Genomic DNA, 72,089 nt, shown 5'->3' with positions numbered 1-72,089 from the left:
ACCTTAATCTTAAACACACCCAGGGATGGGGACTCTACCACCTCCGTAGACAGCCCATTCCAACTCCTAACAACACATTCTGTAGAGAAATGCCGCCTAATATCCAGTTGAAACATTCCCTGGCACAACTTGAGGCCATTCCCTATTGTTCTTTCACTTGATATTTGGTTAGAGAGACTCATCCCTAGCTCTCTGTAATCTCCTGTTTTGCCAATTATCAGGCCTAGCATAAAGGACACAGCCAGCATAAAGACAAACTAATAACCAAACTGTATTTGGTACAAAAGGGTCAGTACATGGGCAAGCACTGGGGGTACAAACAAGTCAGCCAGATTATACATAATCGACATCAATCCCACTGACCCCAATAATGACACCGCACGACCAACAATGAGTGGAATAAATGGTGAAATGCAGTCTCCCATAGAAGGGGTGGGAGACAACCGAGTCAACAAGCCAAACACATAAGACCAAAGAAGCCACTGAATCTCTACACAACCCATGTTTACAAAAACCAGACCTGACTGAAACCCAGTTCGAGGGAGGCAGGAGGTCCTTTCCCAGTAGGAAACTCTGCAAAGTGCATCCACTTCATAGACAGACACTGCCCCTTCCTGCAAGGGGTCTCAGCTTTTATCCCTAAGTGGGACACCTGACCTTTGCTTATTAATGTGGGACACCTGGGGCTCATTTACCCAATGGATCTCCCTGCAAGGCTGGCCGCACCCTGGAGGGAGGCCTCAAGGCAAACTCACCCCTCTTCGTGAAGGGCTGTGGGAATCACCCACATGTCAACCTTAATTTGGGGCTTGGGGTTGAAACCCCAGCATTTCACCTCCTTTCAGGTAGCTGTAGAGGGCAATGAGGTCTCCGCTCAGCCTCCTCTTCTCCAGACTAAACACCCCCAGTTCCCTCAGCCGCTCCCCGTACGACCTGTGCTCCAGACCCTGCACCAGCTTCGTTGCCCTTCTCTGGACACGCTCGAGTCATTCAATGTCCTTTTTGTAGTGAGGGGCCCAGAACTGAACACAGGAATCGAGGGGCGGCCTCACCAGTGCCGAGGACAAGGGGTAAGATCCCTTCCCTGTCCCTGCTGGCCACGCTATTGCTGACACAAGCCAGGATGCCATTGGCCTTCTTGGCCCCCTGGGCACACTGCTGGCTCCTGTTCAGCCGGCTGTCAATCAACACCCCCAGGTCCCTCTCTGACTGGCAGCTCTCCAGCCACTCCTCCCCAAGCCTGTAGCGCTGCTGGGGGTTGTTGTGGCCCAAGGGCAGCCCCCGGCATTTGCCCTTATGGAAAATCCTCCAGTTGGCCTCAGTCCATGGCTCCAGCCTGTCCAGGTCTCTCTGCAGAGCCTCCCTACCCTCGAGCACATCAACACTCCCACCCAACTTGGTGTCATCTGCAAACTCACTGAGGGTGCACTCGATGCCCTCGTCTAGATCATCAATAAAGATGTTAAACAGGAGTGGACCCAACACCGAGCCCTGGGGGACATCACTCGTGACCAGCCGCCAACTAGATTTAACTCCGTTCACCACAACTCTCTGGGCCCGGCCATCCAGACAGTTTTTTACCCAGCAAAGCGTGCGCCCATCCAAGCCATGAGCAGCCACTTCTGCCAGGAGAATGCTGTGGGAAATGGTGTCAAAGGCCTTACTGAAGTCAAGGTAGACAACACCCACAGCCTTTCCCTCATCCAATTAGCAGGTTGTCCTGTCGTAGAAGGAGATCAGGTTTGTCAGGCAGGACCTGCCTTTCATAACCCCATGCTGACTGGGCCTGAGCATCTGGTTGTCCTGCACGTGTTGTGTGATGTTACTCCGGATGAGCTGCTCCATCAGCTTCCCGAGCACCGAAGTCAAGCTGATAGGCCTGTAATTTCCTGGCTCATCCTTCCAACCCTTTTTAAATATGGGCATCACATTGGCCAATTTCCAATCTGTTGGGACCTCCCCGGTCAGCCAGGACTGCTGGTAAATGATGGAAAGTGGCTTGGCAATCTCCCATAGAGAGGGATACGTTTTGTGCCAGAGTCTCACATTTTCAAATACATGGGGAAAACATGTTTTCACATACCATGAAAGCAGAACTTGTTTTTAAAAAAAATCTCAGTTTCAGGACACTCATTAGAAACTTGGCAGCTGAGCCATGAGCACCGAATGAAGCTGGGGTATGGGGGAAAAAAAATAGCGTGTGATCATGCAATTAAGGTACCCACACAAGGGATGAATTAATAGCACATGTCACTTTAATTCTAGCACTTCTTAACTTTTTATTGGTTTACATTACAGTCTAAAGCTTCCTGTAATGCAGTTGTGCTATAATTAATAAATATTCTTAATGAATCCAAGGCTGGCATCCTTCCCTTAACAGTTGTGAGAAGAGCTCCCTGTCTGTCTTTCTATTTGCTACCTATCGTTATTCTTTGTACTGAGTAATAAAACTTCTTTACATAGCTAGTGTTTGCTTTTACTTTTGATATCTTCAGGATTCAATGTATTTTCTGCAGTAGTGCTGGAGTACTGTAAGGGGAACACTTTGCATTTTGAGATTACTTTCTCAGTTTATCTCAAAGAAATACTGGAAAACTCTGAAGACTGAGGGATGAAGAGTATTTAAATAACACTGTAGCTTGCACACTGCTATCCTATCCAATGTGAATTATTTTCCCATATATATATAGCCCTTATTTCAAGAGCTTCACTGAAATCCAGACACATTTCTAGTTAAGCTTCTTCTGCAGCTTAAGAAGACAATACCAGAAAGGAATTTTTTGCTGGGTGTATGTCACTGTTGTATTCAGCACTCTAAGGGCTGTCTGCCATCTATTTAACAAATATCTCAACCCTATCCAGAATGATTTCTGTGATACTCAATTTTAGGACGGGGCTTTTCCTCAGCCAATACCAAGCCGTGACATGACATCTATCAATCTGCAGTTATCTAGATTCAGTCAACAATAAACATGCCATGTTACAGGCAAGTGTGTGCAATGCTATTCTTCAGAAGTTTTGTAATCTTTAATGAAAACAGTGAAAACAGCACAACATATATGTAGTTTCCGGGCTAACTCACTTTGCTTCCTCAGAAAGAGGGGCTGTTTATCACCATAGTGTGAAACAGCATGATAATGGAGAAGAAATACAGTCCACTACTAAAGATAAAGCAAATAGATGAAAACATTCATTTCAGCTATGGTATAGCATTCTCATTATTATTATTATTATAAGTAATCAATTGAAAAATACTGAGAAATACTTACGTGTGGACAGAATCTTGGAAAATGTGCAGACAAGAAAATTTGTAGCAAAGAGTGGACAACACCATTTAGGAGATTTGTTCCAAGTGCAACACAGTAGCTGATCTCAAATGAATGAGATGAGAGTTTGATTTGCTTGCAGTGAGCTATGTTAACAAGAAATTTGAAAAAATATTGATTTTTGGAAAATCACTTCAGCTATATTGCTGAGGATGCAATACTGAAATTGTGCCACTCACAAAATCACTGGCACTGGGCTTTAAAGTTTTTGTTGCAGAATTGAATTTTGTTCAACATTGAAAATAGTAGCACATATTTTTTCATCATATCTCCTTGATCTTTAACTATATGGTGCCAAATACATTCTTAATATAACTCTATTGGAGCAATAGAGTCAGGGATGAAATTAGCTCTGTTTTGATGCTAATAAGTCACTTGTGTCCACCCTCTCCCATATTACCAATATGTTTTAATCTTCTCAAACACTTAGAAGACTTAAAAATGGTCCTTAAAGGAAAGCCAGTGAAATCCTCCAATAAATTGGATTGAAATGATCATTAGTATAGAAAAATGAAACTCCTAGAGCTGGTCCCATAAATATCAGACTTTAATAGGTATAAAGAGAGAAATACACATTCTCATTTCTCCCTTATCTACAATGCTTTCATTTATAGCACTCAGTAGGTGGATTCCTTAGTCAGTCTGAAATAACTGAAAGAAGAATTAGTCTTACTATTTTTAATTACCTAACAACCATACAATAGCGCAGCCAGAATTTCACTGGTGTGTACAGAGGGTAGCTACAGATGTTTAATTTTTCTAGGTACAAACTACCTAAAGAACATCGTAAGTCCTTAAAAATATACTGTGGAATTCCTTTTGCTGAATGGGAATTAAAGGCATTGATATCGTGTCTCCAACAGCTCAAACAAATACCTTGACTTTACTAGTTAACATTTTTTACTTGACAAACTCTTCAAACTGGAAAAGCCAGCAGTCTGCTTTAGCAGGATCCAGCCTGATTGCATCTCTTATATTTGGAAATTCTTGTCAGCATTAACATGCAAACATGAAATTTAAAGCGTCAGAGAAAACCTCATGGAAAATTACTTAAAGTGAATTTATTACTTAGTTTAAAAGGAAGTTCTAAATTCCTGTAAGAAGATTAATACTTTCCTCATTAAATTTCTGGTTTTGATTTCAAAGGCCGTGAGCTCTGTCTCTTTCAGGATACAAGCAGCCAACTTTAAGAGAAAAGTAATATATCTCTGAATCCTGTGTGCAAACTTTTAAGTTCCCTGGACCCAACATATATTTATTACAAGACTAAACTGAACTCATGTGGGATGACCAATTTCATGTAAGCTGTACAGCTTTTAATAAGTGCTTCTGTAAAAAACAGGCTCTCCCTCAACACCCTGACTAAACCAACACATGGAGTGTATGGGATTAATAAAACCTATTATGATATTTTGGGCTAGGTTTGGATGGGGGAAGGATGTGAAATTCATAATAGATTAATTCTGTAACACAGATAACCAGTTCCCAATTTAACATCTCAATTAAGTTGCACTGTATGTGGTTGGAGTTTGTGAATACAGATGATTAGAACTGATTAAGTTAGCCTAGCTGCAGTGCAACATTTTGTTAGATATGAGATTCAAAACAGAAATACCCTTAGAACTCATGGTTTTATTTTCAGAATGTGTTCTCTCTTTGTCCCTTATTTTTTATTTCTGTTACTATCACAGTCTGGCAAATTCTAGTGAAAGATCTGTGTGACTGGAAGGCAAGTTAATATGATAAGAACTCACACTGAAGTCAGCCATTTTAAAATAGGAAGGAGGTACATATTTCTTTAAAATTCATTCAACTACAAGCACTTTGAAATGATGGAGTTGCCCACAGAAGTGTTTGCCGTAAAATACTGAGTATATTTATGGCATCCTGTGGGTTTAGAGGTGTGACACATTATTCATTTTACTATCATCTGTCTAGCAAGGTCTGGCAGTTACAAGCGGATCATGGCATCAAGCAGGTACAACATTGCTAACATGACTTCTTTGTTAAGCTTGTCGAATACCAAGATAATGCACAGGAAACATATGATCTGATACAGTTAGTGATGATTCTTATGTTTCCACCTTTGGAGATTTAAGTCAAAATGCTCTACAGAATTTTGTAACAAATGAAAAAGAGAGAGAAAAAAAGCAACTGCAGAAAACTTTAATGGAAAAAATACAGACTAAACACAAAATGAGAAAAAAATTTTTGACTGGTGTGTGATACCTTAACTGAACAGTGCTAAATGCCTCCAGACAGTCCCTTGCACAAGGTATATCTAATAATCTAGAGATTTTTGAACTCCAATGATCATTTAGTTCAGGTTACTTATAACAGACATCGAGCACCAAACACTTCATGACTTTTAACCTTCTTTTTTCTTTTTTCTTTTTTCTTTTTTTTTTTTAAGTAATCTGTTTTAAGAATCTAAACTGCTCCATCCCAGATAAAAATATCTTCCCTCATATTAACTAGTGTCCAAGGGCAGATTTACTTGGCTGGATGCAAATCATTGTATCCTCACTCTCCTTTTCTTGGAGTTACCTCAGAGCTGACTCCACATTGGAAACTCTGTGGGAACACTGGCATATGAGAAGAATAGAGCATAACTGTGTGTTACCACATTCACATGATCTGCCCTATAGGAGACATGTTGTGAGTTAGGGATAGGTTGCTAATCCCCATTTTAGAGACGAAAAATGGGTACAGGGAAAGACTAAGGCCATTTCTCAAGTGTGATCACCTATAACAATTGAATTCACTGTGAGTCTTTTGTTTAAATGGGAAGCTATAGAAACATGGCCAAGTCACTTGGCCAAGGAGATACAGAAGATCTGTGGCAGGGCAGGGTATCTCCCCAGCCTGCAGATTAAAAATTTCACAGAATCAAAGAATTATCTAGGTTGGAAAAGACTTTGAAGATCATTCAGTCCAACCATCAACCCAATATTAACAGTTCCCAACTACACCACATCCCTCAGCACTATGTCAACCTGACTCTTAAACACCTCCAAGGATGGGGACTCCACCACCTCCCTGGGCAGCCCATTCCAATGCCTAACAAACTGTTCTGTAAAGAAATGCTTCCTAATATTTAATCTAAACCTTTCCTGGTGTAACTTGAGGCCATTCCCTCTTGTCCTAATGCTTATTACTTGGTTCAAGAGGGTCATCCTCAGCTCTCTGTAACCTCCTTTCAGGTAGTTGTAGAGGGCAATGAGGTCTCCCATCAGCCTCCTCTTGTTAAGTTTTTGACCCCTCACTACAAAAAGTGTTGGGGAGGGCAGTGGGTCTGCTGCCAACTTGATTGAGGAGGAATTTGACCTCGACAATATTCCAGTGTACCCATGAGAGGAGGAACTGTGCTGAATGAACAAGATATGTGAGGAGCTGCTGTCCATGAAACAGGATGTGAGAACTACAATGGAAACATGCGATAAGGAAGATGGAGAAGTAAAATGCTAACCAAAAGCAATGTTAAAAAAAAAAAAAATTTGTAACCAATCATGTAGACGCACGGTATAACAGTGTTAGTATAAAAGCAAGTGTTTGTTAGACAATAGAGAGATTCTTTCTGCTTGTAATAAAGGATTCTTTTTGCCTGAATAAGTTGTAGTGTTCGTCTCTAAATGACAAATGGTGACCCCGATGTGATATCAATAAGCCGACGTGATATCAACAAGTCGAAGTGATCCTGACAAAGACGTGATAAGGCGATGTGATAGGGATCTGACGAGATATTGACCCAGAGAAATTCTGTGTGGGCTGCATGATGACTTGCAGCAGAGACAGAGCCTGGTGAAGCTGATAGCAGTGGGAATCTGCCTGGTTGGAACCTGAACTTTGACATCTGATAAGGTGAGCCACCGGGAACGGGACTGTAATTATGGGCCAAGAAATAACAAAAGAGGAAGAAACAATATTGTCTACTTGGAAGGCCCTATTAAAAAGAAAAGATGTAAAAACCACTGACCAAGTTTTAAGGAGAATGCCTATATGGAGTAAGATGCAAGGATATGAAGCTACTGCAGCCACTGCATTCAATGTGTCTGCCTGCAGGAAGTAGGGCAAAAACTATGGATGCAATTTCAAAGGGATAGAAGGATACAACTCAATTAGCTACTACATGGCGGCCATTAAGTGAGACTTTGAAAGAATGGAAAGCAGAATGTGAGGAAAAGGAAAAATCATTAATCAGGGGGAAAGAGACTAATGAAGATGACGGGCAAAACTCTGTATCGAACACAGCAAAAGGGGGCTGCTCTGCCTTGTCTGTGGTTGCTGGAAAGAAACTTTGTACCAGGATTGTTAGATCTTGCTCTTGCTCCTGGCCTCCTCCTCCACCCGTTCCTAGTAGATATCGAACTCCTAGCCAACAGTTACAACAAATAAAGCAAGCTCAGAGTGGTGCTGAACTGAAGTGCTAAGTCTTGGACAATAGGCCCAAGCCAGGGTTGACCTATAGATGAATCCTGTATATTGCATAACTGGTAACCATTGTGCCAACTGGTATTATACTAAGTCAAAATAAACCACCTATCCTGATGTAAAAGGCGGAAGTGTTGAAGCCTGAGCAACAGTCTCTGAACCGAAACTGTTAACCCAGGATGGAATCCTTAATGAAATGTGCATGGAGAATGTAGCTATCTGCAATTATCTTCCCTTCCTTTGTATGTGAATAGGATAACAGAGTCATGGAGGCAGGTGTCTGTCCCCGAGACCTGATGTGAGACCTTGCGCATAATCCCATCAGATAAGCAGAGAAGCTCCCTTAGCTTCTTCCTTGACCCCTGGCCAGGCTCTGGGGGGAACCTAATGTGAGACTGAAACCAGGTATTTCCACTTAAAACAAAGGTGCCAGCTCTTCTGGCTTGCTGATTTTCGGGTATATAAGGCTGGACCCGCTCACAGCGACTTTGGCAGCCTCACCTACGGGTGGACGCACCGCGTAGGATTTCCCCCTTGCCAGGACAGGCTCTGCAAACCCTCGCTGTAACCGGGGCTGCCCAGCCACTGCGGGTCTGGGTGATGGGAACGTATGCAAGTGGGGATGGATCTTTCTTAATCACTATTCTCTCTCTCTCAGGTAGTAACGATTTGATGCATTACCCTGTATTTTCCTATTATTGTGCACTTTTCTGTCTTTTCTTACTGTATATTTTCTATATTATTCTGTAATATTATTTAGTTATATCTAGTAAAATGCACCTGCTCTTTTTACTCTGGTGTCTGAGTTTAATTAGTATCCCTAATCAACAAAACATGAACCTACACCTATGGCACCTCCCTTGGAAGAACAAGGGATGATAGACACTTTACAAATGCTACTACTCTCTGAGGGAAGCAGTGAGGGAGAAGGAGAGGAGAACAAGGATGAGGAAGAGGTTTTAAATGCAGCTATGCAATCACTGCATATCACTAGCCCAAAGGGTAGTGACAAGCATGCACAGCCATGGACTTTACCTGTGATTGATACTGTAATTGTTACACCACGTTCTCCTGATCGGTTTTGGGCACAAGTTAGAAAGCAAGCTGCTGAAGTGGGAAACTGGGATCTAGTTGAAAGGCTTGGCTCGTGTCACTGTTCGCCACCTCCTCAAAATGAGAGTCGTAGTGCTTTTCCTGTGTTTAAGGCTGTAGCAGGCACTCAGCAGCATGATGAGCACAGCCCAGTAAGCTGGAAAGTGGTACAGGATTTGCAAAATAAGGCACAAAAATTTGGAATTAACTGTCCTGAAGTAATGCAATTTATTAGAATTATTAATATGGACCTATATTACTCATTTGGCTGAAGTACTATTACAACCCATACAACTCCAGGTATTTCAACCTACATATGGAGACAAATGGCCCGTACAGCTGCACAAAATAATCTAGGGTTGCTGTAGGTGACCCCAGATTAGGGGTTGGAGAAGATGTGTTGCTTGGTGAGGGACCATTTCATAATCCCCAACTACAAGCAACCTGGCCTCCTATAGTATTGGAACAGTCTCGACAAAGGAATTAAGGTTCTAAAAAGGACAGTGGAATTAGTGGCACCAAAACAAAAGTATGTTGCTATTTGCCAGCGTCCTAGAGAGCCTTTTTTGCAATTTGTGGAAAAAATTTCAGCTGCTTTGAAAAGCAAGTAGAAGATGACGGATTAAGATAAATGTTATGTAAACAATTGGCTAAAGACAATGCTAATGAGGATTGTAAAAAAATTATTGAAGCGCTGCCAGGAGATCCCCCTGTGCCAGACATGGTTGCTACTTGTTCTAAAGTAGGTACTGTAGAACATAAAATGGCAGCATTGGCTACAGCAATGAAGAGTAAAGCACCTCCTAAGTGTTATGGATGTGGTCAGGGTGGGCATGTTAAGACCAATTGTCCAAGTAAAAATCCTCCTTCTAAAAGTGCAGATGGAACACAGACAGGTATAACCTGCATTAAATGTGGCAAGCTAGGACATTTTGAGAAGCGGTGTCGCTCTAAATTTTATGCTAATAGGCAACTGCTCCAGGGAAATGGCAAGAGGAGCGCGAGAGGACGTGCAAAGACACAAAATCCCTCTGTAACCGTGGCAGCTTGGCCCCACTTTATGAACAATTGTCTGCCACAACCACTGGCTCCTCAGGGTTGGATGTATCCACTGCCAACACAATAACTATAGTAACAAAAGACATTGTTAAAATCCCACTTGATGCAAAAGGACCTATAGGGCGAGGATTGAGTGCGCTACTAATTGGGAGATATAGTAGCACCTTAAATGTATTAATTGTGCATGTGGGAGTTATTGATGCTGATTTTACTGGAGAAATTTGTGCTATGATTTCTACTTCTTACCCACCAGTAACCATTCCCAAAGGCCCTCGTACTGATTGACTTGTACCTTTTTTGAGTAGTGTTCCTAAAACACAACAACGATTGCAACATGATGGAGGATTCGGCCCTACAGGACCTCCGCAAGTCTTCTGGTCACAGACTGTTTCATCATCAAGACCGCAGATGGCCTGTGCACTATCCAACAGAGGACAATCACCAGCAACAGTAACACTTACCAGACTTCTAGACACAGGAGCTGATGTAACTGTTATATCTCATTATTCCTGGCCATCCACCTGGCCAACACAAAATATGAGAATGGGAGTGGCAGGACTGGGAAGGTCAACACAAGCAGGAGTAGCAGCTACATCAATTCTGGTCACCAACACTGAGGGTCAACAGCCAACCTTTAAACCCTATGTGATGACGGCCCCCCTGAATCTGTGGGGAAGGGACTGCTTGTCACAATGGGGAGTGAAAATCACTACAGATCTCTGACAGGGGCCACTATGCTGTAGGGTGTTAAACAACCCACACTTGCATTGACCTGGTTAACAAATAACACTGTGTGGGTGGATCAGTGGCCCCTGCCAACTGAGAGATCAAAGGCCCTGCAGGAATTGGTCATGGAACAGCTACCTGCTGGACATGTTGAACCTTCTCACAGTCCATGGAATACCCCAGTGTTTGTAATCAAAAAGAAATCAGGAAAATGCCAATTTTTACATGACCTATGGCAAATTAACGCTGTCATGTCCACAATAGGAGACCTACAACCAGGCCTACCCTCACCTACCATGATCCCTGTAGACTGAGAAATAATTGTGATGGATTTAAAAGATTGTTTCTTTACTATCCCATTGGCCTCTCAAGATAAAGAAAAATTTGCATTTTCTGTGCCTTCTTTAAATCATCCAGAACCTTCAAACAGGTATCAATGGAAGGTTTTACCACAGGGCATGAAAAATTCGCCAACAATTTGTCAATGGTTTGTAGCACAAACTTTGTCACCTGTAAGGGAAAAATTTCCTACTAGTTATTGTTACCATTACATGGATGACGTTAGCATCAAACAGCAAGCAGTTGAATGACATGGAGAATTTAGCCAGAGATTCATTACCACAATATGGATTAGTTATTTCCCCTGAAAAAGTTCAAAAGGTAGAACCCTGGAAATATTTGGGCATTACAGTTACAAGCAATCAGGTTGTGCTCCAACCTGTGAAACTCAACCTTGAAGTTAAAACACTCAATGATGTACAGAAACTGATCCTTAAATTGGATCAGGCCCTACCTTGGACTGACCAATTTGCAGTTACAACCATTACTGGAATTATTAAAAAAATCTAATGATCCAACAGAACCCCAAATATAAGGAAACATTAAGTGTAATTCATATGGTGGAACTATCTATACACGAGAAATTTGTTTCTCGAACAGATCTGTCTCAATTGGTACAATTCTGTGTACTAATTGACAAAACTGTGCCATTTGGTGTTTTAGTACAGTGAAGCCCTGAATGGGATGACCCATTACATATTTTAGAATGGATGTTTTTATCATTCTGGCTATGAAAAACTGCTCCTGGATTGTTTGAACTTATTGCTGATATAATCATAAAAGCCAGAAAACGATGTTTGGAACTAACAGGGTGTGATCCAGCTACGATTGTTTTACCTGTACGAAACTGGTATTTTGAATGGTGTCTGGCAAATAATTATGAGCTACAAGCAGCCATGGTGGGTTTTCAAGAGCAGATATCGTACCATCTACTGTCACACCCACTACTGAAATTTGCTCGAGAAATAGCATTTAGTGAGAAAAATTTAAACCAGCCAGAACCTGTGAAAGGCCCCACTCTCTTTACAGATGGTTCGGGAAAAACAGGTAAAGCAGCAGTAGTATGGTATGGAAACAACAACCGGAACAACAAAGTAGTATATCAAAAGGGTTCTCCACAAGTAGTAGACTTACGTGCAATGGCTGTTGTTTTTTCTATTTTTACTACTCCTGTAAATGTTGTAACTGACTCAGCATATGTAGCTAACTTAGTTTCTCGACTAGACAAAGTAGTTTTGACTATGTCAAACAATCAAGTATTATTTAATGTGCTTTTGGAACTCTGGAAAGTGTATTCAACTATGAACAGAACCTTATTTTCTCATGCACATTCATAGTCATACCACTTTACCAGGGTTTTATACTGAAGGTAATGCCAGAGTGGATGCTCTTGTTTCTGCTATGGCTCTGAGTCCTGTTCCTAACATGAAACATAAAGCTGTATTATCACAACAAGTTTTTCATCGAGGTTTTTGAGATTTACAACAGCAGTTTGGCTTGTCCCATACTGAAGCTTGCTCTATAGTAACTGCCTGCCCTGATTGTCAAGGAACTCACACTCCAGTGTATTTTCGTACTAATCCCAGAGGTATGCAAGCCTTACAGATTTGGCAAACTGATGTTACTCACATAAATTAGTCTGGTCGACAGAAATATTTAATGTTTCTATTGATACTTATTCTCATGCCTTGGTAGCAACAGCACATAATAGAGAAACAGGAAAAGATGTGATTCGACATTTGCAGAAGGCTTTTACTATGCTTGGAGTGCCACATCAAATTAAAACGGACAATGGCCCAGCATATGTTTCAAAGAAAGTTCAAACATTTCTTAACCTGTGTGGTATTACTCATGTTACAGGGATTCCCCATTCCCCAACAGGACTAGCAATTGTTGAGTGTGCACATGGTATGCTGAAGCAACAGCTTCAAAAACAAAAAGGGGGAATGGTTGAGGAACCAACACAGACATGTTTAGATAAAGCAGTTTATGATCTTAACTTTCTCTATTATGGGGATAATTCTTCTTTACCGCCTCTTTTTCAACATTTTTCTTCTCTTTTTTCAAAACAGAATTTGCAAAAGGGCATCAAAATACATGTTAAAGATTTAGCTACTAGCCAGTGGAGTGGACTATGTGAGTTATTAACCTGGTGAAGAGGTTATGCTTATGTTTCCACAGGTCACGGCCCCTGATGGTTACTGGCAAGGTGTGTACGACCATACCTGAGGCATAAGAGGCAGCTTCCATTGGACACTCAGGAGCTGGCTGTGGGTGCTGTGGATACCCCTGTGCCAACAGTTTGCAGTCTCTGACTGATGATTTAAGCGGAATGTACGGGTAATGCTTGCTACTGCAATAGGACAAAATACACTCTGTCCTTAATCATGCTATGGTTGCCAAATCTTTTAAGTGAAAATGCTAACAGTAATTGCAACTCCTTAATGAAATATATAGGCTTACTAGTCACTAATGAAAGATGTAGCTTAGACAAAATGTAGTTATTAATAAGGATTAAATACTGTAAGAATGTGCATATTCAACGTACTTTTTTTAGCAATATCAAGAATTAAGAACTCAAGTGTTTAACCTTATTAGAAACTCCCTTGGTTTGCCCCCTTGAGTGATGGCCAGGCTCTGGGTGGAACCCAACAGGAGGATGAAATCAGATGTTTCTGCTCAAAGAAAAGTGCCAGTTATTTTGGCCTGTTGATTTAGAGGCAGGACCTTCTTGCAGCGTTGTTGGATGCCTCACCTACGGATGGATGCATTGCGTGGGATTTCCAACTTACAAGGAAAGGTACTCTAAATCCTCACTGCAACCAGGGTTCCCCAGCAACTGTGAATAATTCTGAATCAATGCATAAGAGCATACAACAGTTAAAAGACAGTGTTAAGTGTTTGAAAGAGGACGAAACTTTAGATTGTCTAACAAAATTATTTTAAAGTTGGGGGTTATCCAGCTGGTTGATATCTTTGGTCAAAACTGTGGAGGCAGTGATCTTAATAGTTGTGACTATGCTATTAATGTTGCCTTGCCTTGTCAGTCTTTTGCAAACGGCCCTGCAAAAGATTGCACATGTGATATTTCTAGCACAAATACAAAAGATTGTGGGGGAGGGTGCGGGTCTGCTGCCAACTTGATTGAGGAGGAATTTGACCTCGACAATATTCCAGTGTGCCCATGAGCGGAGGAACTGTGCTGAATGAACAAGATATGTGAGGAGCTGCTGTCCATGAAGCAGGAAGTGAGAACTGCAATGGAAACATGCGATAAGGAAGACTGAGAAGTAAATGCTAACCAAGAGGAATGTTAAATAAAAGATTTGTAACCAATCATGTAGGTGCACGGTATAACAGTGTTAGTGTAAAAGCAAGCGTTTCTTAGACAATAGAGAGATTCTTTCTGCTTGTAATAAAGGATTCTTCTTGCCTGAATAAGTTGTTGTGTCCATCTCTACAACAACAAAAAAGGACATTAAATTACCTGAGCATGTCCAAAGGACAATGAATCTGGTGAAGGGTCTGGAGCACAGGTCTGATGAGGAATGGCTGAGGGAACAGGGGTTGTTTAGTATGGAGAAGAGGGGAGACCTCATTGCCCTCTACAGCTACCTGGAAGGACGTTGTAGAGAGCTGGGGATGAGTCTATTTAACCAAGTAAAAAGCAATAGGACAAGAGGGAATGGCCTTAAGTTGCACCAGGGAAGATTTAGACTAGATGTCAGGATGTATTTCTTTACAGAACGGGTTGTTAGGTGTTGGAATGGGCTGCCTGGGGAGGTGGTGGAGTCCCCATCCCTGGAGGTGTTTGAGAGTTGAGTTGACATAACGCTGAGGGATATCGTATAGTTGGGAACTGTCAGTGTTAGGTTGATGGTTGGACTAGATGATCTTCAAGGTGATTTCCAAACTAGTTGATTCTGTGATTTTCCAAACTAAACAACCCCAGTTCCCTCAGCCGCTCCTCGTACGACCTGTGCTCCAGACCCTGCACCAGCTTCGTTGCCCTTCTCTGGACACGCTCGAGTCATTCAATGTCCTTTTTGTCGTGAGGGGCCCAAAACTGAACACAGGAATCAAGGTGCAGCCTCCCCAGTGCCAGTACAGGGGTCAGATCCCTACCCTGTCCCTGCTGGCCACGCTATTGCTGACACAAGCCAGGATGCCATTGGCCTTCTTGGCCCCCTGGGCACACTGCTGGCTCCTGTTCAGCCGGCTGTCAATCAACACCCCCAGGTCCCTCTCTGACTGGCAGCTCTCCAGCCACTCCTCCCCAAGCCTGTAGCGCTGCTGGGGGTTGTTGTGGCCCAAGGGCAGCCCCCGGCATTTGGCCTTATGGAAACTCCTCCAGTTGGCCTCAGCCCATGGCTCCAGCCTGTCCAGGTCTCTCTGCAGAGCCCCTCTACCCTCCAGCAGATCAACATTCCCATCCAACTTGGGGTCATCTGCAAACTCACTGAGGGTGCACTCGATCCCCTCGTCCAGATCATCAATAAAGATGTTAAACAGGAGTGGACGCAACACCGAGCCCTGGGGGACACCACTCGTGACCGGCCACCAACTGGATTTAACTCCGTTCACCACAACTCTCTGGGCCCGGCCATCCAGACAGTTTTTTACCCAGCAAAGCGTGCGCCCATCCAAGCCACGAGCAGCCAGTTTTGCCAGGGGAATGCTGTGGGAAATAGTGTCAAAGGCCTTACTGAAGTCAAGGTAGACAACATCCACCGCCTTTCCCTCATCCAATAAGCAGGTCTCCCTGTCGTAGAAGGAGATCAGGTTTGTCAAGCAGGATCTGCCTTTCATAACCCCATGCTGACTGGGCCTGAGCATCTGGTTGTCCTGCACGTGTTGTGTGATGTTACTCCGGATGAGCTGCTCCATCAGCTTCCCAGTTTCCGGAGTCAACTTCCTGGATCATCCTTCGATCCTTCATATATATGGGCGTCACATTGCCAAATTTCCAATCTGTTGAGACGTCCCCAGTCAGCCAGGACTGCTGGTAAATGATGGAAAGCGGCTTGGCGAGCACCCCAGCCAGCTCCTTCAGCACCCTCGGGTGTATCCCATCCTGTCCCATAGACTGTGTGTGTCTGTGTGATGCAGCAGGTCACTGACTGTCTCCTCCTGGATTGCAGGGCGGTCGTTCTCCCAGTCTCTATCTTCTGGCTGAGGAGGCTGGATTCCCTCAGTACAACTAGTCTTGCTATTAAAGATTGAGGCAAAGAAGGCATTAAGCACCTCAACCTTTTCCTCATCACTTGTTACCATCTTTCCTCCTGCATCTAGCAGGGGATGGAGACTCTCCCTGGTCTTTCTTTTGCTACTGACATAAGTATAGAAACATTTCTTCTTGTCCTTGATTGCTGAAGACAGATAGATTTCCAGCTGGGCTTTAGACCTCCTGTTTTGCACCCTGCATAGCCTCACAGCATCTTTGTAATCACTGTGAGTGGCTATCCCCTTCTTCCAAAAGCTGTAAACTCTCCTTTGCTTCCTGAGTTGGACCATGCTTTCTCCATGTCATCTTACTTTTTCAAAATCAAAACTGGGGAACTCCATAATTGATTCATCTGAAATCTATGGAGTTCCACAACCAAGAAGTTACAGAAAAACTGTAGGATTTCCCATCTTTTTTTTTTTTTTTTTTTTTGTCTACATATGAAACAATAAATTGTGGACTATTGAAACTGCTGTATCTGAAATCCGTTAAGTTACTATCATCAGCAAAATCTGACTACTACCTTAATAGAATAAAGCATTAATGGCAAAACAAACACAAACCCAATGCAAACCAAACATAGCCTGCAATATTTTTGTTACATTAATTTTAGCAAAGATAGCTTAAACAGCAGGTCTAGTCTCATGTTCACCTTCGTGTTCATGTTGCAAACATTGCTAAAAGGCCACATATAAATATGATGTGGGATGTCTCCCATGACTGGAGTGTGCCAGTTGATGGCTACAAGCTCTTTAGGAGGGATAGACAGGGAAAGAGAGGTGATGGGGTGGCGCTCTATGTTAGGGACTGTTATGACTGCTTTCAGTACAAGTGTGGTGAAGACAGGGTGGAGTGTCTTTGTGTTAGAATCAGGGGGAAGGCCAACAGGGCAGATGTTGTAGTAGGAATCTACTATAGGCCACCCACCCAGGACAGAGAGGTGGATGAAATATTCTATAGGCTCTTAGGAGAAATCTCACAATCGCTTGCCCTTGTTCTTGTGGGAGACTTTCACTTTCCAGACATCTGCTGTAAATATAACACAGCAGAGTGGAACCAGTCCTGGAGATTCCTAGAATGTGTGGGAGATAACTGCCTGACACAGCTGGTGAGTGAGCCCACCAGAGAAGGTGCCCTGCTGGATCTCCTCTTTGTGAACAGAGGACTGGTGGATGATGTGGTGGTTGGAGGCTGACTAGGGCACAGTGATGTTAGAGTTCTCTATTCTTAGAGAGGCCAGGAGAGGGGGGAGCAGAATTGCCATCCTGGACTTCCAAAGGCCTGACTTTGTCTTGTTTAGGCACCTGCTTGACAGGATCCCTTATAGGTGTCCAGGAAGGCTGGCCACTCTTTAAGAAAGAAGTATTAATGGCTCAGGAGCAGGCAGTCCCCAGGTGCTCTAAGAGGAGCCAGTGGCAGAGAAGACCACCCTGGCTGAAACAGGGAGCCTTGGCCCCAACTCACGGAGAAAAGGAGAGAGATTCTGTGATGTGTTGGCTACTTTGGGTGACACTTGTAATGAGAGTATTGGAGAGTATGGAGAGTATTTATGAAAATTAATGGAGATTATTTTAAATAAGAATTGACTGTGACAACCTGGTCCTATTAAATCATCAGACAATTAACCCTCAAAATGAGTAATGTGGGTAAAGTACCCATCTTTTCCAGTATGAGGTCATGCCACTCAAATGGGATAGAGGACATTGATTGTCACAGAAGTCAGGACCATTGTGAGAATAAACTTAGTACCTGTCTGCACAAATATGATATTGTCAGGCCATGCATGTGCTTGTAGAGAGCTTATGGTATTATCTGGTAATAGGATAAATAGTAAGAGAGAAAGCTAATGGTCCATTTGGGTCACAAATGCTTTATGGTAAAAATATTTGCTTTCATGAAAAATTTGGATGTTTTTGTTCATTCCATGCAAAAGGAGACAAAACCACCAGATTCTTCTACATCCTATTCATTTTGTTGGGAAAGTAGAACATTTTGTCACATTCATCTTGACATTTGCAACTTCCACTCTACCTGAAAGCAAGGAGAGCATTTTATATTGCATCTGGTCTCCTTTTGAATTGGAATACTTCTCTACCTCTTTCATATAATGCCTTAATAATTTTCTATCACAATCTTTTTCATGTAGTCAAATGCATTTGATCTCCAACAAATTTATCACTCAGTACCTCTGATTAAAAAAATAAAATCTGGTTGCCTTTGAAGAATTGTTCTGCTTTGCTGGAGACTAAATGGAATTTTTTGAAAATTAGAGCTCTAACAGCTTCTTGCTATATGTATGTATGCATATCTGTGTGTGTGCAGGGGGAAGGGAGCTTTATACTTACTACACCAGGAGATCTCACTGTTAGGATATGAAAAATAGATTAGAAAGACCTATTTTTTAACAGGCTACACTTTGCCCACATTTCTTTGAATATATTAAAATAATTTTATAGTATAAAATAGACAAATTCTAGGTAGAAATCCTCCTGATTACCATAGCAGCAATGGTCAGAAGACTAATTAGCTCTATTAACTTGTCAAATCCAGAAGGATATGAAAGGTGAAAGAGAATAGGTGTGTGAGGAGGGAGAATTTACTTTTTTTTCCCCTCTCCCATTTTCATATTTTCCATTTATATATATTAAAGAGATAAATCCTTGTACAAGAAAATTAAATACCTGCAGATTTAACTTTGGTGGCTTTCTGTATTTTATAACATCATTTTCTCATATGACCAGCCAGCTGACTTACGAAGATAGACAGATGATTGACAACATTTTCTGAAATATCAGCATGGCATAATAAATGCATAGATACCTGAGGTAGCTCTAAATAAACTCACTTAAGTACAGAAGCAACATAGACATGTTTGCATTGCTCCAATATGAAGAAATTGACATTCCTTTAGGGATTTCAGAACCTTACTTTTATGTGGAAGGTCAGTCTTTTTCCTAAATTGTTTAAAACTGCTTTTGAAAACCTCGTTCACTGTTAAAAGCTTAGTTTTACATCAGATGGTAAGGTTCAGAATATTTCAATCATGTTTTAGTTAGTTAATTGGGCATGGACATTCATCAGGTACTCCTGATGGTAGAGTACTCCCATCAAAACATCAGGAGCTAGATAAATATTTTCTTGAGAATACTGAGTATTTTTCACCCCCTCTCCCCCTCCACCTCCCCCCCCCCTTTTTTTTTTTTTTTTTTTTTACTTGTGGGAAAACATTCCCTCACCTTCTTCATCTGACAATTTGGAACAGCAAGGAGGCAAGTGGCAGAATTTGCTACACTTGGAATCTGCTGATATTCCATAAAGGAATTAGTAAATGGGGAAGACAAGTATAGATGGCAGCTCAGCAGCTTATTTTACACTCAGTACTGTCTGATTTTGGCTGGGATAGAGGTAATTTTCCTTCTTAGTAGCTAGAACAGTGCTGTGCTTTGGATTAAGTATGGGATTTGGTATGAGAAAAATATTGATAAGACACTGATGTTTTCAGTTGATAGGAGTTCAAGGACTTTCCAACTCCCCACATGCTGCCCATATGCAGTTGTACAAGAAGCTGGGAGGGCGTATGGCCAGAGCGACAGACCTAAATTGTCCAGTGGAATATTCCATATCATGTAACCTTGTACTTGGTATATAGAGGCAGGTCAGCCTGGAAGGAGGGTTTTTTCTCTTGCTTCCAGGATTACAGTTTCAGGATCTTGTTTTTTTCAGGATCATTAGCTAGGAATGGGCTGAGTATCAGGCAGTAGGTGGTGAGTAGTTGCATTGTGCATCATCCATTTGTACTTTCTATTATTGTTCTATTTTATTTCCATTATTAAATTGTTTTTATCTCAACCTATGACTATCTCTACCAATTTTCTCCCCCATTTCCTGGGAGGGAGAGGAAGTGGCTCTGTAGTGTTCGGTTACTGGCCAGGTTTAAACCATAAGTACTCAAACTTATGGCTTGTAGGCAGTATGAACAATTCAGGGAATTCTCAGCTCACTCTCCTTTTGCTATCCAATGCATTAGGCAGCATCAGTCTTTTGGTGCCGCACAGTGTAACTTAACCACATACATGCAACAGACCCAGTTATGTGACAGATGAAACCAATGCAACATATCTATTGCCAGTGCAGCTGGAAGAATATATGTGCCTCAGAAGACTATTACAGCAGAGAGGCTGTGTCCCCCTGAATTACATATGCCCAAAGCATATAGACTGCTTTGGTGTTGTCAGTGAGGTCTAGTACAAGAACTATCACAACCAGAATACTACGCAGAAGAAAAATAACAATGAGCAAAATTATGCTACTTTGCTATCCTAGGCCTTGGATCTCCTTTCATGTGTCCTGTTTTACATTTACAGAAGTTTGAAAGATACAACATTGATTTTAAAAAAAAAAAAAAAAAAAAAAAAAAGTAAAATTGGACCTATATAACACTTAGCATTTCATTTGAAGGCTGCCAAACTTATGATAAACATAACAGAAACCTCTATAGAGGATGATTCATCATATCTCTGTGAATCCAAATATTATCTCATCTAGTCCAGAAGGATGCAAACAGTGAAAGTAGATGGCTTTGTTAGAGGAGATTATCGATTTATTTGAGGTTATGTTCTGACTTTGGAACTTCTTCACTGCTAATGACTGGAAGACAAATTGAGCAACATGGCCATATAGTCTTATCAGAGCTTTGTGCTCAGTTGTGTCCTTTAGAATTGCTGTGGAACTTGATTTGTATCTTAGTAAATGCCATAAGTCAGTATAGAAACTATCAGGTTTATTAATTAATAGTGTGAATAAAAGGCTCTTAAAAAAAAAAAATTGGGTTTGATATAGTTTATTGACATTTTTTTCCTTGTTCTGCTTCCTAGTTTAGAACCTTTCGCTTAGCACTATTTCGTATGCAAGGACTGAGAGTGTGTAGGTATCTAATCTGTATTTTTATGATCTGTGAGTTTGATGCAGTTAAATCTATGGCCTTGTTCAGTGTCTGCAGAAGTCAATGAGAACAGTAGCTTTAGTGAGCTCAGAACAGAGTGCAGAGACATTTACTAACCAGACCATTAGTTGTTGTTCTCTTCCAATAAAGCATATAGTGAAAGACTGTAGGCAAGATTCTGATCTCAATTAAATCACTGTGAAAACTCACTAAGATTTGGCTCCATGTATACCAGAAATTAAATGAAGAGAAGAGAAGAGAAGAGAAGAGAAGAGAAGAGAAGAGAAGAGAAGAGAAGAGAAGAGAAGAGAAGAGAAGAGAAGAGAAGACCAACAAATATCTTTGTGTATAGTACTGATGCTGGCAACTATTTCAAAGCACTAGCCAAGTTGTCACCTTACTCCTCTACAGAAAGAAAAAAAAAAAAAACCACTAAGAATTTGTTTCTGTCAGTGTTTAAGAAGGCTCTACAAACTTTGTTTCTGCCCTTAGCAGAAATAATTTGCACTCCTAAAATTTTTGAAACTTTTCCAAGTCTTAAAAAAATAAAAAGTCATGTAAAGTAGTTGCTGACTGCCTCCTTTTTCAGTTGTACACCCTTGAGGTGTGTTAGTGAGGCTGTGAAGTTGGATATGTTAGGTGTAGAGTTTATGAATATGAAAAGCAGTAAATTTGCATGATTGTGGTGTACCAGTCATCGAAATTCACTCCTGTTTGAGCAGAAAGGATGTATCAGTGCATAAAACGTCTAATTAATGAACACTAAATCTTTAAAACAAAAGTTAAACTAAAAATGAAAGTATAAAGAGACAGATTTAACTTCTAAATGCATTTCATTTTTGAGAATCTTTCAAGATCATCTCTGAAGATCTAGTGTCAACACCACTGCAGCTTCAAAACTCATTTCTGCTGCCTATTGCAGTGTTTTAAACTTTTACTTCTAAAATCAAAACAAGAGAATGTAACCTCCCGTTTGTAGATTCTCTTTTATAAAATGAAAGGCTTCAAATGGCACAAGGGCGGCAATTATGCCATCCAAACCCATCATGACAGCGTTCTAGGGATGGCAGTGAAGCAGACTAGAAAAAGGCAAAAGGTATCAAAAGTAAGCATGAATTTTGTTCCATTTATTCCTGTATTCTTTCATGGTTTTTTTGGGTCTTGAGATTAAGAACTCACTATTCATTTCCTTTGGGACAATTATATTCAATTAAGGTAGGAAATGCATTTTGGTGAAATAATACAATAATAGTCAATAACAGCTATGCCACTTATTCACAGTCCCATTATTGGTATAGTTTCTGAAACAGCTAGAACACTCTTTTGAAGTTGGCTTTATTAGAAATTACTTCTAGTAGGCTATGTTCTTATTTATTCAGGCGAAATTACTCATAAATATTTTGAAACTGACTAGAATCAACAATATTAGCTATCATACTAATTTTAGAGGAAACATATTTCAACACATGTTAAGTAAAAAATATTATATTGTCTTCTGCAGGGATAACATACAAATTCGCTCTCTTTAAGACATTAATCCTACCCCTCTCAATAACCTCTGCACAAAAAAGTATAGGTTATGAAAACTGGAGCTTACAAGAAGTCAATGGGCCTAGGATACTGGGCAGCCAGGTTAAGCACCACAAAACCATGTTTTTTACCACACTTATTTCCTGTCCTTCATAAACAAAGCAGTCTGTCCTTCACAAACAAAGCAGTCTGACTAATGCAATCTTTTCCTTTGTCACTACAAAATTTCAGGGAACATTTCAGCTCAGATCTTAATGGATTATTTAGACTTAACTCACTACTCTTAAGAAGGACATGATCATGAGAAATACGTTCAGACAGCTGAACTGGATGAATATCTAGAACTCAAAGTCTTGCTGAACTGTTTATTTTGCTGATATCCATGTTTTAATTATATATATATATATATATATATATATATATATATATATAAAATTCTTAAGATTAATCTCTACACATGAATTCTGCTTGACTGCTGAGAATTTGTATTCAGCACAGATTCTAACTTCTGAATTGTTATAAGGAAAATTGTTCTCATGATGTCTGCAAGTACTGGCTGGAAACAAGAAACACACAAAATAGTATTAAAAAGCATAAACAGATTCCAGGGTAATTTAAGGATCAAATGGAGGCAGAGTGTTATTTAGCATTAAAAAAACCAAAAGATTTGTTGCTTACATTGATGAGACACAAGCAACAAACAGTTGGACATCTGAAAGGTCTAAATAAAAAAGAAATCTTCACAATATGTAATATTAAACAACAAAATTATCTGACAATTTGTCCTCTACTCATTGTAAGGCAGAAAAATCACGATGATCTGTATGAGAAAAAAATTAAGTAAATCTGTTTAACAATATTGATCAGATGGGGCTAAGATACGGATATAGATACATGGATCAAGATTAAGATTAAGATATATATATATGTACTGGATAGACTAGAATGAGAAATGAGATGAAGCTGCAAGACTACTGGAATTCTGTGTGTCACCTACGCCACGATTTCAGCTTCACCAGAAGGTCATCTTATTTAAATTCTTTGCTATATGAGATCTTTAATACTGTCAACAGGAAAATAAACAAACAAACAAACAATGATTTTTGGAAGGGGTAAAATTTCCATCATTTGGAAATGAGAAAGCATTTTTTTAGACTTACCTGAATTGAAAACATAGATTACAGAGCTGGATGGGGTCTCAAGGTATCATCTTGTCTGTTCTTGCCCTTCAAGGCAGGCTGTTATTGGAAAGGTCATTACTTCATGCTGACAATACACAGCGTCACCTCAGTGATTTGTGTTTCTCCTGTGGTCTGAACTTCACAACCAACCTCAATATCTTAGCACAAAGAGACAGAATCGCAGAATGTCTCAGGTTGGAATGGATCTCTGGAAGTCATCTGATCCAACCCTCCTGCTCAAGCAGGGAGATCTAGAGCTAGTTGTCCAGGACCATGTCCAGATGACTTACGAATATCTTCAGGGATGGGCACTCCACACCAACCCTGGGCAACCTGTACCAATGCTGGGTCAGCCTTACAGTGAAAAAATGCTTCCTGATGTTCAGACAGAACCTCCCATGTTTCACTTTATGTTCATTACCTGTTGTCCTGTCACTGGACACCACTGGAAAGAGCCTGGTTCCATCTTCTTTACACTTTTCCTTCAGGTATTTGTATTCATTGATGAAATTTCCCCTGAGCCTTCTCCAGGCTGAACAGTCCCAGCTCTCACAACCTTTACTCATAGGAAAGTTGCCCAAGTCTCTTATCATCTCTGTGGCCCTTCACTGCACTCTCTTTAGTATATCCATACTTATTTTGTAGTGAGAAGCCCAGAACTGGACACAGGACTTCAGGTGTGGCCTCACCAGTATTGAGGAGAGGAGAGGATCACCTCTCTCAGCCTGCTGGCTAAAGTCTTCCTAATGTAGTCCAGGATACCACTGGCTTTCTTTGCCACATGGGGAGGAAAATGTTGAATCATGTTCAACTTGGCATCCACTGGGACTTCCAGGACCTTTTCTCTCAAGCTGCTTTCCAGACAGTTGGCCGCAGAATATTCCTTCCCAGCATGTCCCCCAGGTTATTCTTTCCCAGATGCAGGACTTTGCACTTCAAATCTTTGAACTTCAGTTGAACTTCACTTTTGAATGGTCAGATCACTTCTCCAGCCTGTTGAGGTCTCTCTGGATGGCAGCACAACTCTCAAATGCATCAGGTGCTCCTCCTGGTTTTGTGTTAGCATCAGACTTACTGGGAGTACACTCTGCCTCATCATCCAGACCATTATTGAAGATGTTGGGCAGGAATGGACCCAGTATTGACCGCTAGGGTACAGTGTTAGTTATTATTCTCCAAATAGGCTTTGGACCACTGATCACCACCCTCTGGGTCTGACCTTTCATCCAGTTTTCCACCAGCCTCACTGTCTCCTCATCCAGCCCATTCTTCACTAGCTACTCTACAAGGATTTTATGGGAGACAGTGTCAAAAGCCTTGCTGAAGTCAAGTCAGGCAATATCAGCTGCTGTCCCTTCATCCACCTTCATGTTGGTGAGGCATGATTTCCCCTTTGTGAATCCATGTTGAATACTCCTGATCACATTGATGCCTTTCAAGAGTCTGGAAATGGTTTCCAGCTCTTCCATCACCTTCCCAAGTATTGATCTGAGGCTAATGAGCCTGTAGGCCTCTGATTCCTTCTTCTTGTCCTTTTTGAAGACAGGAGTGACAGTTAACACCTGGCCTGTCTACTCCTAAGAGAAAGGTCTGTGAACATAGTTTAGCTTTGAAACCTCATGATTTTGCTGGCTCCAAATAATATTTTCTCTGCATTTTGATTCCAGTTCAGACAAACCTCTGTCTTTTAGAGCCCATTTAAATCCCAAATCAAATTATCCAAGACATCAAATATTCAAAACAGACCATAAATTCCCAAATAAACAAAATCCCTCATCCCTGTGGATAGATATCTGACACTTAACTATGTGATTTTGTAGTCCAGAGGGTAGTCTCAGCTGAAAAAACTTTTTTCATTATTGATATTTACCTAATTTGGGGCTTTGAAAGCACCAACATATGCTCCAGTCCAGGAGACTACTACAGTAAAAGAAATTACCATAAACTCTGCAGTAGTCAAAGCTTAGTGAACCATTAAAAACAAACCAGCTCAATGAACCGAGCAGTGACAACAAAATAAAAATACACTGAAAGCATGCCCAGGGCAACAACATTTGTTTTCCTCCCATCTCTAATACTGACTTCAATAAATGACAAAAAGGTCCAATAATTTCTTTGTTGCCCTCCCTGCCTGAACTTCCAAGACTTTCAGACAGATTTGCATCATAGACTCTTGATTTGATGGTCTCCATCATAAAGTCAGAGTTTTATGCAGAAGTGCTGATGGCTTTCCATTCCAGTTTGTCAGATAGTGCATCCAGGATGAATGCCTACCTCTGATAATGCTGGTTTTATGTGTGTGTGCGCTTGTGTGTGTGCATGTGTATGAAGTACTAGCCTACACACCACAAAAAAGTGAGTTCCATCCAAGACTTTATTGCAGCTCTACTGCTCTAATCAGAGCAGAAGTCCCTTTGGATGACTTCAGAAAGGTGGAGTTTACAAGTGACAGAGTTTACAACCTTCAGTCCTAGGGCTTCTTTAATCTGTTTAGTCCAAGTCTAGTCAGCATGCAGCAGGCATGGCATATATGTTACTATGATGAAAGTGATACTCTTCTTCAAACTCATTAATAAGGGACAACAGTCATTAGTGTAATCTAGAACTGAGTGAACAAAAAGCCATTGGTCAGTATGAGAGTTCATATCATATTTTCTCTGAGCTAGCTGCCATCACCATTAAAGCTGGAAAAAAACCCCTGCCTTTTCTCTTGGGGCATCCCAATTGAAGAATGAAGAGGAAAAAGTGTCCCATAACCTTATCTGACAACTTCATTAACAGGGAAGTGTTCTGAGTTCTTTGGTTGTTCTACCATCCTTGAGAAAAATGGTTTTGAATTTCACTGAAATGTACAAATAAATTCACTAAACTGGTAAGATATGGGTAGGCTATTATCAAAGTCTCTGAAGTGATGTTGGCTTCTAACTCCTTCTCTCACATACCCAGTTTGCATTTCCCCCTAGCCACACTGTGCATCAAGGGTGGCTCTCAGTGAGGATAGCTAGAGGACTGCTAGCAAGGTGTTAAACAGAGGTGCAGAGGGACTAAGCTGCCCAGGAGGTGTCTTTGCTACTGTCTGAATTTCACTTCTCAAAGTCCTGTGGCCAAACGGACTATTAATTACACTACTTCATAAAGTAACAGATGAGTTTAGGTGAACAATTAGTTCCTCCTCTCTCCTGGGAAGTCCGCTGTTTGCAAAGTGGAAACTAGACCTGTGGAAGTATTTCCTATGTCTTTGCTAATCAGGCAATGAGTACAGGAGAACAAACCTTGAAAATATAGAATGAGCAGCTAGACTCCAATGGCACCAAAATCAGATGCCAAATACAGTAAGGCTGACTTCACTATGATTTTAAAAGCTGTTTTATTTTTGAGTTCATCTCCAAATGTAAGAGAGAGCACAGTATGCTGCTTTTGTGGTGTGCTCTCATCTCCTGGACTTCACAGATGAGACAATGGCATTTGATATTGAGATGCACAACTCTTGGCATTATTGATCATGTCTGCACTATCAGACATGATCAATAAGCTAACTGACAAATGCCCAATCCCAGTACGCATTAGGATTTATCAAGCAGCAGAGTCAGAACAACTTGGGGGCACTTTTGGTTTTGGTTGGTTTCAGGGGAATTACTAGGCATTTATTGGGGTTCTGTTCATTAAACTAGTGTTGCCCAACATACGTAAGAAGATAAACTTGACAAACAAGCCATACAAATGCCAACTCTTCCACTCAGCGTTCCCCACATTTTAAAGATGAAATTTTGTTTATCCATGAGTCTCTCCTTTACATGTTCTCACTTGGAATGTGACTTGAAGGACATCTGAGAACAACGTGGGAGAGTAAGACAGAGGCCAGCTGCTTGTGACAAATAAAGCATCAAGAGTTAGAAGCATAAATAACAATGAGGGTATTGTGTTCAAGCTATTAGCAGAAAAAGCCAAAGAGAACTTTTACTTAAGTCAAAGCATCCCTCAGAAAAGCCAGTGTATAATTTTACCTGGTGTATTTTTTTAATTATTCACAACATTCAATTTAAACACTGCCTGCTTTTTATCAGGTACAATCACTTGCAAAAAAAACCCCAGACCTAGTACATCTCCACAAGGTAACACAGATATTTCAAGCTAATTTTTGAAAAAGAGAGTACTGTGCTTAATAATATTTTCAAAATATACGAAAAATGCATGTGGACATTATTCTACTCACAGTGCCTCTATTGTTATACACATAGTAGCTCTCAGAAAAAGCACAGGTAGCAAAACTTCATTTCCCCAAAATGCACTTCAATATATTTTAAGTATAAAAATCTAATTTAAAATAATGTCAGCATCTTTCGCCTGTAGAATATGAGGCTCAGCATCTTTAAATTATTTAAGAGGTCCTCAGAGAGTCAGTTATGCTTATAACGTCAGATTTACTCAAAGAAATGGAAAGAGCAAAGCAAAGTGTTGAATAAGGACTTCCTGTGAGATTTTACGAAGTTATTTTTTACTGCCTGTAATTGAAGCAGCATTCTCACCTCACAGTTTTAGTCAAAAATATATGTTGTATAACTGCAACTTGTTTAACTTGGTTTTGGTTTTTTTTTTTTTTTTTTTTTTTTTTTTTTTTTTTTTGTTGTTGTTTTTTTTTTTTCCCTGTCTTTTTATAAATAGAGTAGGTCTGCTCTACTGAACTGCTCTTTTTCCCATGAGGATTCATTCACAAATAAATATAAGTTCTACCAAGACTCAATTGAAAATATATTTATATAGGGGGTGGTTACAAATGCTATGTATGTCTCCTCCTAAAAAGAAAAAATACAGAATTGTTTGAAACTCTAATGATCTTACCAATACTGTTTCTGACATATTTTGTTCCCATTTATTGTGATAGAAAGACCAGAGCTAATATTTATGACGTGATCTTAACAGTTTATATTCAAACAAATGAGGAATGTCAGGATTTGTACAGTGTCACATCAGTGCCATAGTTTGTCGTTGCAAGTACACTTTGAAGATATAGCCACAAAGTCTATCCCAGTAACAGCCATAATATTAGGTTAGCTGATAAAAATATTATTCTTAGAGTTGTTGTTAATGAAGGTTATCTTTCTTTGTTAGGCATTCTGGAGACCAGTGCATAAAACAAAGTCTGTCTAATATGCACTGTATTTTCCCATGCATATGCCCCAATTTAACTGTTAAAAAACCTCTATCCTCCCCAAGCACAAATTTTTTGTCAGTAGAATGGATTAAGGATATGTGAGAGAAGACCTTTAAATAATTTATGACAGTACCAGGTACAGGTTTGTATTCAAATGCTGTATACACTTGTCACACTTTTTGTCTTAACTTAGACATCTCTTTCTAATTTAATGAGGTCTTACAAGTCCTAAGACCAAACTGAGAGCTTCATCTCTGTTCTGAACCCATCTTTAAAACCATTTATTCAGATGTTGCAATCAAAAAGTTAACACACATATTAACTGTATGACTTCACTGAGAAAAATCTGCATAGGGATGCATGTGTCTGTGATGTTTTCTGTAACCAGTCACATAACATGCTGACCAGCAGTACCTCTTGTTCTTCCTGCATCTCAGGTTCTTCTTATACCTCTTTAATAAAAAAGAGGAACTACTGATCCCTCTTTGCTTTGACACTCTTTCAGCACTAATGAGGAAATTAGAAAGGACACGAAGAATATCTATCAGAACTAGAACAAGGAGAACAGGCCAGTTCCTTCTTTACCTCCAAACACCTTGTACTGGCACACCATGTACTGTTTGTGTATGAAACACTTTGTATTTGAACTAGAGCATGAGCTCTCCAGGGAAAAGATGCATCATCTGATTTGCTTTTGAACTGAGCGCACATATTATTGACTCTCTGTACAAAATAAAAAGGATTGGTAGCATTCATAATGTTAATATTTTGGGAAGAGATTTCTCATTAACTGAGATAAATAGTTCTCCTTTTAAATCAAAAATTAAATACACCTTGGGTGTATTTACACAGTTCATAAGACGACATGCAGTGGTCATACCCTTTGACCTGAGGAATTTTGGGTAAAGCTGAGTAACAATCTTAGCATTTGAGCACGGGTGTCCCAGCTTCAACTCACAAGCTGCTAGGTGACTTGCATGCTGAAACTCACCCAGTCACATTTCATCCCTGCTGAAGAACAGATGCTTCCAAGGACAAGAGCTTCTCTCTGGGGTCAGTCATTTTCCACCCCTCAGTTTTGCTCAGTAGCTTAGCTCTGGGTCTATTCATAGGACCACTCATTTCAGAGGAAGCTGCAGGATGAGTATTTTTAAATGGGTCTCAATACTGTGAATAACACAGCAGCAGCAAAATGTGACAGAAATCTAACTATGCCGTTGTTTCAAGAATCGTCTTCGCCACAGGTAGATTTTTCTACTGTATCTTTAATATAGTAAGCATTCTGTGTCCAGTGAGGGGAAATACAATCAAATAATTCAATATGAAAGCTAATTGGTTTTGCTATTCAGAGATCTGCCAACCCACAGCTGCCACATGTTGGTAGATTAAGGAGAGACTGCAGACACAATGCATGCACCACTGTCATTCGTATCTTGCTTTAATTCTTTGACTTTAAAAATCCAATTTGAGGTTGTATTGTATGGAAATAAACGGCTCAAGGCAGATGCTTGACTTTAACCTTCTGTGCCAGACATCATCTTGTTCATTAAAGCCTGGCAAATGGAATAGCAGTTTATTTAAACAGAAGATGAAAGCTGTGTAGATGTGAAATTGTTCATCATTTCATAGGAACAAAGATGCATCAAGTATACCTGAATTCAGTTTGACCACTGTTTCTTGCTTCACACTTCAACTTCTTCCCTTTTCCTCAGCAAGTCATTTATAGCACAGGAGAGTTAGAAAGAATTATTCATATTCTAAGATTAGACTTGGGTAGTACCGTTTTGCCTCTCCCCCTCACTGTCCCACCTTTAATTAAGATATATCTTCTAAGATTTGGGCCAATCTCATCTGGCACAAAATGGTGAAGCTATACTGAAGCCAGTGTTCATTTACATAGCAATGAATCCCTTAGCCTTCATTTTATAGTCTGACTTCAGCTTCTGCCTGCAAGTTCCCATCCCTTCCATCCCTCATCAATATGATGGCTGTAACACCATCTCTCTTGGCATTGTGAAAAGGAAGACCTCTAAGTCTAGACCACTTGCAACAGTGCTTGGACAGCAAAAGGCCTTATAAAAGAAATTGATGGCTGATTTTTAAACCTGTCCATATTTCAGAAAAAATGTTGGTTATTTTGTTAGTAAGTTCAGTGACTGACCTCTGTAGAGAATACAAGAAAAATTAGACAGTAAACAAGTTAGAGATGATCAGCAAAGCAGCAGCATTTCAATTTATTCAATTTTTTTGCTATCTTCATCTTGCTATTGACATTATATTTTTTCTCTATCAAAATCAAAGAATGTTCCTATTGTCATTTATTAGTACATGATACAGAAGTAGCTTTTTTCCTAATGTAATATATTACATTTCATATTTATTAATTTCACTGTCATGTCAAAAAATCTTGAACCTAAATTTGAGAATTTTTTCGATGGATAGCGTAAGAGGAATAAGAAGGCACAATAATTCTTTCAGTTTGGAAATGGCGCTTGAAAAAGATTGCATAGGATATGTGGAGTTCCCAAAATGTGTTTACAGTGGTCTCCATCAGCACTAAGCATCCTCAGAGATGCCAGAGCAGAATTTTTTTTCATGATGAGGAAAACCAAAAAATAAGTAACAAGACCTAACAACCGTGCATCTTGGATGCCATCTTATTTTTAACCTCATTTTTTAGGCTGGAACAGAAGCATGTAATCTCCTAGTACTAGCTCTAAGATTTGAGTTTCCAAGATCAACTTTAATAACCTCATATCATAGCTCAATTTTAAAGGAAAATAATTTCACATATTCATAAAAATATTTCTCATATTAATTAAAAATATTTTCCAAATTCAAATGAATACATTTTGAAGAATCGAGCTCAAATTATCTCACTGTTTTTCACATGATATGCTTAATGGCTAATTAATGTCTTGAATGTCCACATTCGGAATCATAGTCTTTAGCAAGAAGCATTATGTACTGATTTCACAGCTTGCAGAGTGCATAACGTTCACAGAAAAAAGGAGGGAAGGCAATGCATCTCTGCAAAAACACTCTACACCCAATTTACATAGTGTGCATAAACATGCATAAGAACTATGCATGTATGACTTAATTTCAGCATCTTCAAGCATTCTCATAAGATTTGTGTGGCATGCCTATAAAATAGTTGTGATCTTGAAACAGGTGGGAAGAAACACATCAAAATATATAGTTTGACCCTCTTTATCTGAAAGACTTTTGAACTCTTAGAGTTGTTGTTTTCTATGGGAAACTTTCTTTTCAAGGCTGTATCAGAGAATAAATTCTCCCCAAAACCCCCACAAGCTTATGAAAACAATGGGTCTTCAGTTTTCTTTCTTAGAAGACATGTGATCTTGTCCATGTAATTGTTATGCTCTGTTTTAATTACCTCTTTTTAAATCCTGACACATATTGTAGAGCTCTTTTCAAAACCCCTCTGGTAGTCCAAATCCTAATAATTGCCCACCTCTGTGTCCTCAAGAGCAAAAAATAAATATTTTTGTTATGAAATTCATATGTATATTGTCAAAAATATTTGCTTTACCTTCATGTCCCTTGTGCAATAAACCAATTAAAAGTGTGCCAGTATATTTTGTAATTAGTCTTCAGTTTCTAGAACAACATTAGCCTGATTCTTTTAGTCTTCTTTGTGGGAATCTCTCAATCATTTTTAGGTCTCTGTTGATGTTTGGATCTTTCTCTAAGTTGTACTAGAGTGTCTGCAATATTATTACCAAGTCATTTTTCTTCTGCAAATATACTGTGCAATGTATCGTTTCTGATCACATTCACCTTTCACACCTTCATTATTTAGGTGAATTATTGTAAAATCTTGTTAATGCCAGTTATACTTTTTTCTTTCTCTTACTTTGTCATTTCCAAATGATGGGCATATAACTTATAATAGTAGTTCTCATTAGTACATATATATATATAAAATTATGGCCCTCAAGGTCATCCAGTTCTTCCTATGTATCAGGATATGTCTGCTTTTTATCTCTATTTAAAAAATCCAGCAAGATCAGTTCCAGAATTTATTTTTGATGAACTCTGTTGGTGTCCTCTTTCCAAACTGAACTGAAAGAGAACCTATTGAACAGCTGTTGCTTATTCTGCAGAAAGCTTTTAGTCATGGTAGAAATTTCGATCCCTTTTCTCCAACTTAGATAATCATTCCCCTTTCCACACTATAGTGTTTACCAGTGCACAGATATATGGAGATTATTGCATTTTCTTCACCTATGGTTTTGTAAAAAGCCTTCAGGTAATTGGGGCCCACTCTGACAATGTATCTTTTCTGGAGAGAATAGTCTTCCATTACAAACAAATTAATATAGTTAATATTCTATTTAACATATAAAATGGCTGGAAATATCATTGCAACTTTTTCCTTTGCGTCTTGGTGCATTCCTGTCATGACAGGAATTATCTGGCAACTCTTCATCATAAAGTACTATCTATCACACTCAGAGAAATCAGTCTAGTACAGGTCTCAGTTGTATGAAAGGTTGCAAAGAATCAATAGCATACAGTATGTATAAATTTTATAGTTTATATTATGGTGTCCTGTAGAGGCTTCGTCCTTTGTGTGAAGTTATACAAAGACATAGAAGATGCATAAAACAAATGAAGAGTGTCTTCTAATTCATCAATGACCTTCAAGATTACTCAGTTTATGTAAAGATTTCCCTTGCTCAAGATGGTTCTGTAAAAAGAGGTAGTACATATACTTTGAAATATTAAGAGTTCAGGGGTTTGGCTGGATTTTAGTACAATCATCTGCTTACTGAAAACTTTTAAACTTGAAATGAGAATAAAAGTGTATTTGCCTGTCCTTTTTTTTTTTTTAAAAAAACCCCACCTATAAATCTTGGAAATAATTCAACTGTTCTAAGAGTAAGACTACAGACAAGCTCTAAATGTTAACAAAACTGTTAATGTTAACATTAATGTTAGCTGTTAATGTTTTGTTAACTGTTTAACAAAAATAACAATTTATGGATATTGAATTATGCAACAAATGCGAGAACAGCAAGATACAGAATGTGGTACTCTCTGGTTATTTACACTTCTTCATCCAATACAGGGCAAATTTCTTAATCTTATATTGCAGAAGTCACTAAGACAGACATGCTGAATCCATATCTTTCAAGCTAGATACAGTTTTTTTGAGAGTATTTTAAAATCGTTTTCCAGGGCCCCATGCTACAGTTTAGTGACCAGAATTGCATATAGAAATAGAAAATACTAAAAGTCTTTTTCCTTCTTTGGTACCATATGATAGTCCTTTTATCCTATTAAAGTTTTGACAAGTGTCATTTAATTAAAGCAACTAGAATTCTTTATTTCTATTGTGCTGTTGAAAACATCTGTTTCTTCAGGACTGGAATCACATTCAAGAGAAGCACAAAGTATAGGGTTTTTTCTTCATAAACGTTACTCATTAGCCTCATAATTTTACAGTTGATTTTACCCCACCATATCTTCATTGTAATCCAATATATTTTAGGACTTAAAAATATCCACTTTTTAGAACAAGTAGTTTAAGTTCTCAATTTCAGCAAGAAGAGAATATGCTAGGCCTCAGGGAAAAGTGGGAGATGTCCCTTTTTTTCTCTTTATTAGTTTATCAGAGCAAGTTCTGCCAGACACAACACTAAGGAAGACCCACAGATTTATAGTGCTTTCTCTTGGCTAAAGTATAGCTAGCTTATGCATGTTCTTGTTTTTCAATTGAGAGTTTTTTAAACAAGTTTGCTTTAAAAAATATGATATTTTTTAAAGGAATGTCTATGTAGTGGAGACTACGTTGCTATTATTTTTTATTTTCTACGGTATGCTCATAAATTCAGTTTAGAAGGTCACTGAAATCAGTGGGATGGCTCACTGCCTGTGCTTCAGTGATCTGTTGGTCTGAGGCCAGAGTTCTCATCACTTGCAGCAGAAGCAAACTAAAAGGGCTGAATTTAGTTCATGCTAACCTCTTGCTATTTAATGAGTATAGTGCCTTGTACAGCTGCAGCTGGTACTTCATACAGCTCTGCAGCTTGTCTGTTTCTTCCACCAAACCAGGACAATATTGTTATCCAGCCTACTTTCATTCTGCAGAAGGATTTCTTTTTCGTGAAACGGGTATAGCTAACCACTTTGACAATAAAAGGTACACTCTGTTCAAAACCTATTTCTTCTGTAAGCATGAGAACATCTTGTTATGCAGGACACTTCATCAGCATTCTGACTGCAGTCTACCAAAGAAGACAGAATATTGAGACTCTATCTAAATTCTATTAAAACAAATGCTTGGACCCCACATGTTACTTGACAGGAAAGAGACAAACAGCAGGTACAGTAACTGGTCTTTTCATAAGCTTATCAGCATAAACCAATATGAAATAATTTTTATTTCTATACTATAAGGCCTTTTGTTTTTCCTCATAATAGATTATAAACCAGGATCAGAGTGGCAGGTTTACTGGCACATCTGACTCCCAAGTTTAGACTACATGACCTGATTTGAATACCCTAAAGATAGCTGTCAGGTGCTGAGCATTTGAAAATCTCAGCCTTTTCATATAGGTATCTACTTGATCTACAGCACTATAATCAAATCCATAATTTCCCTATTCAGTGAATTGTGCCCCAGAATCATGTGCCTAAAGTATTACTGAATTTTCTCTGACTTTCAGACAATGGACATTTTTGTTAGCCTAAGGGATTTGCATTCCATAATAACATGAAACATATATTTGGAAATGCAAACAACACTGTTAACATTTCAAATAATTTTAGTAATACAGGAATTTATGCTGACATTAAAAGCTATACTAAATTGCTGCTTGGGTTATTTTGAGAATATCTCTATTACTAATATGACAAAAGATGACTTTAATGGCATCATAAACTAGAAACATGAAAGCATTATTAAAACCTGCTTCATAAAGAGTTATCAGCCTGCTATCAGTTAAACTGTTCAGACGTGATGAAATTTCAAGCTAAACACATTGGACGACTTCATACACTTTTAACCAGCAGTGCTGTAAATTCAATAGTAATGGATATGCAAGCTAAGAGAAAAAAAAAAAAAAAAAAGGATAATTTTTGACAATATAGTCCAGAATAAATATAATAGGATGAAAAAAAAATAAATTACACACTTTCTGAAATCAAGCCACATATTCTGAGAATCTTTCTTTCCTTGGTTATGACCATGGAACATTTGTTCTGTGAATTGCCCAGTCCTGCCATTTCTTCTTGGAAACATGACAGTTTAATTTATCCAATGAAATCAGTCACTTTAAGATCTTATGTATTTTTAAGATGCAGAGGAGCTATACTCTGCATTCCTTTTCATTAATTATTTACCTCTCTGCAGGGTAAAACATTTACTTTACATGTTCCATTCTTTCCCCTCTGCATACTGGACCTGGGTAAAATATGAAACATCTGAAAACCAGACCTGATTGTGGGTAAGATGGTAGCCATTTGTTTGTGGAGATGTCTTAAGGAAAGATTAGAGACATGTTTTTGGAGATCATATCCCTGTTGAAAACCAGTAGATTTGTAAACATTATAAGGTCTGGGATCCCTCTCATCACAAATTCCTTGAAATGGTTTTGTCAACAATGATTTCAGGAAAACAGAAAACTAAGGATCTAATGTAATTCTAATGCAGTTCAGATTTAGATCTGCATAATTCTTATAATTACAATCCAAGGGAAAAGAAAATACTCTGGTTCTGGAAAAAAATTCTGAACCATATACATCTCCTTAGAGGATCAAGATCTTGTAATGTTCTCTGCTTGAGTTATATTAATGGCACATTTTAATTAAATGGCAAATAATGTCCACATAATGATAAAAAGTCCTGCAAGAACTTCAGACATATGGAAATTTACAAATCTATTTCTGATTACAGAACCAAATAATAGGTACACCTAATATATTAATAGCTAAAGCAAAGTTTCCCTGCAACTAAATTTTCTCATAGAAACTACTGGAAGCAATTATACTTCCTACCATTTGCATATTATTTGCATATTATTCCATCCTCCCACTGAACCCCTTCTGCTTCAGTTGGTTTACAGGACATTTGGCACATTATAATGGAGTTTAGGTAGCAAATGAGGGAACTGACTCATTGGTCTCACAGAGGTGAGAGCACACAGGTCAAAACCAGAAAAAACTCTTGAGCTGGGAAAAGGAATAGAGTCAGCTAGAAGAAGATGGCTTTGAGTTTTATTTATGCATGAAATTTGCAGTGTTCTTAGGATAATTCACATTCAATTACAGTGATAAGTAGGCAATGATTTGCAAGGCTAGCCTGTAGTCCTAATGCAGAAAACTGCTTCAGCAGAACAGTTTTATATTGACCATATTCATGCCTCTTGCAAACCTCTGGGGCTAAACATCATTGGTCCAAATAGTTCTTCACTGCATACAGTTTGTGTTTTATTTACAAGTCTGGTAGCAGAAGCTTTCTGGTTGAAAGGTCAGCATGAATAATGCACAAGCTATAAATGAGAGCAAGCAAAATAAAAAAGGATAAAGGGGCCAGAATTATTTCTTTAAGTCCTGGGTGCTATAGTAAACGTCACTTCCATTGAGATAGTATTTTTCATCCAGCTCAACTCCACGGTGTATTCTAAAGATAGCACCCACTACAGAGCACCTAGTTAACAATGACTTGAGTACCTGTGCCTTGGTCCATTTCTGAAAGCATAACACACAGTCATTAAATTAAGTAAAAAATAGGAAATAAGAGTCTTTTTGCCACATTTCATAGTTCTCAGGGATTCTGTGGGCCAAATGGTATCCCAAGTGCACTCACTTTGTAAGAAATATCTTTTAAAAAAGAAAACGAAACTCTTTCTTCATTATCTTATTAATAAATTTCCCCAGTCAGCTAGAGTTGTTTGCCAGATATAGATCATAGCACCAGGAAGAGCTAGGAGTGATACTTAACTCAGCTTGTTATTAAAGCCACTTCTGGAGCTAGAGGCGGAAACAATAGGAAAAAGATACTTCCCCCATTGACACCCAAGTCCCACAGAGGGTGATAGACATAGAATGTATATTCCAGCCTCAATAGTCAACATGGTCTTTTACCTATTGCAATAGCTCATCAAAATGTACACAAGATTTGGCAAGTCCACTGGGTATGTCTGACTCCCCCAGAAGGCACGTAACAGGCTTGTGGGATTTTCTTTGTTCCTTCCAGTACAGACAGCCAGAGTCTGGACTAGAATTAGTAGACACCAGCTGGATATTTCTGCTAATTGCTTTAGACCCCTCTTAGTGACTTATGAGGCATCAGGAAGTTTAGACCCCAGCTTTTCCGTTTAACAGACAGGAGAGCTGGAAGGCATTCACTGTTACCCTGCTTTCTTGTGGGGCGAATGGTGAAGGCAGAAGGTAATCCGACCCTTGCCTTTCATGTATAACAATATCTGCTTGTACTTAATAACAAACAGGAGCACTTCTCATCAGTTTGCTGCAAGAGTAGAAGGCCGTTCAGCCATATGTTTGTATAACATCCCAGTGGAACACTTGAATCATTATTACTTACACACACAAGATGATCATTAATGTACTTACATCGGAGGCAAACTTGTCTGGCAGTTGAATGTTAACTATAGATGAAATTTAACAGTATCTTTATGTGTGATGCACTGAAACAAAGCATTCTGAGAAAGGCAAAATGCATCTGTATTTTAAAGCTTACTAGTTGTGCTGAGTTTAAGAGGTGATTAAAGTTTAACTTGTTTATAGAAGGTGAAATTCCCAAATTGCTGTACTTTCATATACTTAATTAACAGAAGCCCAGCCTAAATAATGTCAGTTTTCTAATCCTCCCAATATAGAGGCAATTTTGAGATGAACTTAAATGGAAATAAGTGTCCCTGCAACGCCATTCACAATACAGATTTTTGTGACAAACACTGTTATCAAGAATGCTGCTAAAGAAGCTGGCAGATTATATTTCAAAACTAAAGAAAGAAAATTTGTTTACAGCATTTTAATTTTTCTAGTTTCCCTCCCCTCCTCTGTTTTTATAACTGAGACTTCAAAGATTTGAAAACTTCTACTAAATGCCAAGGTGAAGTCTATGCCATGGAGGCAGTCCTGAAAGAATGTGCAATTTCAGCAGCAGGACAGACCTGCCATGTGCGCAGGGCAGATCTGGACAGAGTAGTCCAAAGCAAACTGCTCTTCTGTCGTGCTCCCTGCATGTAATACCATGCACAAAAAGATCAGGTTATGCCTATGGTCTTCCTGCAGCAGTGGATCAACACTGTATAGCCCAGACGAAACTCCATTGCCTTGAAAACTTCATTAGACATGGGTGTTACAAAGGATAACTAACAGAGAAGGAAAAACCACTTTTTCATTCCCTACTCTGAATGTGAAGCAATGGTATCTGGACACCAGGAAACTTGCTCTAGATCTCACTCCGTGTTTAAAAGATTTAGCCTGGCTTTTGTGCCCAAATACTGTGCCATGCCTTTCTCCTGCTTCAGTTCTCCAGTACTGCACTGGACATGGAAAACTGCAGACAGTTCCCAGCCTCCTCAGTATACTCTTGGCAGCATTATGCCTTCACAAATATAACAGATACAAATTTAAGCTACTCATATCTAGGGGATATCGCTTCATGCACTGAGAAACTTTTCTTGTGTGCATTGAGACCCTCTTCCATGAAGAGCCACTACTGTGATGTGAATAAACCAAAGAAAGTAAGAGCAAAGGAAAGCAAAATAACAGAAAATAATCCCACTGAATAATTGGAGATTGTTAAAATGGACTCAACCGTATATAGCCTGAATTCAAAACAAAATAAATGACAACAACAAAAAAATACAGTAAAAATATGAGTGTGAATAGATCATCAATGATAAGAAGTAGGAAGTCTCATGATGCTTTTTTTTTTTTTTTTTTTTTTTGGGTCAGGTACAACAAAAACTATGGAAATCAAAAAAGGAGAAAAAAAGGAGAAATTTGCAAGGAAACAGTTGTCCAGGTTTTGGTTAGGATAGAGCTAATTGTCTTTCTGGTTTTGTTTTTGTTTTAGTTTTTTCTTATTAGTAGCTAGAATAGTGCTATGTTTTTGATTTAGTATAGGATTTGATATGAGAATTAGGACGATAATGTACTGATGGTTTTAGTTGTTGCTAAGAAATCAAGGACTTTTCAACTTCTCAGGTCCCAATAGTGCACAGGTACACAAGAAACTGGGGGGAACATAGCCAAAACAATGGACCCAAATTGGACAATGGAATAGTACATCTCATCTAATGTCATGCTCAGTATGTAGATAAGGGTGGATTTGGAAGATCACTAGGGTTTTTGGGATGGTGGTTTAAGGATTCTCTCTTCTCTGGGGTCGCTAACTGGGAATGGGCTAGGTATTTGTGAGCAGGTGTTGAGCAGACACACTGAGCATTACTAATTTATATTTTCTATTTTACTACTATCATTATTATTTTAATTTTATTTCAATTATTAACTTGTTTTTATCTCAACCTATGAGTCTTATCCTTACCCCTTTAACTCTCTCCCTACTGCGGCGGGCGGAGGAAGCAAGCAGCCGATTCAATGTGAATGATAGAGCAAGCTTCAACTTTATTGAAAGAAATCACTCCTTATATAAGCACTCTACAATAATCATGCATACTACTCACAAATCTATTGGATACATGTATAAGGCTACATTATAATATCCCAGACCCTTGTGGCATCTCAGGCATGTCACAACATCCTCCTTCTTCTGTCTTGCTTTCTTTCCCAAGGTTGTTTACCATCACACTCAAGGCCATCGTGTACCTCAGTTTCTCTCTTTGTTAACATAACAGTCCTTTGTTAGCACAACTGTGCCCTGAATCTCCTTCCTTGTTAGCATAACTGTACCCTATTTTTTTTTCCTTTGTTTACCTCAGATGGCTGCAATCAGCTCCTGCACAGACCCATGGCCTTGCTCTCTGCAAGCCATTCTCCAACACCCTGCCCCTCAGGTGTTTGGTGGCCAGCTGAGTTTAAACCTCAGTGACACTAAAGACAAGTATTCTGTCAGGGTCCAAACCCCTGTAAATTGACATTGTACTGCACAAATCCACAGAGCTCCACTGGTTTGCATCATCTAGAGAAACACATAAAAAATGGTGATGCTGTCCTCTAGTTTAAACCCTGTTTAAGTAGGTAGTTCACTACTCAGTGAGTGTTCCCAGCCTGCATGTTTTTCTTTACTTGTATTTTCTGGGTCTGGGGGACCTCTGAAGATCTGAGGATAGGGGTTCAAAATGAGAACCTTCAGTGAAACTCAGCGTGTTTCTCTATCAACATCTCTTAAACTAATACAGTATTTTGAGATTACAAAGTGGTGATAATTTCTGTTTTCTATTGTAGCAGCAAACAAAATGATCCACCAAATTAACTCTTCAAATACTGAAATGGAAAATAAGTATCAGTACACTAAAGCTTGAAAAGGTAGGTGCTTGTATTTTTCTGGATGTCTAATGACTAAGTTGAGGAGTGTTGTTTCAGATGCTTTCAGCTATTAATTATGTTTCTAACAATATTCTGGATCAAACACTCTGCAATGAATTTGTGGTTTGATTTATTTTTTAGTACCATAATTACAAACTGTAAACAACTTTCCTTTTCCCTAAAGGTTGTGTAACTTTATGAAAAGAGAGGGGAGGGGTGGAGGGTGCAGAACAACAACAACAAAAGAATCTATTGAAGTAAAAATTAAATTAAAAAGGGATGTTTGATATGATAAATAATGACTAGATAATGGGTTTCACTGGGATATGGAAATATATCCCACAAAGAGAGCAAAAACCTGTGTGAAGGGACTTGGGGAAGGACAGGCCCATCCTGTTTCATTTTCCCTCACCCTTGGTGTTGCCGTCACCAGGCCAGGCCGTAATGACAATCCATGGTTGACTCAGCTCACACAGGAGTCTCCTTAGGAATGACTGTGGTTAACAGAGCAACTAATACATCATTTTATTTGTTTTATAGACAAATGGAGAGGAAGAAAGTAGGAGGTAGTCCATGTATTCAGTGATTGTGAAGAAAGAACAATTAAGAGGCACTGATGACATTTAATCAAGATATCTCCCTACAATATCTAATTTTATTCATCCTCTATTGAGTACTTTCACTTTATTGGTTGATTTTCCAACACACTCTTGAACATCTGACAATCTGTTGGACTAGACAGTCTCTAGAAATTTGCCTTTGCATGGCAGAGTAGCAGGTCTATAAACCTCAGGACACCAGAATAACTTACATGTTTTAGGTGATCGAGTTGTATCTATTATGAGAACAGGATTAAGACAAAAAGCATATATTTTCAGTAGTGGAATAAACTTAGATGAAATACCAACAAATATCTTTAGAATTGTATTTAATGATCACTGTTGTCTTTAGCTGCCCTAGCTTGTGAGCCTGCATCATTATACCTGCCTCAGATCTAATGAGACTTCTTCAGAGCTCACAAAACCATACAGAAGTTCTGAAGCCCATTCTTTCCATCTCTATCACTGGAGATGGCTCTTGAAACAGTTCAAGCGGATGCCTGAGTGATCTATTGCTTTCCTAGTCTGGGATGCACTGATTCATTTTTATAATGATTTTGTTCCACGTTCCTTGTGATTAAGCAAAGGGATCTCCCATAGTAATTTGAAGAATTAATAATTTTCTGGGTTCCACCAATCTAACATTGCTAAATTTAACTCAGAGTTTTATTTCTTAATGAGTACAGACTGGTTGTGAATTTGTTTTTCCTAAAAGTATTACATGACATTGTAGTAAATCTGATATAGGAACCAGCAGATGTATGCAGCCCTCAGCAGAGTGATAATTTTAATTTTCCTGTGAGAAATTTGGACACCCTGGATTTTACTTAAATTCAGCAGAAGAATGATTCAGGCAAGAATTGCAATGCCATGAGTTCTCTCACTCAGACTTCATTAGGTTTTTGGTAATCCTCTGGGACACAGTCATATTTAGTTTCACAAAAGTTGTAGCAGTGACAAGTTTGTGCTAATATACCTTCTCCCAGTGATGGAAGCTATATGCCAAAAATAACCTAAAGAAAAATCAACACCAGCATAGCTATTTTAAGAAGAAATGACCATAGATGAACAAGAACTTTGTGAAAGAGTTTTATTCCGTGGCTTAACATGATTTATGTATCACACCTCCTCTTTAATGTGCAATTTCAGGTTTAGCAGAACCTTTATTAGTAAGCATTATTTTGACTTCCAGACTGGGAAGGAAGACAGTTACTTTCCATCAGATGCATATAAAATTTTGACTTTCAAGCAAAGAGTTCAGGTTTTGTTTTCTTCCAGCTGAAATTTTCATTTCTGTTAGTGGACTTTTAGGCTTTCAAAGGAGCAAATTTAATGTGCAGCTCCTTCATCAGTCTGTGTATGAAAGTGATTAACCCATAGTGCTTGTGTTTTAGCTTTAAATATTAATGTGTTCTTTTTTTGAAATGAAACATTTTAGGTTGTGTACACCTCTTATAATATTAAGAACACCTGCAAACCTATTACTGGTGGTGGTAATGGCTTTGACGGAAGTAACAGTATGACCACAGAGCTACCCATATTAGACTTGAAAGAATTGTTTAGTGTTTTCCCTATCTAGGTTTTTGTTCCCTTTTTTTATTTTTTTTTTTTTTTTTTAATGCATGCTTTTCTCTGTTTATATCCTTGAAGTTCTCAGATCATACCTACAAATCTATTTCAGGAGAAAGAGTCTGTACAAAGCAAAGCAACTGAATGTTTTGTGATCCTTCAGTCTTTCACGTCTTTACCAATAAGAAGCTGGTTCCCTCTTCCTAAGTAGTCCATTTCATAATCAGTAATATAAAACTTTGCCTCATAATAACACAAAGGAACTTTAAAGGGAACCAGGATGAACACATGGTACATTAAGATCTCCCATAACTAACTCTGGGACTTAATGCAGTTCCTCCCACCCTTAGCTTCCCCAGCTTGAAATGAAATCAATTCATATATCACCATTTATCATCTTGGAAATCTAGCTTGCAACTGTACTCTCCAATTCTCTCCTCCAGAAATGTGTCAGAATAATTCACACTTGCTTCTATCACTGCCTTTGACAATTTCTTCCATTATTCAGTAACCCTCTGCATAAAGAAATTCTGTCTGAACTGCTTATAGATTAATCTTTTCTTTAACATCAATCCATTATCTCTGTTTTTGTGTAAATTATTATCTCAAACAGTGCCTTAGTGACAATCTGGTTCTTCTCCTTCAGGATCTTACATGGGCCTAATTAGGGCTTCATTCTGCTAAGAACTATGCTCTCTGGTTGTCTGATTTCAGATATTTTAAACTTATCTCACCAACTAATAGAAGTGCCTTTTATTTTTCATCTCTAACAGAAAAATCTCTATGAAACCAGAATAGGAAATGGATTCTTGTTTATACCAGTTCAGCAAAGCAAAACATCTGGAAAAGCCCTCATGCTTGACACAACAGCTCAGGATACAAGGAGTGTCTTGGCTTTGCTGCTCGTAATGCAGTCATGATGAACAGAGACTTTCAGGAGACACCCTTCATCTGCAACACTTGTTCTCCACCATGCAGCTTTATGGCAGAAATGAAGGTAATTGGTTTAATTTGTGTTAATATTAACTGGACAGTATAAAGATTTTATTATGGCAGGTGTTTTGTCTTTCCACAGTAGCAGAAGAAGTAATTTAGTGTTTTACCCTTTTCTGAGGTGTCATCTATTTTCTTGTACCACTACATATTTTTGTGCTGTATTCAGATGTCAAAACACTGGGCACTGTAGGGGGAAAAAATCAGTAAACTAAGCACTCAACACAAATACAGATTAATAGGTTAGCTTGATGGGCTGCTTAGTTGCATAAAACTATCTCTTTAAGTATTTCTCCTGCTCCCACTAATATTTCATTTGCTCAAACAGCTTCTGCATTATATTGGTTTTGATTCATCATTAGCTTATAAACTGCTTTGAGATAAATTTTCTGACCTGAACGTTCTACATAAAGCCAAATATTTTGTGATTCTTTAAAACCAGACATTGAATATTGATACTAGACTCGGTCAGCTTTACAAATTCTGACTTTGTTTCCCACATAAGAAAAATTATCTGCTGATGTCCCTCTCTTGTTGTAGTACTTAAATTTGGTACTTCAATTTAAAGATATGAAACTCTGACTTATAATGCTTTGATCTACAGTTAACTGTTGCTTGAACATTGTGATGTGAAGAACCTTTATGATGGGCGTTGTGTTATCTTGGGCTCGTTCTAGCTTGGTAATGATTTGTATGATGTTGACTGTGATGATGTTGCTCTCATCATCCTGAGGTAAAGCTCTCAAACATCATCTGGTATAAAATCTGGTATTTGGCATTTATTTTTGCCCTAATTTTAGGTTAAAAAACACATTGAAGTATTTTTATGAAGATGAAAAATTCCTAAGATTTCAAAGAGGAAGTGATATCTTGTTTTGATTTGACATTTCCCATTCAAAATGTATTTTCAATGTTTTTTATGTCATTGTCCTATTCCTAAACTTTTTCCTTTTCCAAAATGCCACAGTTCTGCCTGAGAGCTGCTTTTTTTGTGAAGTTTCTGGTGTTGATAAAAACATCAGAAAAACACACCCCCCAAAAAAGTCTCATGTTTCGCCCTCAAATTTTGATTTTTCAACAGGTGTATTTTCTGTCAAATTTAATCATCAATACAGAAAATGTCTCTCCAGCTTTTTTACTAGCAGGATTTTTAGTATCTTGCACCATAGATGTATATGTTATTACGCCTATATCGGTTTTCCCTTCTGTCATTCATTCACTAACACTACTACCTAGAATGACAAATTCTCTCTGTACAGAAGTGGGTAGAGATTAGAGGTGTGTAAAAGTCATTTTTTTGCCTGTGAAAAATCATGAATCTAAAAAAGGTCCCAAATTTTTCATCCTAAAAACTTTCCATCCTAAATTCAGATGACATTATGGTCAAATTATCACAGTTTCAGAAGAAAACAAAACAAAACAACAAACTATGGAGGTGTAGGACATGGAAAGAAAACAGTTTTATTTCATTCCATTATTTTTCCTTTTTGATCACTTGAGAAGTTGTTCATTTAGATTTTTACTAGTTTTATATTGAACATTTAAAGTAGTTTAAGAGTAATGTATTGTTAAGATATAAAATCCTATTTTTTCATAAGAATAGCTGAAATTAATTTTTCAAGTATTGCTAACATTTTCTCCAATGTTTACTGAGCTGAAAAATTATTTCAAGTAGTTTTCCTCCATTAAGAAAATTCTAGTTTTATTGAAAAGACATTTCACAACAAAAGGAACAGTTGTCTGCAAGAGCTCTGTGTTTTGTGGGAACAGACAGATATGCTTTGTAAAATGGCTCAATAGTTTCATACCTATTGAAAGTGGAGAAAAAAAAATAAATTGAATTGCAGCTCTTGCATTCCTTTTACATTATCTGAGAATCTGTGTGCTCTCTTGTTTTCCTGTGAGCATGAGCAAGTCCTGATAGAATACTTCACTCTACTCCTGCCACTGTTAGCTGCCAAACTGTAAGTGTAGACAGCTTGACTACACTAAACGGTGATAGGGTTCCCTGCTGACCCATCTTTTTCAGTTAACTGCATTTTAAACATTTGCAAAATTTCCTGCATTTTAAAAAAATTATTGTGTCCCGTTCATGTCTACATGAACAGATAGATGGATAAAGGATCAACATACACTTATGTAAACCCTCATTTGATGTTTATGTTTTCACCATCCTACTCTTAATATTTTATATTTGTGCTAAGCTGATTTGTTTCCCTTAATCCCTTTGTGAAGCTCCTTATTCAGCAATATACTGCAGGTCTTTTTACTCCTGCTGTGCCTATTACTAAATTGCACTTGGTTTTGCACACTTATTTTTCTTCTAACACTCTCTGTTTTCCTTAATGATTGTTCTCACCAGTGCTTCTCACTTTCTGATTCCATCCTGCCTGCTTCACAATCTGTTTTATAGCCATTGTACAGCATTGTCAAAGATCATAGACTCACGTTCTTAGAAAAACAAAACTGGATGATTTACAAGTATTTAACTTTTTGGCAAAAACAAGCAAAGAAACCTTAGTTAATTTTCTGTCTTGAAAGGTTTTACTTTCAAGGTTCCTTCTTCCCACTTTACATTTGTCCATTAAGCCCAGACACATGTTAAAGCCACCTACCTAGGCACAGATACCATCATGTGTTCACACATACTAACAGGCACATAGTGAACTGAAGGAAATTTCAATGAAAATACAAGCATGCTGAAGCAGTGCTGAAATTTAATTTTGAATCAGGCTTTTCTGAAGCTTCTGCCTGCACACAACATTTCCAAGTTTACTGTGAGGTATTTTTTGTGTGTGCACTTTAAAACTTAGTGGGTTTGACTTGTACTAGAAGCATAGGCCTGCTTATGCATTCTTTTCTCTAATAGACATCATGTCATTAACACTTAGTGTCCAATCTGGGATCAACTCTAAAACAGAACCTTAATAAATACTTAATTGGAGAAGGAAAAAAAAAAAAACCAGAAGGAAGCAAATAGAATAAAGAAGTCGGGAATCTCTTAGCAATAGGAAAGACTACAACAACAAAGGCAGACATCAAAACTGGGTTAAAATTGGTCTCCTAAGGGTCAAAGCATTCCCTAAAGACTAGTAAGATTAGAGTTTGGATCCCTTTGTTTTCTGGGCCACATGTAGAATGTCACAACTTTGATCTTGCCAGGGCTAGAAAAAGTTATCCTATCCAACAGGACAGGACTCTTCTTGCTCTACACAAAGAAATCTATTATTTATATTTAGCTCTAGGTAGCATAATTTACAATGCCTTGGCTCTGAGTGAGTCAGACAAACCCCTGGATCTGTGCCAACTGAGTTTTTCTCCCTGTCATTAGGTCCCTGATTTATTTATGTAAGGGTGGGAAAACTGCTTGGAAGCGGGAGCAAAAATGTGAGAAGGATGTACGAGCCTAGGCTGTTATCTGCTTGCCCTAACACTTTACAGAGCTACTTCATGGGTCTTAGGCACCTGCAGTCTTACTTGACTGAAGCATTTAAGGGAAGATAAGGAAAAAGCGCACCGATATTTTTTTTTGTCATAACATCGGATCTGAATCTTTTGGTTTTCCAAATGCAACTTTAGGTTAACCAGCCTCTCCAGACACAATACAATTCCATTTCTATAATCACTCTTTTCAGGCACTCTTTCAGGAATTACTTCCCTATACCATGCTGGGCAAAGATGACTGATGAGCTAAGAAGACCAAGGAAGAGGTATACCTAGATGCTTAACATGACATCACTCTTTTGTTGTTTTATTCTTTTTTTTTTTTCAGTTATTTTAGAATTTCCTTCTCAAAAGCAGCCTCAGATTTTGTCTGCTTCTGCGCATAGTATGGGGCAAAGATGCAAGTATCAGAGAGTATTTTCAAAACTGTAGCTCTGTTTAGTTACTATATTGGGTAGATTCACAGAATCATAGAGCAGTTTGGGTTGGAATGGACTGGAAATGGTTGGGTTAGAATTGTTGGGAAAAATCATCAAGTTCCAACTCCCCTGTCAGGTCCAGGGACATCTATGATAGATGAGAACATTCATATTCCCCACTCCCACCCACCGCCACTGTCCCCACCTTTGTGCTGAGTAAGATCGGTTTGCGGCCCAAAGGTCTGATAGTGCAAGGTGCAGAGCATTTTCACCTGTCAGCAGTCAGACTTGCAGCATTTCATAATAATACATTGTAGCACTGAAGCTGCTGAGAGGTTTAGAGCAAAAGTCATATGAGGAGTGACTCGGGGAACTGGGGTTGTTCATTCTGGGAGGCTGACACCTCATTGCTCTGTACAACTACTTGAAAGGAGGTTGCAGCAAGGTAGGTGTCTGTCTCTTCTCCCAGGTAACAAGTGACAGGATGAGAGGAAGCAGCTTCAAGCTGTGTCAGGGAAAGTTTAGACTGGGATTAGGAAAAATTTCTTCATTGAAAGGGTTATCAAGCAGTGGAGCAGGCTGCCCAGGGAAGTGGTTGAGTCACCATCCCTGGAGGTACTTAAAAGATGTGTAGATATGGCTCTTAGGGATGCGGTTTAGTGGCAGACTTGGCAGTGTTAGGTTTATGTTGGACTCAATAATATTAAAGGTCTTTCAAACCTAAATGATTCTGTGATTCTATTCTAAATGCTGAGCGCTACCAGGGTGGGGCCTGACAGACCTATAGGGAAATACTAGTTTTCTTCCCAGCATTTTTATTTCTTGCTTACTGTGTTTTTTATCACAAAACAAATCTTAATTAAAGGCAAATTAATGAAAATTAGAATTACATATACAAAAAATAAGTATAGAATGTATGTTGCCCTGTGCATAGTCTTCTGATGCATGCAGTTGATATATTAACATTAATATTCAGACCTATGGAGCAGAATTCTATTATTAAAGTAACTGAAGAGTTTTTAATATTATAAATATGTATGACTTTGTAGAACAGTAAGGAAATATATTCTGCTCAAAGTTCTCCTAATGCTGAATATTTTAATAAAACTTACAGCATTTTTCTACAAGTGCTATAAATTATCCACTTTAAGATTGGATAAAAACTATTTGAGAAATAATTATGGGTATATGTTCATTAGATTGGAGTTGGAGGACTGAGAGATAAGGGCATTAGGTCAAGTCTTTCAATCTGCCTCCAGATACTCATTTCCACTATAATGCCTATAAGCACATTATGGCAACAGAATCTCAGTGTTTAGAGAATTCTAATTCATTCCTACTCTCTTGCTGCAAGACTCATTCTTAGGCTGTGAGTATAAAAAACACAAACACAGAATTTGAACATATTCATCTGAGATGTTCCTCTTTTGCCCCTTCCCACCCCCCATACTCTTTATACCTTCTCTCCAGCCTGTCTGCTGAAGCCAATCCACATGCAAGATTTACCAAGCAGTTAGTAAATGTTGATTCAGAGCACAGTATTTACTTAATAATGGCATTGCTTTATCCTTGCTTTTAAGTTAATCACAAACAATCCTCCTCCAATCCTTGCCAGGAAGCCTCCCTTAAGTCCATTGCAAATCGTAGACATAATCTGTGTAAATAATTAATCTGCCTGAATCTTATTCCAGCAACACCTGCACCAACACTGATTACCAGATGTGTAATTGCATTTTGCTTGTATTTAAATAGATTTGCCTCTGCTTTCTGTAGTGGAGAGTGCCTCACCTCCCATGTGATCGAGGACATAATTTCTTGACCTCTCTTTGGTTTCCTGATGTGAATGGGCACTGAGATCAGCCAGGGTGATATTAGACCATGAGGATGTGTCCAGTTTCCTCTGAAGTTAGAGGTCAATGTGTGTATCAGCAAGGGGCAAAATAAATCTCTCACAAGCTCAGATATTAATAATGAAGAGAGAGTGATTCTACTCCAAAGTGTTTCACATTGGCTCAAAAATTGCATAAAGTGACTTCATTCAAAGATTCTCCATTATAACATACTGGTTTGATCTTTTGATTCTTTCTATGGAAAAAGTTTTAAGGAGTCTTCTTTATATCATCTTACTGCAACATTCAAATGGCTGAGATTAAAATTCCTCAGAAAACAGATACAAGGCATGTATAAATATACATATATATATACACACATGCACAACATAATATGTGTACACACACGTGTAGGCCATATGTAATATTGAAGTGTATATACTGAAGAATTTTCACTTAAGCTTCAGTTCTTTCAGCTGTACCTTAAGATACATGCTGGAAGAAGTTCACCTTCATGCAAAGGGCCAGTACAGTGTCCGGTGATGTTTTTGAGTCATTTCAGCCCTGTTTAACCTTTGTTCTTTAGCCCAGACATAAATTCATGCATTGCGTCTAAATGTACCAGGTATAACAACTTTTATGTGGTGGAGGCACAGTACTGTACAGTACACTAATGTACAATCTAACATCTCAGGTGCAACAGAGAAAGAAGATTCACTCTGCTCACTAGAAGGAACTTCCTCTAACATTCTGTGTTACAACAAAATAAGTGATCTGCTTAGTAAATTTGTACTAGTTAACTTTAGTCCCAAACCTGTCCAACCTACTGCTTTTACTCTGTCCTATTTCTATACTTTTTTGTTGTTCTTCTAGACCATGTGGCCTACATAACTCTGAAAAGGGTTGTCAATTTTTCTTAAAAGGAGCACAATAAAGCATGTCTACTTCTACATCATCACAGGTTTTCTCTACAGCACTTTTCTCTGAAATCAAGATTTTCAAATTAACGAAAACTAACACCCTGACTTTCAGTGTTTCTTCAGACTCACATGTTATGATTTGGGACCAATCTTATGTTTAGGCATATATTTTCTCCTTCTCAGACTGTTGGAGATGTATTATGTAATATTGGTGGTATTTTTCCCCATTTCATGTAATTGCAAAAATGAGTGTTTTACCCTAAGTACACTCTTATTACACATAATGATTTAGATGAGGCAAAGACATAAATTGGATAACTATGAGGAATACAGTATATTTCCACACAGACTTTACAGGTGACCTTAATCTCTTACCCTTTAAAGGAAGGCAGACCAAACCAAATTTATAGTTACAGGATTAGAAATCATCTAAAGCAACAACATAAACTAAAAGAACATCCAGTCAGTCAGGAACGCCATTAAACAATATCCTGGACAGACACAGATGAGGGCAGAACTTCATATACTTCAGCAATATTGTTAAGCAAAACAAAAATTTATGTATGAAAAGAGAAAGCCAAATAAGTTTTCACAACCCCAAGTAATAAGAAGAAAGAGAAGTGTTACTCTCTGAAGTAAACATTATATATCGATTCTGGTGTAACAGCTTTTTTACAGTTATTTATCAAAATGTTACCATCTAAATTCCAAGTATTCATAAAGAGCTGTCTTTAGCAAATTCTTACTATCCTCTGACCAACAAAAAATCAGAGATAAATGTTGTGAATAATGATGAAACAGAGCCAGTGAGATTAAAAGTACTGTCAAAATGACTGTGATTAATTCCTCCAGCTGAAGCAAACATGACAAAGCAGGCCTTACATTACAATGCATAAGGAAAGACAAACTAAGGCAGACCAAAGTGATAATGAAAGCCTGTAATTCATATTACATTTTTTAAAAAAATTAAAGCTATGGAGGAAGAAGAAAAAAGGTCTGTATGACACCAAAAGCATGAGAAATGGGAATGGTGATGTATTCTGTTAGATTACAGTACACAGTCATCCACGAATACTGAGTACATAACATTCAATAGCTCAGAGGAAAGTTGCAAACATATTGGTGATGCAAAGCAACATTCAAAGCAGTGCTAGTTCTGTCTTCCTTACATATTTTGGGTCACCCCTTACCTGCCCATGTTAGAGGAATGAGAACATGCCAGAATCAGTGGCTGCAAGTACAAACACCCTGTCTGCTGCCAGTGGTTAGGGCTAGTTAACAGTTTCCAGCCAGTATAAAATATTTAAAGATGGTTATTACAGTCCAGTTTTGCTCCTCAGAAACTAAATGGCTCCTACTAATGTTTAGTTTAATATACTTTGAGACTGCTTTTCCACATTTTTGCAATCTTCTGGGAAGCAGTGATATACACTGCAAAATGCTGAAAGGAATTGGTTATGCGTTCCTTGTAGGTACCCATTCCAACTGCAAGCTATATGCTTTTCTTTTTAGTAATGTTTGTCTTGAGACCGTCTAACAAAGAAAATGTAATCAAGATGTAAATGACAATCATATCTCACCAAAAACAAATCTTGAAACATACACAAATGTAAAAATTTAGGTGCGCTGACTTTGGATAGGCTAAATTTCTGTGATCCCCGGCAGTTCTGGGTTTGACTAAACAAATATAAGAATTTTCTGTTCTTTAGTATGAAGTCTGAGCATTCACTGTTGTTTGCATTTCTAAATGTTAAAGTAAAAACTAAAACACAAAAGTGAGCAGTGAAGTAAAGCTGGTATAATTGAACTCCTTTAAAATAGTACAGAGGAATTTTAATGTACTGATTCAAGTAGTTTGAATAAACAAATTTTTAATGCAGCATAATATAGGTAGGCATAATTCTGTTCCACCTGATTTACTGAGAGATTCCAAGTGATATAATCCAGAGAAAGTTAATATTATTAAGGATCAGGAAGTTCCAGCTCCAATTGGACAGAACCAGACTGTATAGTGTCCACTCGCAGTAGATGAAAAAAACCTACAGTAGCATATATGGGTGCTCGCTGGGCACAGTAAAGCTATGCTGTCCAAAGTAGTGGTTGTGTTCCTTTTCGTGCACAATCAGCTGTTATCCCATAGTTCCCATATCTATGGGTGAAGGAAAAAGAATATTTTTTTTTTTTCCCCCCAGAAATTAAACATTACTCATGTGTATACAGAATTTCAGTGCTGGAGGAGAAATATCTGACAAGTAACATAGCAGGAAAGGTGTTATCTATGGCTCTAAGTCAAGTTAAATTTTTTCTGACTAGTAATTTATAGTGATAAAGTTATATGGAGCATACAAGAAAGATTTCCTTTCTGTAAGGGGCTGAGTTCCAGGCCTTCAAGCTCTTGAATCAAGAAAACCCACTTTATACACAGTCCTGAGAATCTAGCTGAGGGAAAAATATCTTTCTGAACAGAACACACACACACATATATATGTATATGCCTACAGAAATGCTACTCCTTCCAATGGAGGACAAAAAATAGGACTTTAAAAGTAGAGAGGAAGGCATTTGAAAAGAATATGTATTTCAGGACAGCTTTTGGAATTATCCTAGAGCCAAATACCGTTTAGGATTCCATCCTGCTGACAGATAACATTGACAGTGTCAATATACAAAGATACGGTTAGCTGTCACAGAGTTGTTGAATGGCTGAGGTTGGAAGGGATCTCTGGAAGTCATCTGGTCCAACCCCCCTGCTCAAGCAGGTCAAACTAGACCATGTCCAGGACGATGTGCAAATGGCTTTTGAGTATGTCCAGGGATGGACACTCCACAACAGATCTGGGCAACCTGTACCAGTTCTTGGTTACCCTCACCGCAAAAAAGTATCTCCTGATGTTCAGAGGGAACCTCCTGTGTTTTGGTATATGCTCATTGCCTCTTGCCTTGTTACTGGGCATCACTGAAAAGAACCTGACTCTCTCTTCTTTACACCCTCCCTTCAGGCATTGGTATTCATTGACAAGATTCCCCCCTGAGCCTTCTCCAGGCTGAGAAGTCCCAGCTCTCACAACCTTTACTCATAGGAAAGATGGTCAAGCTCCTTAATCATCTCTGTGACCCTTCACTGCACTGTCTTTTTTATATCCATACATAATTTGTACTGAGAGCCCCAAACTGGACACAGTAATCCAGGTGTAGCCTCATCAGTGCTGAGGAGAAGGGAAGGATCACCTACTTTGACCTGCTGGTTATGCTCCTAATGCAATGGAGGATACTGTTGGTTTTCTTTGCCACATGGGAAAAAAAAAATGTTGGCTCATGTATAACGATGTCCACCAGAACCTCCATGAACTGCATGATGTTCCTATCAACCCACTTCTTCAGGATGTTGGGATTTCTCTGGATGGAAGTACAACCCTCTGTTATATCAGCTCCTCCTCACAGTTTTGTGCTATCAGCAAACTTCCTGAGGGTACACTCTGCCCCATAATCATAATCATTATTGACCCCTAAGGTACAATGTTAGTTAGCAATCTCCCGCTAGACTTCGTACTGCTGATCACCACTCTCTGAGCCTGGACATTCAGTTGGTTTTCCAACTACCTCACTGTCTGCTTATCCAGCCCACACTCCTTCAGCATCTCTATGAAGATTTTCTGGGGGACAGTGTCAAAAGCCCTGCTGAAGTCAAGGCAGGCAATATCAACTGCTCTCCCCTCATCCACCAAGCTAGTCATTGTAGAAGGTTTTCAGGTTGGTGAAGATTGACCTCCCCTTTGTGAATCCATGCTGACTACTCCTGATCATCTCCATGTCATTCAAGAGTCTGGAAATGGTTTCCAAAACTAGCTGTTTCATCATTTTCCCATGGATCAAGGTGAGGCTGACTGGCCTGTACTTCTCTGGGTCCTCCTTACCCTTGTTGAAGACAGAAGTGACATTTTATTTCCTCTAGTCTTGTCCTGGTTCAGCTAGGATAGGGTCAAGTTTCCCCAGCAGAGAGAGAGGGGGAAGGGATCTCCAGTGGGGTTATTTATACCATGCTGATGTGAGGTCCAGGGGCGGAGCCTTTTCCTTTTTACTTTCGCTTTTGGTTTTGGGGTTGCGCACACACGTGCCGGGCTTGCTCCCTGACCATTTTGCGGTATTTCTCTGTATATCTTTTGTCTTGTTCATTGTTATTGTTTTTTATTGTTGTTATCATTGCTGCTGTTGCTGTTCATATTGTTTTATCACACTGTTGTATTAAATTTCTTCTTATTTTAGCCTGGGGTCTGTGCTTAACTTCCAACCCGACTGGTTGAGGGTGGGGGAGGGGCAACAGCAACGTGCTCTCTGGTCCCGGCAGGGCTTAAATCAGCACAAGTCTTCAGACACCTCTCCTAATTGTTATGATCATTCAAAGATTACCAACATTGGCCTTATAATAACATCAGAGAGCTCCCTTGTCACTCATGGTGCAACCCAACAGAGGCCATGGATTTATGTACGTCCAGTTTGCTTAAGTATTTCCTGACTCAATCCTCTTCCACCAAGAGTAAGCCTTGCTCCAGACTTTCTCCCCGTTTTGCCAGACCTTGAATTCCTGAAAGATCATTTTGCTAGTAAAGACTGAGCTGAAGTAAGCATTCAGAACATCAGCCTTTTAGTGTTCTGTATCAGCAGGGCCCCTGCACTATTCAGCAATCAGCCCACATTTTTACTCGTCTTCTTTTTGCATGCTCAGACAGTGTCTCTGTATTCCTCTCGGATTTCCAATACTTGCTTCCACCTTCTGTGTTCTCTTGTGTTTGAGTTTTGTCAGAATCTCCTTGTTCATCCATGAAGGCCTCCTAGTATTTTTGCCCAAAAACCTACACATTGGGGTGGTCTGGTTTTGAGCCGGGAGGAGGTGATCAACCACCTTTCTTGGACCCCACTTCCCTGCAGGGCCTTATGCTGTGGGAGTCTCAACTAGATCCATGAAGAGGCTGAATTCTGCTCTACTGAATCTCAAGGTTTTATCTTGCTTTCTGCCCTGTTTCCTCCTTGCAGGATCTCATAGTCACTGTAGGCAAGACTGTCTTTTACCTTTACATACCCAAACACTGGAGATGGTTATGAGCCAGTGGTTATGAACCACTGGGCTTATTAATGACTTGTGTTACGAGAAGCACAAAAAACTGTAACAGAAGCATAATGAAATATTCCTCAAGGTTTTTCTTTGTCTTGATGGGAATAAAGTCCCTTTATTCTTCAAAAACCCTTCATGAAATGAATAAAAGAAGAGATTTCACATATGTCTAGGTAAGATAGGTAGCTATAATTTCTTTGACCCTGAAACAAAACAGAGAACCAGAACTCTTGCAGTAGATCTTTAGGATTCTTCAGTCATTCATATCTATATTTTTGACATACGTACAAGGGAAGCCACACAGTTATAGAAACAGTAGGTACATGCTGAAGGTCCCATCAAAAGCTGAAGGTCCCATCAAAAGCAGCCCAGGGTGCTGTGCTGTCCTGGTTTGAGTGAGTGAAGGGGTATGTAAATGTATGTATATGTAAATGAAAGAACATCCTAGAGAAAAACCTTGGAAATGCTTCTGGACTCTGAAGTATTCATTAACTCATTTCTAGCTGGAAATTTTCTGTAGCAGTGTGTTTCACATGTACCTAAATGCTAAAAAAATGAGTGATTTTTTCATTTGCTTTCATATACTTCTGCATGTCTTTATATCATATATTAGAAGCATGGCTGACCTCTGTCAGCTGCATTGCAGAGGAAAGTCAGCCTGAGCTATTTCTCCACCGATGCCTAACTCAGCATTCCTGGTTGCTCCTGAAGTGAAGAAACAAAGCGCATCCCTTAATTTCAGGGAAAAAATAACCCACACCTGGATGTACTAAAAGGTAAGTCAAAAAAGGATCTGTAAAATGCACATAGTTTTCATTCTGACAACAAAAATCAATTGAAAACCAAACACTAGTTCTCTAAAACAGATGGTCTGAATCTTCATATCAATAACAAATTTGTGATTACCTTCAGAGAGATAAAACCAGATCATTCTCTGACCTTCCGAAAGATTTCCTTGCCCATATCACAACTGCCTTTGAGTTTAGATTTGCCCTCATTAAATCCAAGATGTGTTCCCTTTCATGACTCTTTGGCTATCTCTACAGTTTACAGCTGTAGATTATGGTTTGTGAAAGATAAGTATAAATTTTCTCTAATGTGATTTTGATTTACAGCATACAGATATTTTGATTACATAATTGTTTAATTTTGATTCTGCCATATTAATTGTTATGCATAGGTAAGCATTTGTTAGGTGTTAAATCTTTCGGGTTTTTTCATCACATTAAATTTAACTTTTTCTAATTTATTTTATTTTGATTCTGTATTGTACCCTTCCCCATTCAGAATTATCTCCTTGCTAGGAGCAGACAGCTATACAGCTGTTACAATTATCCTTTTAGATACCAAATATCTACATTTCTAGGAGCCGTCCAATTATGTAAGGCATTTTCCATTCCCAGATGAATTCAGATGCATCCTTTCACAGAGAAAGCAGTGTCTCTATCTCATACAAGACTGGCATGTGCTTTTTTTTCCTTGATTTCCCTTAAATAAAAATAAAAGAAGGCAGTTTTTCCTTTCCCCCTATGTGAAAAAATATGTAATGACATCTGAAGGTGGAAATTTCTGAAATTGTAGTGTAGTGTACTCAGTTACCCCTGTCTATGCTTTGCAAGCCATAATATCACTCATGTCCCAGACTTTGTCTACTGTCTTGGTCAAAACTTTAGATTCAGATTCAAGTTTGTAGTCTGTATTCAGGCAGGTGCTCTAATTAGAAGCTGCTGATGTATGCCTCATTTTGCAAACAAGACCAGAAAATAAAAAGTTAATTTGGTAAACTTCACTCCAAAGGAATATAGTTCCAGTGAATTTGGGTTTTAAAAAACCATTTTGTATTCACTGAGAATTTCCTCCATTAAAACAAAAAACTGGTTTGCTTCAATTCTGAAACATTGGGAATTTTATAAAAAACAACTATGTGTTTTCTTATTTCTGCTTTGTGTTGCACTGCAAAATACAGTATCTACTTCTATAGTGCCATAATAACTTGACTTTTTAACTCATTCAGTTTAAAATTCCCATCTGGATTATTTCTGAACCTGAGCCATAGTTCTTTCTATTCGCCTCTTGATATTTTCTGGTTTTCTTGATTTAAGATGTTTGGAATCACTCACAGAGAAAATGAGGAGTGCTATTAATATGAAAGCTACATTTGCACAAAAACCCTAATAGTGCTTCCTGCCATCCAGCGTCATTGCACTGGTGGTGGCACTGACTGCAAATCTCTCAGAAAGCTTAGATTTGAAAAAAAAAAAAAAAGAAAAAGAAACTCAGCACAGTAAACAAACATGCACCCTCATATTTCAGAGGATAAAACTAACCTCCCTGTTGTAGGCATGTGTTGGAGCACCCTCTGTAACCTGTAGAAGAACTCCTCAACTGAGGAGTGCTTTACAGGGCAAGGGAGAGTAGAGGCAGCAACAGTTTTTCAGTGTATTCCACATGAAGTTTTCCTAGTTAGATGCCTTGGAATTACTCTGTGTGGGTGCTGAGGAGGAGTGAAACCCTAGTATAGTGATGTGGAATTTTGTTTCATTAGCCCCAGCCTGTACTGAACACACTGTGCACTGAAGAGCAGCAATGGCTCAATTTCACCACCAGAACTGTATACAATATGGAAATTCAGTTCCTCTCTTCTTCTTTTGGATGTTCAACCACAGAGTTTTAAGCTCCATCAAAGGAAACTTCTATGCCAGCACAGCTGGTGACACCAAGTGAATGACGTTCTGCAGTAGCATCTATATCCAACTCTCATACATTCTGATGTGATGAAGATGGGACATAGTGTGGAATCAAAGGGACAGCACTACCAGATGTGGAAAAATGAAGTCTTGGGAACACAATGAAGTGCTAGGTAGTATCCAGAAACTCTTATCAGGCCACCTAGTGTCTTGAAAGTTTGGAAAAACAAGCAAAGCTCATTGGAACACATACACAAGATGGGCAGAATAGGCCAGAAGGAACATAAGAAACAATATAACATTAGGTTTTAAAAAGAACTTAGAGACTTTGGGATCCAGTTCATAAAGAGAATGTAGAAAATCTTACTTGTCTCAAGCGTGACAGTACCATACCCCTGTTACCTATATATAGTGCAGTTTCATTGTACGTGGATAAAGTGTCACCATCTTATTCTTTTGGCAAGGGTTGCTGTTTGTAATAATCTGATTGCTTGCTTCTATATGCATTGCTCAAAATGGAGAATGAAGTCCTCTGAAAGACTGCCCTAGCAGTTTATGCTGATGTGAATGTGTGATATTACACAAATAGCACCATTATTGTCCATACTTACTTTTCATAGCTTGCCATTCCAAACAAAACAGAACTGCACAAAGGGCTACCTGCAATTAATTTTTAGAGATAATTTTGCAGCTTTTTCTGAGAATCTTTTAATGCCAAATAGATTATGTATACTGAAAGAGGATCCTTTGTTAAGATTTTTAGTTTGTATTGTGCATTACAGTAATCAAGAGGAAGATTTAGTGGATTAACAAAACAACTTCCAAGCACGAGGAGTTAATATCCAGATGCAAATCTCAGCTTTTCCACTGAGATCCAGTTCTAATAATTTTTGATATATTCCATCCCTATGTGCTTTGAACATCTTCTTGTTGGCAACCAAGACCATAACAATGTGGAATGAAAAATATCAGCTTATAGAAAGTTCAGTGCATCAGTTAAGTGCTTCATCTTCTTACAGTATCAGCACTCCGGAAGATCTTGGTTCTAGTTTTACACAGAAGGTTGTAGTCTAAGTGAAAATAATGAATTTATGAATTTCTGCCTGCCAGTACATACTGAAGCTTTACTTTTTCATGCTAGAAGGGACAGGAAGAATGCGGCTGTTTCAAATCTCTTATCACCAGTTCTTGTGTACAGTGGTTACTATGAGGCTGTCATTGCATTTTGCGGTTAAGAAAAACAGTGAGACAATTTTTCTGATTTCTGCAATTGCTGGTTTGCTGCAGTTATAGCACTGGTTATGAGTATCAATCAGACAAAGTCATGTGAATGTGCTACTAAAAGACAGAAGGAAAAATTTAATTCCATAAGAGACATTCTCCACACAGAAATTCCAGAGACAGACCATGTGCCATTATTTGGAAGGAGTTATAGAAGAATGGAAGAAACAGTAACTTATCTTTAACAGTTGTAACTGCAGTAAGTATTTAGACAAAGGTATCTATACCTAAATGTACATTTGGAAAACATTGCTTTTGAAAAGAAACACCTTAATGCCTCCTTCCTCAAGAGGTGGATTCCAACATAGGTTTTGAAGTAGTCAAGTGATTGTTCAAGTTAAATGTAATCTTAATGTTGCCTAGTTGTTTTATTTAAGAAGAACTTGTAGGCAAGAAAATGTAACTGGTGTGGTTTTTATTTTCATCTGGTGAAGTATGAGGTGTTTGACTCTTTTCTCCCACATTAGTATTGATGCCTCATATCTGCTCTAAATCTTGAAGATGATGTTTTGAAGTTGCTGAACAAATGGTTAGCTATTTTACATCTTACACCTCAGGTGTGCCCCTAGAGAAGACTGATTTGCCACCTTGGGAAGAGTTATTGAAGAATTTAGGTGAGGAAGTAGTATCTTACAGTGACCAATTATTGCCAGCATGCACTGGTGGTGTACCTGTATTCCAGATCTCTTTCGTATCAGGAGTATTGATACAAAGATAAATTTTTGACACTTTAATATCAGTAAACAAGACTTTATGTACTTTGCGGCAGGAATAGCTGTTTGGCTTAGGGGGACTTGTTGTTAATCAACTTTACCTAACCAAAATGTGTTAGACTTCTGAGTATATAACTTGGTCATAGATCTTTAGAAGAAGATCATGTTGATAGAAGAGGAGCAGTCTATTAGAGGGAGGAAAAAAAAGAGTGTTAATGCCAAACATTAGGCTTGTTTCATTAATCAAATGTGTCACTGTTTACAGTCTTGGGTGTTGGCCAAAGATTTATGAAGACTTGACTAGGAACTGTAAGCAGGGTGCAATGAAAATGGGGACAAAGAGAGTGCTTGTGAAATCCAGTGAAATTCAGTCCAGAGTTGTAGAACAGTGACAAAGCTTCAGAATGTAGATCAAATTTACAATGATTGCTTTTTTAACATATAATGTAGCTCAAAATCACTATATGTCTCTGCTTGTACAAAAGTTCTGTATGTTTTTTTATCCATATATTTGAATCTGGTTAAGGACATCTAGAAGTGAGAATGTGAATAATTAAATACCCTTCTAATAATTGAAAATAGCCTTAAGTTTCTTGGGTAAAGGCAATAGTAACTCCTTAGTTCCCAGTCAAGGATAAGACTATTTCTTACAAACTAACAAACAAACAGTATGTGGTTTTGTCTTATTTTTTGTTTTATAATGCGATTCTGAAAGAAAAGAGAGATGGATGTTAAAAAAAAAAAAAGAAAGAAAAAGAAAAATAGAGTGCAAAATAGAGTGCGGTTTATCTTACAGGTTTCAGTTTCTTTTTGTACACTGAATATTTTGTAATATTTGTGTCTGATAAATTAATCTATCTCGTTTTGATGATGTTTACTTAACATCATGTCATAGCTCTTGGGCTTTCCTGATGTTGTACAATATTACTTACAATATTTGTGCAAGAAATGAGGAAAATCAATGTGGTCTGTGTCACATGCAAATGCTAAGTTGTCTGGAAATGCAGAAAGATACTTAGGGTGTTTAGTCACCTAGTTCTCATTCACTTTAATTGGAATGGTGTGCTTCAGTTACTCACCTTTTACCCGTTGCTACTCTCAGCTAAAAGATTCATGTGGTGGATGTGGATCCAAGAAATCGGCAAAAAAATATCTGACACCATCTATTTCTAAGCCCATATATAATCCGTGTCCTTTAAAATGGAAACTATCACACTCAGGTGGACAGGTAAAGAAACTATTGTGTCTTTATGTCTGGAGTCCAGCTGTCTCTATTGCCACTGACATGACCCTCAAAAGCACTCACTGTTCTCCAATACAGCCTTAAAAAGGAAGTGTCTACCATGCAAATATAGAAATGGTACTGAAAAATAGATTAGGAACGACTAAAAACTTGAAATAATTTAGAAGTTACATTTTACTCTGAGAAAATATGACTGGACCAAGGGATTTTCACTTGAAGTTTCATATTTTCAGAGTTCCTCAGTCAAATGTAAACATGGTTTTCACCACAGTTCTATCTATAGCAGATCACAAAAGATTCACTCTTCAGAACACAGTAGTGCAGACAGATTGTGGTCTTAAAAACATTAAAATCAAAGGCCCTCTGGCTGCAGTAACAACAAGATTAAGTCTTTAGAGATAGGTTTAAGAAAAACCAATAAAATTTTCCCACTGAATTGGGTGGAGTTCTGCTCAGACTTACAATGAAGAAGAACAAAATATAAAAAAGTTCATTTATATAGGAGGAAAACATTAGTCTCATTAACTTTCTTGTGGGTGTCCAGCTTTACAAAAAGATATTGTTAAAATATTTCATAAATATTTTTTGCATGGTTTAAGATCCGTTTTAAAGTATTGGACTTAGACTTAAAAATTGTCACTTCTTCTATGGTTATCAGTGTTTTGTGAATTATGTTTGGTGATATTAATTCCCTTTTACAATAAGTATGCATGTAAGTAGCAGGAAGCAGATTCCACTCTATGTTGAACAAAAATCTGGAATCTTTCCTCTCCCTACATGTCTCTTTCACCTATGAGTAGGACAATAAAATTAAAGGGACTATTCATGAAATGGTAGGTATCTTTGCACTAACTGTTACTAGTTAAGGCATGGCCTTCTCCTACCTGGTTAAAATTAAGTGCTTGAACTACATGTGTAATGATGTAAAACTAGTGATTTAAACCCAGATATGCACAGCCCTGCATGTTCAGGGAGGAAACATCTAAATGAACTATTGGGAAAGAATGATAGGTATTTCTTTTTTTAAACTTCCTCTCTCTCTGGAACTAAAACATTTTTTTGAAGACTATAATGGAAGTGACAATTTCTACATGGGATTTATAGCTCCGATTCCCAGCCACTATGTCAAACACTGCATCCACTTGCAAAGTAGAAAAACAATACCTAGGGCTTTGGTGTGTCTTTTATCTCCCTCCATTCATCACAATGAACAGTTTTCTGCTTTTCCAAACATGCTATATAGAAACAGAAATGATTTAGAATGTCTCTTGAGAATCCTGGTACTTAAATTCTCAACCTTGTATGATTTTGTTTTTAATCCATGCATTTATTTTCGAAACTCAATTTTCAATAAACATAACCTTTCTCAGTTTTGAGTACATTTTGTAGTCCCATAGCCCATGTAAGATTTATAGGCTATTGCTGCTAATGAGGCCTACTATTTTCTCCTATTGTTTTAAATGTAAACCAGCCATCTCTTTCTCCATTGTTGAATACATTCCATTACAACATTACATACTGATGCAAGCTCTGTAAAGGCTCTGTTATCACAGTGGAAAAGAATGGATTAAGTAAAAAAATTAGAGATTCAAATGTCAAACTTAAAAATGTTCTATTTTGTTTCTAAGTCCAAACTTACAATTTCTATAATTGATGATGAAAATTATCAAAACTGTAGGGGATATTGAATTTGTTTATGAAAACATATTAGCTGTGTCATTTCAAGAAATAAAAATACCTTCAGTGTTCATAAAGTGATATGCCTTTAATTACTGATATAATCATGGTACAATAAGATCGTAACTATATTAGTAGATCTAAGGAAGGAAAGAGTTGCTCTGACACAGGTGTAAGACCTTGCACTTGCCTTTGTTGAACTTCGGGAGGGTCACATAGGCCCACTCCTCAAACCTGTCAAGGTCCCTCTGGATAGCATCCTTTCCCTCAAGTATATTAACTACACCACTCAGCTTGGTGTATCTGCAAACTTGCTGAGGGTGCACTCAATCCCACTGTCAACATCATTAAAGAAGATAGTGTCATCATTAATGAAAAAGTATTGGTCCCAGTATGGGCCCCTGAGGGACACCACTCCTTACTGATTCCACTTTGAGATACTGACTGTAACTTTTTGGACATGGCCACCCAGCCAATTCCTTATGCATCTAGCAGTCCACCCATCAAACCCATATCTCTCCAATTTAGAAGTAAATATTTGGTAGGGGACCATATCAAAGACATTACAGAAGTCCAGGTAGATGGCATCTGTAACCCTTCTGTTGTCGACTAATGCAGTCATTCCAGTGTAGAAGGCCAGTAGATTTGTCAGGCACAATATGCCCATGGTGAATCCACGCTGGCTATCTCTAACTACCTCCCAGTCTTCCATATGCATTGACATATCTTCCAGGAGGATCTGTTCAATGATCTTACTGAGCACAGAAGTGGTACTGATTGGTTAGGGTTTCCAGTATCCTCCTTTTTACCTTTTTTTAAAAATCAGCGTGATGTTTCCCTTTTTCCAGTCACCTGGCTGCCATAACACTAACAATCACACAATCATCTAGGTTGGAAAAGACCTTGAAGAATACCTCGTCCAACTATTAACATTAACAGTTCCCAACTACACCATAACCCTTAGCGCTAAGTCGACCCTACTGTTAAACACCTCCAGGGATGGGGACTCCACCACCTCCCTGGGCAGCCCATTTCAACACCTAACAACCCCTTCTGGAAAGGAATGCTTCCTAATATCCAGTCTAAACCTCCCCTGGTGCAACTTGAGGCCATTCTCTCTTGTCCTATCACATGATACTTCATCAAAGAGACTAATTTCCCAGCTCTCTGCAGCCTCCTTTCATGTAGTTGTAGAGGGTGATAAGGTCTCCCCTCAGCCTCCTCTTCTCCAGACTAAACACCCCCAGTTCCCTCAGCCGCTCCTCACAGGACATGTGTTCCAGACTCTTGACCAGCTTTGTAGCCCTTCTCTGGATATGGTTGAGTAACTCTATGTCCTTTTTGTAGTGAGGGGCCCAAAACTGAACACATTATTCAAGGTGTGGCCTCACCAGGGCCAAGTACAGGGGTAAGATCCCTTCCCTGTCCCTGCTGGCCACGCTATTGCTGACACAGGCCAGGATGCCATTGGCCTTCTTGGCCACCTGGGCACACTGCTGGCTCCTGTTCAGCCAGCTGTCAATCAACCCCCCCAGGTCCCTCTCTGACTGGCAGCTCTCCAGCCACTCCTCCCCAAGCCTGTAGTGCTGCTGGGGGTTGTTGTGGCCGAAGTTTTTCAATGAGTCAAGGTAACGCCTGCCCCAGTATCCTTCTCCCCCTCTGGGACAGGTGCATCCCATCTGATGCCAAAAGCACTGGTGCCCTGTATACTAACCCATGACTGAAAAATCTGAAGCCCTGACAGTAACACCAATCTTGGAGCCACAAGTTCATCTGTTGAGTTCTCCCGCATTCTTCTTCATCCATCCTTGCAACTGAAGTGATGGAGTCGAACAAATTTTGTGCCCTCAACCTCTTAACCAGTTTCCCCAAGGCCCTGAAATCTCTCTTCATTTATTTAGGCCTTCTCCTGGTAATGTCACCGCTACCTGCCAGAAAAACCAAGAGAGGGTAGTAGTCCTTGGGTATCACTAGAGTGGGGAGTTTTGCCGTGAGGTCCTTGACCCTTGCCCCAGGGAGGCAGCGGACTTCCCTGTGATGTGGGTCTGGTCTGCATATGGGGCCTTCGACACCCCTCAGAATGGAGTCACACACTACAGTGACTCTTTAGGGGTTCTTTTTAGATCTGGTTTCAATACCTGGTCTGAAGTGACCTGGCCTTGGTGGACCTTGGTCTTCCTTCTTGTTTGAGTCATTTTCTTCGTCCTTCTCTACTTAATTCAAAAGTTCCAGGGCCCCGAATCTATTGCAAAGGGACACCATGAAGGGTGAGGGAGGTGTGGAGAGGATTTTCCAGCCTTCCTGAGCAGGGAGCTGTTTCCAATTTCCCCCACCTCTTAGGTCCCCTCCTTTTGCCTGACAGCAAGAGAGTGAGGGATCACTCGCCTCTTCTGGAGCCTCCATTTGCTCCTGTTGCTTCAGGGGTGTTAAGGTGCTACTCCACCAATCAATTTCCCTTTCGCACTCCCTAATACTTCTTAATCTTTCAGCCTCTTCTCTGAGTCCCACCACCAGGCTGAGCAGGTCACCCCGCTGATGGCAGCGCACACAGGTGCTGTCCCTGCTGCCCTCCGGCAGGATGGACGGGCTCAGGCACTCCCCGCAGCCGGGGACCCGGATCCTGCGTGTTTGCCTGGCAGCTCCGTCTGGATCACCACGTTCTTTCTGGTGGTGGTTTTGATGCGAGTGGAGACCATGGTTCAGTCCACTCGTGGAGGACGGTAAGATGACAACTCGTTCAGATGAGCTCTGGAGCCAGGAGAGGGGCTGTGCCCTGCCCGCTCGCCCTGCCTGCGCCAACTGCCGCGCCAGGCCCTGTTCGCAGCCCTGTTCGCCTCGGCCCTGGGGGCTGCTCTTGTACGTGATGGCCTTGGGCGTCGTCACTCCCTTCTCCTCCCGCCCTGAGTCCCCGCTGCCCTCGGTCGCAGCTCTCTATTCCCGCTCAGGGGGGAGGTGACTTGAGGCTCTCCCTCTTCCCTGGGCTTCTGCCTTCTCGTTTTGCAGTTTTGCTGAGGGGTTTTGATGCTTTCAGAAGGGTCCCGCACCACTACCCTCCTCCTTGGAGCTCCTTTCCTTAGCAACAATGCCTTTGTCCATTTAATATTTCAGCATTTTGAGTAACATAATTCAGAGTAATTCATTACTCAGGTTGCCTGGAGTACCAAGAGCAAGAAAATAAGCAGCAAGGATGGGCCTGCTTTTAAAAAAACCCATTATAGTCAAAATCTAAACAAAACACTACTAAAAGAAACAAGAATTATTTTCCAGACAGGCTTGTGAATATATACAGCCTCATGCAAAGTAGAATAAATATTATTGTCAATCTAATCAGCAAAAAAAGAAAAAAGTATACACACATTTTATACATGTACACACAGAGAGATACATACAAACACACAGGTACTCACACAGAGATACTTACACAGATATATTCATACACATATTTATTTATCTGTATACTTAAGTATATGAGTATATGTCTGAATATGCACACATGGTTGCCTGTGATAAGTTCAGAGTTGGAAAATCAACAAAAATCCCAGGATATCAATAACAATTACAGGAAGTCTTACTTTTTCATTTATGTTCCTCACTTCTGTGAACGTCTCTTCTGTGTTTGTACTTGTTACTACCACAAAATCCATCTTACTTTTTCACTGTCCTACTGCTTCTTTTCACTTTTTGTCCAGTTTCATGCCTCCATATCCTATTGGTTTCGGTGATGATGACTCTTGCTCACTTGAAACATTTAACCCTTCCACATGGATTAAAAGAGGGGTGGTGCCAAGGTGCAAGGTTTAGAAAGGCAGAGCAAGGTTTAGAAAGGCAGCATGACTCCAAGTGTTGGGATGCTCCACTTCACATTCCTCCTTCAGCATGCTGCTGACTGGGCTGCTACTGGGAGTAGAGACCTAGTCTTTCAACAGTTAGACACCTAGCAAAGAGGAAAGGAGACAGCCAGCAGCAGTCTTGGCTTTCTCTTTGCTCTCCTTTGCTCTCCTTTGCTCCCTGCTCAGTCTAGATGAGCCTGAAATAACATCTCTATACTCATAGTAAGATATACACACCCCTGTAAGCTTTGTCTTGTTACTCATTATAGCACACCTTGTACATGTAGGTGTGCAAATAGAGGTGCAAGTGATAAGAACCATGCACAATTTCAGTCTGCGTGTGTTTTCATATCTTTGTAGATATAGACTGTTCAGGCCAGTCTGTGGGCTGGCTATAGGAAGCAACTCACTCCTAGTTTACACTCATGCTTTACTAAGCTGCATAAGGCACTTCTATTTCTTTGCAACTTCAAGTCGGGCCCTTAACTTTTTAGGGATATATTTTGTCTCATTTGCTGGCAATGCTCCTTCCATGAACTACCCCATTTGCAGTCCTAGAAATGCCAAAGTATGAAAAGCTGGTAGACTCAGCTGACAATAAAGTAGGTTTTCTACGTGCTGCCCCTTAAGCTAAAACACCCATATATGCACCAGCAGGGAGATGACTTACAATCATCTTGCCTAGCGACAGCATATTTCAAAGACAGTAAAAAGACAAATGTGAGATCTAGAATTAGCAGCAATGTATTAAAACATGTGTGGCATTCTGCCCAGATTTCTGCCATAAAGTTAATTGATTTTTGTAGTTGTGGTAACAGTTTACAACAATAGTAATTCCACTGCAATTTTAAGTATGTTTGCACACACACAGAAGCACAATCAAAAAAGATAACTGGTGGAGACACATACGTGTATATACCTTTGTGTGTGTATGCATGCGTGTATACATATCTGTGCATGGAGACACACAGAGTGATACAAGTATAAAGACATTCCTAGAATTTCAGTGGTGGAGTTGAAGTAATCCATGTTACATGTAAAGTAAGCATGTAAAATACACTGAAGTTTTATACTCAATTCCCAATCAGAAGCTTTTGCTGTTCTCTGCTACCCCAACACATTCTTGAGTTACATACTACCAAATGTATGTAAGTTTTGTAAACAGGCAATTAAGAAAGGTTCTCTGTTGTCTCCTCTAAACTGTTTAAAACAGGTTTGTGAATATTGAGAATAATAATGTAACCAAAAAAATATTACTGCATGCACAAAGCAAAAGTTTAAAATTATTATAATGACAGTGGTATTTGTAATTCCGGTGTTCACAGGTTGTGTTCTAGACCACAGAAATCAAGGAAGCAGTTGTTAAATAATTGCTTTTAAACTGCATACACCATTTAAAAATATTTATTATATGCTATTTGATCAACTAACCACACAGAGAACAAGATGGTAAAAGGTGGAAAATTAGTATATAGAACAGTAAAAGAGAGATATAAAGGTTAATACACGTCAGTTATATGGATTTAATATTTGGCTTGGCTGTATTCTTTGTTTTGTTGTTAACTTTCCCAATGTCAGCACAGCTGATGCTTCAGGAAGCAGAAAATTCTAAATGAGACAATCAAAGAAAAATAATATAGGATGTGTGTGCACTCATTATATATATCTACTTCCCTCACAAAATTCCGTCCCTATCTGTTTAAAAGAAAAAGAAAGTCTTGTGGTGTTTTTATCATACATGTGCTGCTTTGCATCATATACCAAATTGCCCTAAATGCTGAATGAGGAAACTGGTATGAGGTCAAGACTTTTTGTTTAAAAATCCAATTAATCCCACTCTTAGTTAAAATTAACCGTCAGAGCTGACAATGATAATTGAATCAGTTACAGACAATGGATCAATCATGACAGAGAAGCAGTGGCTATGAATTCAACATTACGAACATCACTACAGTGAAGACAGATGTATGATATACAGAGGTCAGTATTTCTGCTCTATAGGATTTTCCTAAAAAAATTTTCCAGTTCAGTTGAAAAGCTGAACACCTGAAAGTTTTGAGTGACCAAAAATGTAAATAAAGTACTTCTTTGCTTGATTTTCAAAGATCTTAATTTTTAGTGTAAATAGTAATTTTGTTCAGCTTTTTTTTTGAATGTAACTAACATGTATATCTAAAACAGGAAATAATTTTTAACAGAACCCCAAACTTTTATGAATGTATGAACCTCAAATATTTAAAAAGTTTAAAAAATTTTTCAACATCTTAATAAAATATTTTTAAAGCAAACTTTTCCAATTAAGAGCTTGCAAATGATCTTCATGAACAAAAAAATTTTATTAATAATAATTCCTTGTGACCTAGAGCACATACAGTGAGTTGCATGTATCTATATTGCACTGACTGTTTACTTTTGAGTGTTGCATATGGAAAGTATTCCCATCTTTAAAATTTTATTCTAAATACTATTTTTCCTTTTAAATTACTTATTAAAAATATTAATAATTTAGTAATTTATGGAGAAGAATAATCTGTAAGATAAAGATACTATTGTCAGTGTTCAGTTCTTCTCTAGATCTTCATGTTTCTAATGCTGGATATCAGACTGGAAAAAATAACTCAAGCATGGGAAGAACCAAAGAATAATTGAAGCTTTGAAGAAGTTAATTTGGGGGAAAAGGAAGTTTTGATTCAAACTTGTCTTTGATGTTTTTTCTAAGCAATGTATCCATTCCTATTTTGCAAAACATATGTCAGGGCATAGTATTTAATCTATATTTGTATGTAATGATCTTGTTTAATTATACAAAGTAGCAGCTTCATATTCTTATATGGAATATGGCATTAGAATAGAATCATAGAATCATAGAATCATCTAGGTTGGAAAGTACCCTGGAGATCATCTAGTCCAACTGTTCACCTAGCACAGTTCCCACCTACAGCATACCCTTAAACTCTAAATCAACCCTACTCTTGAACAGCTCCAGGGATGGGGACTCCACCACCTCCCTGGGCAGCCCATTCCAACGTCTAACAACCCCTTCTGGAAAGAAACGCTTCCTGATATCTAGTCTGTATTTTCCCTGGCGCAACTTGAGGCCATTCCCTCTTGTCCTATCGCTTTCTACTAGGCTAAAGAGGCTAATCCCCAGCTCTCTGCAGCCTCCTTTCATGTAGTTGTAGAGGGTGATAAGGTCTCCCCTCAGCCTCCTCTTCTCCAGACTAAACACCCCCAGTTCCCTCAGCCGCTCCTCACAGGACATGTGTTCCAGACTCTTGACCAGCTTTATAGCCCTTCTCTGGGTATGTTTGAGTAACTCTATGTCCTTTTTGTAGTGAGGGGCCCAAAACTGAACACATTATTCAAGGTGTGGCCTCACCAGAGCCAAGTACAGGGGTAAGATCCCTTCCCTGTCCCTGCTGGCCATGCTATTGCTGACACAAGCCAGGATGCCATTGGCCTTCTTCGCCACCTGAGCACACTGCTGCTCATATTTAGCCAGCTGTCAGTCAACATCCCCAGGTCCCTCTCTGACTGGCAGCTCTCCAGCCACTCCTCCCCAAGCCCGTAGCGCTGCTGGGGGTTTTTGTGGCCCAAGGGCAGCCCCCGGCATTTGGCCTTATGGAAACTCCTCCAGTTGGCCTCAGCCCATGGCTCCAGCCTGTCCAGGTCTCTCTGCAGAGCCTCCCTACCCTCGAGCACATCAACACTCCCACCCAACTTGGGGTCACCTGCAAACTCACTGAGGGTGCACTCGATCCCCTCGTCTAGATCATCAATAAAGATGTTAAACAGGAGTGGCCCCAAAACCAAGCCCTGGGGGACACCACTCGTGACCGGCCGCCAACTGGATTTAACTCCGTTCACCACAACTCTCCGGCCCCAGTTGTCCAGCCAGTTTTTTACCCAGCGAAGTGTGCAATTGTCCAAACCTCGAGCAGCCATTTTTGCCAGAAGAATGCTGTAGGAAACAGTGTCAAAAGCCTTGCTAAAGTCAAGGTAAATTACATCCACAGCCTTTCCCTCATCCAGTAAGCAGTTTGCTCTGTCATAGAAGGAGATCAGGTTTGTCAAGCAGGACCTGCCTTTCATAACCCCATGCTGACTGGGCCTGAGCATCTGGTTGTCCCTCATGTGTTGCATGATGGTGTTTAGGATGAGCTGCTCCATCAGCTTCCCGGGCACCAAAGTTAAGCTGACAGGCCTGTAATTTTCTGGATCATCCTTCTGACCCTTCTTATATATGGGTGTCACATTGGCCAATTTCCATTCAATTGGGAC

Source organism: Athene noctua, chromosome Z, assembly GCF_965140245.1.
Source record: "Athene noctua chromosome Z, bAthNoc1.hap1.1, whole genome shotgun sequence".
In the NCBI taxonomy this organism is placed as follows: domain Eukaryota; kingdom Metazoa; phylum Chordata; class Aves; order Strigiformes; family Strigidae; genus Athene; species Athene noctua.
Note: the sequence above shows the minus strand (reverse complement) of the source record.